General features: G+C 34.8%; 1 protein-coding gene across 2 annotated transcripts; it reads right to left on the reverse strand.

Annotated features, from left to right (window-relative positions):
* Window positions 1-12,389: 12,389 nt before the first annotated feature.
* On the reverse strand, window positions 12,390-59,054 carry LOC109435556 (pregnancy zone protein-like). 2 transcript variants are annotated; one of them, XM_019713504.3, is made up of 36 exons: window positions 58,900-59,054; window positions 56,644-56,827; window positions 55,309-55,462; window positions 55,100-55,152; window positions 54,615-54,635; window positions 53,990-54,158; window positions 52,640-52,724; window positions 50,417-50,540; window positions 48,282-48,396; window positions 46,248-46,357; window positions 44,620-44,781; window positions 43,757-43,987; window positions 42,581-42,644; window positions 37,354-37,496; window positions 34,386-34,535; window positions 29,650-29,802; window positions 26,923-27,028; window positions 24,229-24,370; window positions 23,602-23,830; window positions 22,965-23,091; window positions 22,623-22,744; window positions 22,382-22,433; window positions 21,204-21,287; window positions 20,490-20,666; window positions 20,116-20,203; window positions 18,637-18,793; window positions 18,185-18,259; window positions 17,714-17,891; window positions 17,061-17,284; window positions 15,966-16,184; window positions 15,663-15,793; window positions 15,204-15,294; window positions 14,519-14,587; window positions 14,050-14,152; window positions 13,184-13,232; window positions 12,390-12,564 (listed from the first exon to the last, which is right to left on the reverse strand). In XM_019713504.3, exons 1-36 carry the CDS (start codon window positions 58,980-58,982, stop codon window positions 12,558-12,560), a joined length of 4,431 nt encoding a protein of 1,476 aa, XP_019569063.3. In that variant the 5' UTR covers window positions 58,983-59,054; the 3' UTR covers window positions 12,390-12,557. The 2 variants fall into 2 exon arrangements, with proteins under 2 accessions (XP_019569063.3, XP_019569064.3); XM_019713505.3 differs by having other exon boundaries at window positions 13,146-13,232; window positions 58,900-59,053.
* Window positions 59,055-60,948: the final 1,894 nt, after the last annotated feature.

The following is a 60,948-nucleotide window of genomic DNA, read 5'->3' on the forward strand; positions in this document are numbered from 1 at the left end:
TCTATCTATCTATTAATCATCTGTCTATCATCTATCTACCTTTTATCTAACTCCTGAAACACAGTAAGCCCTCCATAGGTATTTTTTATTACTGGGGTTGTTTTCTATGACTGTAGTACTCTCAGATAGTCATTTAGTTGGTTCCCTTTCTTCAGATTTTTGCTTACATTTTACTCTCTTGCAAGACATTCACTGACCACCCATTTAAATTTGCAACTCTCTTATTCTCTATTTGAATTTTCCCTATAGAACTTATCATCTTCTAATAAACTATGTAATTTACTTGCTTATTTTGTTTACACTCTATGTCCATCAGAACATAACTTTCATATAAAAATTTTCTTCTCCAGTATTAGTCATAGTCTCCATATTTATTGTTCTATGCCATCAAACACTTTGAGGTTGCATGATGACTTCCCAGACAGTCATGGAAATGGATTTATGTTTTTCCAGTTATTTTCAAGAACTTTCACAAAATATTCTAGTTTTCTTAGCTCTTCCATTGCTTCATATATCTGAGTCATTTCAATCTACCCATTTCAATCTCCTTTGTGTATTCATCACATATTTCAGAAAATTTTTTTTTCTGAGTTATATCATATGGCTGAAATTCTATTCTTATCTTCCAGAAAATTTCCTTCTCTCTCAAACTTTCATAGTTGAAGCGTGAGGTTCTTTCTATGTAACTTTCATGATTATTTTTCCCTTTCCTTATTCTCCATCATTTATCCTAATTACCTGAAAAAATAATATTTACCATTATCGAGAAACTATTTGGAATTGGTGCCAAAGTTGTTTATACTTGGAGAAAAACAGTCCATGTTTTTTTTTTTTTTTTTTTAAAGTGAGCTGACAGCCTTGTTTTCTTCATGATAGGGCTGGTTTATAGATGGATATTAATCTCACATGGTTAGTGTAATAGGCTCAATGTCAAGGAACACAGAAGGCAAACTTTAAACAGTCAAAAATTTTAATTTGTTTTGGTACATGATATTTATTTTATTGGGTATTTTGAAAGGCCTTGGAGAGCCTTTAGCCAAATTGTTTTTATTGATGAAGGACTTGAGGCTTAGAGAAAAGGCATTACACACCCACTTCACAGATAAGACCTCTGATTCATCATTCCAAACTCAAAATATGTTAATATCTATTAACAGATAGACATCAATAATATTTTGGAGAAAAGATTAGTCAGAATCATGTGAGAGAGGAATGGAAAAGGGTTGGCTAATGGGCTACAAGTAGACCTGGGATTGGACTGAGGTTTTAGGGGAAAATTGGAGGGCCTAGAAAAAGGCTGCTTTATGTGATGTTTTATATTCGTGTTTTTTGGCCCTGGATTATAAGATATTTCTGCCATTTTTACATTGTTTCTTTTCACCAGTAAGACTTTTTCTCCTCCTTTCTATTCTTTAAGATACAGCATCTCTAGGTCTAACCCTGGCTGTGACTTACTGTTAGGCTAAACAATTACTAAAATTCTTTACATATATAAAGTTTTACTAACATTCAAGCTTTCATAAGCTAGTACATTAATAAGTAGTAAGGATTTTACCTTTAGGAAGCTATACGTATCTTCTTTATCATAACTTGCTAAGGGAACACAGATATCTCCTTTACCAATGTTATAAGGATACCCTGTTTTTCCTCCTGTTGGTCCAAATTTTCAGGGAAATAAGTGAGGTCCTTCACAGTTAGCAGATTATACAACTGTAATAGTGGAGAGATTAAAGACAGAACTCTTACCTGCTTTTGTTTCGAAATATCCTGTGAACTGAGCAAAACATGATAATTGTCATGTTTCTTTAGTAAATTCATGTGGTTACTAAGCGACAAGTTTAAAATGTTGTCTATTTTTAACAGTGTTTTTTGTCTAAAGATGTAAAACCTACTTGGGAAAATAGTTCCATGGAACAATAAAGCCTTAAATTACCAAGGGTTAATGAAAATTTCACTGTAGAATTTAGAGATAAAACTAGACCAAATATAGGAAGGAGATCTAACTTGCCTCTGTGTTGGATGAATAGTTAATGTCCTGAGGAATTTAGGAAGGAATCATTGCCCTCTTTTAACTTCTATTGCTAGTTAGCTTCGTTCTTGGATAGAAGAACCATATAGGTACATACAAGACTATACATCATCTATATTCAATAGAACAGTGTCTACACAATTATAAACACAGGCTACTTTTTAGAACAAGAAGGATGACAAATGAAAGGACCCAGAACCCATAGGGTGGAGCTAAGAGGCCTGGATGTTTATTCCTGGTCAGAGTAAAACTGCTCTATAAGGATAAGGACTGTGATATGTTTACTGCTAATATTTTCCCAGCTCCTATAACAGACCCAGTACATAGTTTGTTTGCAATGATGATGATGATGATGATTATGATGACAAATCACCATGACACTCCAAATATTACCACTATGAATTATGTAATTCTAGAAAAAAGCAGAGACTTAAAATTTCAGTCTGTGAATCATCATTGCTGACAAAGGTGTGGTAGGTCATTTTTTTTTAATTGAAAATAATTTGTGAATCACTTATTACCACTTACACAGATCCCAAGTCCTCTAGAGACATAAATTGTTGTATCTGTTGGAAAGTTCATGACTTATACTAGTATCAATTTTACAAAAAGGTTAATTACTCCATTGACCAAAAGTGACTTTACTTAAGTAGGATACATATTATCTAATACTTTGGCAAGTTATGAATTCATTATATTTTTAAACATGGCAACATAAGTGGTGAATTGTAATAAAATTTAGCTTTCATTAAGATTATTGTAAAGCGTGAGTAATTGAGGTTTAGATTTGATTCTTTACAGAAATAGAAATTAGGTCACAGAAGAGATCAAAGTTTGCAGGCTGTTTCAGTATCACATCTCAGCTCTGCCATTTACTTCTGCGTAATCTTGCACAAGTCTTCCAACTGTTCTACATCTTTGTTTTCACATCATAAAATGTGGCTGTTACTCTCTGGGAGGTTGGAAAGATTAAATGAAGAAATATGGGAGAGAGCTTGAGAAATTATAAAAAACTTGACGAATGGTAAATATTCTTATTATATTTTTATGTTTTACTCTCAACAGGGGCTTTTCCTTGCTCTGAGCACCTTATGTGGCCCTTCCTGACCCCTGAGGCTGAGGGAACTCACCGAGGCCGGGGAGAGCTCTGCCTCGGGCTTCATGAGCAGCACACTTTGGTCCACTGCACGGAGGGCACAGAGGGACTGAGGAGAAGCCGTGACTCGCAGGTGGGCAGGTGAGGCTGGACGACTTTATGCTGGGCTGAAGCTCAAATCTACCTGTAAGAAATGAAACAAGAGTCATCCGGTACTTCTATTTGTATGATCCTGTAGTAACTCACATTTCCTGTCATCCTAACATTCAGCTTTATATGACTATGTTTGGAAATATCAGTTGGGAGCCTCATTTCTCATCTCTCCTTTGCTGTTGAAAAGGTTGTTTTGTCCTAAGGAGACAACAGATAGATCCTAAGGGATAAATAGCTCATTTGGATTTTAGAGGCCCATCTTCACTTATGATTCATGATAAAGTATTTATAATCGTTCTCCAGATTTTTGGAACTTTTGAGTCTTAGCATCTTACATACCTCACATGATTGAATCAATGGAGGAGGGCACCAAGGACTTAATGAAAGCTAAATTTTATTAAGATTCACTACGTGTGTTGCCATGTTTAAAAATTGAATGAATTCATAAGTTGCCAAAGTATTAGATAATATGGATCCTACTTATGTAAAATCATTTTTGGTCAGTGGAGTAATTAAGCCTTTTATGAAATTGAATTATGTTTTATGTGGAGACAATTTCGTATAATTGAAAAAGTATTGTGCTAGCTACCTGGAGATTTGGCTGTGCCATTAATTTACTGGGAACCTTTGGGCAACTCATTTTTTTTTTTCTGAACTCAATTTTCTCTGAGGTGAAATAGATGATAACCATTTATTTGTGTTTTTATGCTAAGAACACTCACCTTGTTGGCTAGACAGTTTTCAGTCTCCGAACTCTCTGAATCTCCAATAACTTCTCCATCTGGTTAAATGGGAAATGCTTCCCATCCAAAATGATGATTCTATGATGGTGGGATCTGACGTTTCAGTTTCTAATGAAAACATGTTTCCTACTGATGACTTATTCTATTGATGACAATGATTGGCCCAATGGTGGAAAAATGATTTCAAGAGTATAGGATAAATAAAAGGAAAAATGTATTAACCACTTATGATTAATCTCTTATAATTGGAAGGTATCTTGAGGAAAGGAAAGGTAGTATTTAATAGGAAAGGCAAAGCAAAAATAAAAAGGAGAGACTAAACAAATAACAGACTCTCGAGGAAAAGACTTGGAGTGGCATGGTTACATTAGCCTACAGTTGGGCAAAATCATTGAACACAATTAACACACCGTAGAGTATTGATTGTTTACCCTCGTGATTGCGTGGCTAACTGGAAGCTGCACCTGGCTGCCACTGCCCAGCATCACGAGAGACTATTGTACTGCATCTCACTAGTCTTGGAGAAGATAAAAGATAAACATTTAAAGTACGGTTTCTATGTATTACTACGTATGAATGCATGTTGCTTTTGCACCCTCATAAAGTAAAAAAATTGTTAAGTCAAACCATTGTAAGTTGGGGACCTTCTGTATGGTTTCTCCAGGGTTATTTGGAAGAAGGAAGGAGCAGCCTGTGCTGGTTTTTCATCTTGTCAGAAATAAGTGTTGACTCTATTCTGTGCTGTCTGTTCTTTAACCTCTTTTTTCATATTTTGTATCTCTTTTTCACTCTTCTGAATTGTGAGTAATCTCCTCAAATTTGACTTTGAATTTGTCAATTTTTATTTTATCTCTGTCAGATCTACTGCTTAAACCATTAATTGATTTCTTTTTTATTTTAATACATTTACTTTTCATTTTGTGAATTATTTGTATTGGGTTCCTCTTTAAATCAACCATGTTTTTCTCATCTTATATTTTCTATTTCTTGTTTTCATAACTTCAATCTTGAAAAAGTTGTAAAAATGATATGTGTGGGTGCAGAAAGTTGTATAATATGTATTCCTGAGATTTATTAGCTTGCTAAAATGCTTGTATAGGAGAGTCAATTCTCAATGATTTCTCTTAGTTGTTTATCTGTAAATAGGGATAAAAGTCATAATAGTATGGATGGTTCAGACCATAGTGGGAACAATAGTAACAGAAAAACACAACTGTGTGTGCAAGGTAATTTGCTAAGTGTTTGTTTTCCATGGGGAAAAAAAGAGCAGTTTTCTTTTAAAACGCCTTGTTCTTTCACAGTGTGAAATAGAACAGTGAATGAAAAAACCTGAATGCATGTAGAATAAGGTCTGCAGGAAGTGAATTTTTTCCTTCATTTATAACATTGAATCCGAAAAAAAAAAACGATGCATTTTTTTCCCATAGGTGGCACATTTTGAGCAATCTTCATTTAAATGTAATTCACATAACATTAAAATCACATTTTCAAATGTACAGTTTTAGTTTATTCATGGTGTTACACAACCATCATCGCTATCTAATGATTGAACATTCCATTATGCCCAAAACAAATATTGTACCAGTTCCCAATTCCTTCCTCCCTGATTAATGAATAGGTTAAATCAAATTTTTGACATGTGTTCCTTTTATATTTGCCTGAGAATATAAATTCCTTTATATACATAAGAATATATATTTTCTTTTTGAAAATTATAATTTTACCAATAAAATGTCGAAGAACCCAGCATAGTTAACATCCATCTATGAATATCAGTATGAATTATAAAGTATTTTATTTAAAAAAATGTTTTTTTATTTTACTCAATTTGACAAAGGCATTCCCTTTTATTTTTAATCTTTTCTTTTTTTATGCCTGATTCCAAGAAGCAATTTACTTTTATGTTCAGCTGCTCAGTGTCTATGAAGAGAGAATTTGGAACCAAATGTTACCCAAGTGTACTGATGTACTTTTGGTGGTTTGTACATTAACAGACTTTGAATAATCATAGATCATTTACGGGACATGACAAGTTTCAGTTTGTCAGATTAAGTACACATTGTATCTTGGCACAGATTTTCTTAGGCAAAAAATTTTCAGTGATAACTTGAAGCCTTGCAGAACTTATGCCTCTAACGCCTTGAATATTCTTTATTTGAATGTTATCATATCAATTCTGTTTCCTAAATTCTGTGAGAAAAATACCTTAGAATATTAAGTGAAAAGCATAAAGATATTTCTCACACTGTTGCTATCTAAGTAACAATGACTCCTTTATATTTTTAAAATTACTAAGAAGAAAGGTCTTCAACAATACTTCTACTTTATATTAAATACTAATCAAACATTTCTTGAGGGAGAGTATCAAAACAGATTAAAATTTACAAATCAGCCTTTTCATCCAAACATACAATGAAGTACAGCAACAGTAATAATGACTCACAGATTTATTTATTTTTATTATGAATCATTTTATTTTCTTTATGACCACAGAAAAAATAAACCAGAAAATTCTTCGTGGAGAACTTTAACAAGAAGAAGAGATTCATTGTTTTTGAGATAAACTATAAGCAAGGCAGAGGGCTAGAAGTGAAAAACTGTACCCCATATCTCAGATTTTGTTTTTTGTTTGTTTTAAGTTATAGAACAAGACATTTTCATTGTTGAATTAAACTGTTTGGAAATATATAAAACAGAAAGAAAATTTCTTTTTTTAAAAATTAAGTTTCATTGGAGTGACAATGGTTAGTAAAGTTACATAGATTTTGGGTGTACAATTCTGTAATACATTATCTATGTATCACATTGTGTGTTCACCACCCAGAGTCAGTTCTCTTTCCATCACCATATATTGGATCCCTTTCACCCTCATCTACCACCCCTCTCCAACCTTGCCCTCTGGTAACCACTAAACTATTGTCTGTGTCTATGAGTTTTTGTTTCTTCATTTGCTTGTCTTGTTCTTTTGTTGTTTTCAGTTTTATATACCACATATCAGTGAAATCATATGTTCTCTACTTTTTCTGTCTGACTTATTTCGCTTAGCATTATAACCTCAAGATCCATCTATGTTGTCACAGGTAGCACTATTTCATCTTTTCTTATGGCAGAATATTATTCCATTGTGTATATATACCACAACTTCTTTATCCATTCATCTATCAACGGACACTTTGGTTGTTTCCATGTCTTGGCCACCATAAATAAAGCTGCAATGAACATTGGAGCACATATATCTTTATGGGTAAATGTTTTCAGATTGTTTTTGGTAGTTACCCAGGAGAGGGATTGCTGGGTCGTACGGTAATTCTACTCGTAATTTTTTGAGGAACCTCCACACTGCTTTCCATGGTGGCTGCACTAATCTGCATTCCCACCAACAGTGTATGAGGGTTCCTTTTTCTCCACAGCCTCTATAACACTTGTTATTATTTGCCTTGTTGATGATAGCCATTCTGACTGGGGTGAGGTGATATCTCATTGTGGTTGTTATTTGTATTTCTCTGATGATTAGTGATTATGAGCATTTTTTCATATGTCTATCGGCCATTTGTATGTCTTCTTTGGAGAAATGTCTCTTCAGGTCCTCTGCCCATTTTTTAATTGGAGTGTTTGTTTTTTTGTTATTGAGTTGTATGGGTTCCTTATATATTTTGGATATTAGCCCCTTATCAGAGACATTGTTTGCAAAAATCTTCTCCCATTTGGTTGGTTGTCTCTTTTATTTTGTTGGTGGTTTCTTTTGCTGTGCAGAAGCTTTTTAGTTTGATATAGTCCCATTCATTTATTTTAGCTTTTACTTCCCTTGCCTTTGGAGTCAAATTCATAAAATGCTCTTTGAAGCCAAGGTCCATAAGTTTAGTACCTATGTTTTCTTCTATGCAGTTTATTGTGTCAGGTCTTATGCTTAAGTCTTTGATCCATTTTGAATTAATTTTGGTACATGGTGACAGATAGCAGTCTAGTTTCATTCTTTTGCACGTGGCTTTCCAATTCTCCCAGCACCATTTATTGGAGAGGCTGTCTTTTCTCCATTGTATGTTTCTGGCTTCTTTGTTAAAAATTATCTGTCCATATTTATGTGGTTTTTTTAATGGGTTCTCAATTCTATTCCATTGGTCTGTGTGTCTGTTTTTCTGCCAATACCAGGCTGTTTTGATTATTGTTGCCCTGTAGTACAAGCTGAAGTGAGGCAGTATGACACCTCCAGCATTGTTTTTTTTTCTTAGGATTGCTTTGGCTATTCAGGGTCTTTTGTGGTTTTGTACAAATCTGATGATTTTTTTGTTCTATTTCTTTAAAACATGCCATTGGGATTTTGATGGGGATTGCATTAAATCTGTATATTGCTTTGGGTAATATGACCATTTTAACTATGTTGATTCTCCCAAACCATGAACATGGACTGTCTTTCATTTCTTTGTGTCTTCTTCAATTTCTTTAAAAAATGTCTTATAGTTTTCAGCATATAGGTCTTTCACATCCTAGGTTAAGTTTATTTCTAGGTATTTCATTCTTTTTGTTGTAGTTGCAAAAGGAATTTTTTTTTTTTATTTTTCTGAGATTTCATTGTTAGTATATAGGAATGCAATTGATTTTTGTATGTTATTTTGTAGCCAGCAACTTTACTGTGTTTGTTTATTGTTTCTAATAGCTTTTTGGTGGGGTGTTTAGGGTTTTCTATATATAGCATCATGTCATCTGCAAAAAGTGACAATTTAACTTCTTCATTCCCAATTTGGATGCCTTTTATTTCTTTCTCTTGCCTGATTGCTCTGGCTAGGACTTCCAATACTATGTTGAAAAGCAGAAGTGATAGGGGACAGCCCTGTCATGTTCCTGAATTGTAGAGCAAAGGGCTTCAGTTTTTCACCATTAATTATGATATTAGCTAAGGGTTTGTCATAGGTAGGCTTTATTATGTTATTTTCCTCCTATATCCCTTTTATTAAGTGTTTTAGTCGTAAATCAATGTTATATTTTGTCAAATGCTTTTTCTGCATCTGTTGATATAATCATATCATTTTTGTGCTTTATTTTGTTTATGTGATGTATCACATTGATGGATTTTCGTATGTTGAACCATCCTTGTGCTCCTGGGATTAACTCCACTTGGTTGTGATGTATAATCTTTTTAATGCATTGTTGCATTCAATTTGCTAGAATTTTGTTTAGGAGTTTTGCATCTGTATTCATCAGACATACTGGTCTGTAATTTTCTTTTTTTTGTGTTATCCTTACCAGGTTTTGGTATCAGGAAAAGAAAATTTCTTGCTTTCTCTTTTCTCCACCCAATTATTTTGGACCTGATCATTTGTTCTGATTTACAAGACAAATAAGAATTAACTAAGGAAGGCCAATGAATGAAAATATGTTATTTTAATTGGTTATTATAGTAGTTTCCTAGGTCTGCTGTAACAAAATACCACAAACTGGCTGGCTTAAAACTGGGGAAATTTATTCTCTCACAGTACTGTAGGCTAGAAGTCAGAAATCAAGGTGTTGGCAGGGTCATGCACCCTGCCAAGTTCTCAAGGGGAAATCTGTTCCATGCCTTTCTTCTATCTTTTGTTGCCATCAGTCCTTGGTGTTCCTGTCTCTGCTTTTGTCGTCACACAGCATTCTCCCTGTGTGTCTGGCATTGTCTTCCTTTTGTGTGTGCCTGTTTCTGTATATCTGCTCCTTTTTTATAGGACAACAGTAATATTGGGTAAAGGACCTATCCTATGTCAGTATCACCTCATCATAACTTACATCATAATTACATCTGCAAAGACCCTATTTCCAAATTGTTGCATTCACAGGTACCGGGGATTAAGAATTCTACATATCTATTTGGGGGACATAATTCAACCTACAACAGATAATTTGTATTTAACACTTTTGATCATTGCTGACAGCTAATTTCACAAGATAGGGGTAATGATTTCCCTCTTAGAGCTCAGCGAATGTATAAAATGTTATTTGAAACAAGTTTTGCTTAAAGTCCTAATAAATAACCCAAATTCCTTTTTCTCCTCATTTATTTGACTTTGGAAAAGTATGAGAAACTTTTCCATGAAGTATTTGTGAAGCATTCAGCAATAAGTCAGGTATCAGTGAAAATCTTTCTAGTTCATTTGTTGTACTGGTGTGTACCTTTGTGTCATTCCACTTCTCCTCTATCGATCTGTGGGAATGTGCTCACTTTGCACTGACCCATTTAATCACTCTTTTGTTTTGCTGAGAGCTTAGCACATTCCCAGCTCTGTGTTGCTTGAGGAGGCTGTAGACATGATTAAGATGCAGGTTTGGCTTTCAAAAAGGTCTGAATCTATAGATGAGAGGAAAATAAACAATTTTTAAAAGTGTGGAATTGTATAAGTGTGGAGAGATGTTTGTGCTAAACCAACTAACTAAGCATGAAGAAGACAGCCCAGTTCTGCACAAACGGGCTGTGTATGTGGAGATCTGCAAAAACTTGCTTTTTTCTAGTCATTGCCAAGAAACTGAACTATCATAATATGAATCTGAAATATTCTCTTGCTTAAAACCTTTCAATGATTTCTATCAGCAAATGAGAAATACTGTTTTAGTCTTTCATTATCTTGTAATTTTATTTTTGTCCGTATCTTTAAATTTGTCTCCACTCATGTGTTGTTTTATGCTTTTAACTTATCTTACTATATATGTCCATGAAGTTAATCTTTAATTTTAACTTTGTAGTTCAGTCCACGTTCAGAAATTAAGTCAGAATTAGAATTTACTTCATGTGAATTGAATAAATGAAGATAAACTATGTCTGAATAGGAAAGGCTAAATATTGTGAAATTCATAATTATAAATTGATCCATACACAATATAATACTAAACAATACCCAATATGACTAATTAACTTGATAAATCGATTTCAATGTTTTACCTAGAATAAATAACGAGCTTAGTATTGTAAAGAAAGGATGAAAACAGAGAAACATGGAGGGACCAGCCATAGTAGTTATTAAAACATTTTACTAAGCCACAGTAATTAAAATATTTTAGTATTATAAAAGAATAATCTAGTTAATCAGTGGAATAGAATAAATCACTCAGAAACAAGCCTTAGATTATATAATGACTTAGTTTGTGATAACGGATGCACTATTTATTAGCAGGGAAATATATAATTGGTTGATAAATGATAAAAGGATTATTAAAAAGCTACATGAGAAGAAAAGTCAGTTTAGATACTCACTACACAATAGACCAAAATAATTTGAGATGGAATTAAATGTAAAAACTTGAGCCAGGACTTTTGTTCTTACACATGCACGATTTCATCATCACAAATATCTCTAATGTTGTCCCTTTATACTCACACCCTTCTCCCTCACTCTACGATCCATAACCCCCGGAAATCACTAATTTTTTTTTCCATTTCTGAAATGTTGTCATTTCAAGAACGTTATATAAAGCACACAACTTAATATACAAATGATGTATGATAGAATTGTACACTTGAAACCAATATAATATTTTTTTAATAAAGATTTTATTGGGGAAGGGGAACAGGACTTTATTGGGGAACAGTGTATACTTCCAGGATTTTTTTCCAAGTCAAGTTGTCCTTTTAATCGTAGTGGAGGGCGCAACTCAGCTCCAGGTCCAGTTGCTATTGTTAGTTGCAGGGGACACAGCCCACCATCCCTTGCGGGAGTTGAACCGGCAAACTTGTGGTTGTAGAGTCCACTGGCCCATGTGGGAATTGAACCAGCAGCCTTCGGCGTTAGGAGCATGGAGCTCCAGCTGCCTGAGCCACTGAGCCGGCCCTGAAACCAATATAATTTTATTAACCAATGCCACCCTCAAAATTTAATAAAGTAAAAAAAAGAATTATATGGTATGACTATTTGAAATTGGCTTTATTTTCACTTAGCATAGTGTTTGTGAGATCTATCCAAGTTGTTGTGTATATCAATAGTTTGTTCTTTTTTATTGCTGAGTAATATTATATGGTATGAATGTACCACAGTTAGTTTAACCATTCACTTATAGATGGACATTTTGTTGTTTCAATATTTGTAAACATTATTTTCTTTTCCCTACCTTCCTGTGGTTTACTTGAACATATTTTTCAATTACATTTGTTTCTACAATGTTTTTGAGTACACCTCTTTTTATAGTTTTTTAAGTATTTTTAAAAAACACTACGGAAGAACTGACTCTGGGTGGTGAACACATAATGCGATACATGGATGATGTGTTATAGAATTGTACACCTGAAACTTTTATAATTGTATTAACTAGTGTCACCCCAATAAATTTAATAATAAAAAAACGAAAAGAATAAACAATGGGGAGTAGATACATATTTCAGAAGGGAAGTATAACACTGATGAAAAACAAAAGATAGAGTTGTAAATGTCATAAATTTATTTAAGATACAAATTTCATCTATTTCCAATTGCTGTCCCTTCTTTCTCCCACTAACTTCTCTCTTGACAAATCTTTGTTCTTCATTTCTGGAGAAGTTCATACGATGAGGTCCATAAGTTTCCATTTTTAAACATTTCCATGTTCAGTTTCTAAACAGTTAAAGAAACAGTAGAAACATTAGAAAACTTCTGTGATCTACTAAAGGAATAATTTTTCATGTTTCAAATATAAATATTTGAATACAATTTTAAGTATTTTTAATGATAGGGCTGTTCTCAGTTTTTTGGTTTTTTTTTTGAAAGTGGAGAACAGGTCTCATAGCAAGCATTATTTTGTCAATGATGAAACCTATCAACCAGCCTGCAGAAGGTCCCATAGATAACATCTCTCATTCGGTGCTTTATGGATAATTACAGTGAAAATTTTCTTGACCTTAACTAGTGTAAGTTTAGAAAAATCCTGAAAAGGTCATGAGTGATAAATGTATTACCACTGCATATAGAATATAAACTCAATATTAGATAATTTGGTTGTTATATGTGGTAAATTCCTGATTTCATCTTCAAATAAGTCACTCTAGCCATCAGTAATTATACTTGCATTTTTTATCTACTGAGAAATTCTATAATACATTTGAAATAGTTTAATTCATAAATGATACATGAGGGGGGTTTATAATATGGTATGGATATACTCAAGAAGCAGCCTTAGGCAGACAACAGATGTTTACTTAGTTTCTTTATGTTGGCATTAGATTTGACTGTTTACACTTTGCCAGCACTGCAGGGATCCCTGTACTCTTCAATGGTGAATTCCTCTGAAACACAAGAATGATAAGACAGAAAGGGTGAAAAATTCAGTAATGGGCACATGAGCAGTTAATTGAAAATAAACGGTACAATATAAGCTAAGAAAGAAAATGTAAACATGGTATGGAGCCGATATAAGTGACTTACTTCTGTACTAAGCCATTTGGGATTGAAGTGGGAGAGAATAAGAGATAGTTGGGCTTGGATACAGAATTGAGGGGCGGATTTCACAGATGGATGGAAACTGTCTCTATCTATAGGACATTGTATAGCCCCTTTTCACAGCTATGTTTTTCTCACTGGAGTTGTACCTTCCTCTGTCAACCTTTCCTTAATGTAAGGAGTAAAGTTTTAACACTACCAGCATGCTATGATGCTAAGTTTCTAGTTCGTCATGAGTAAATGGAAGAATGTCCTGATATATTACAAAGTTTACCAAATTTTGTTAGACTATCCAAGGCACAAGTCACAAATAGATCCAATTTTAGATCTTATATTACACATCAGTATTGATATGTTGGTTTTTTAGTCATTGCTACTCTTCTTATCTTTATGGAGAAATTCAGTCCAGAGCAAACAACTCTACAAGGCAATTTAGAAAGAATTGATCCCCTATTGCTTCAAGATCAATCTATAAGAGTGGCTCTAAGACTTGTTTAGGGGACACATGAGAGGTTAATATATAAGAAAATGGTTATCCAGTGACCATAAACTCACTGTTTTTTCCAGCGAAAGATTGTGGAGTTTTGTTTAAGTTAAGGTGATCTTTTACTAGGTTTGTCATTTTTTTCCTTTCAAAGTTCAACATGTCTGACTCTCACTCACCTGTCTCATAATAATCATAGGCTTTTACTATAGCTGGTTTTAAATTCTCCACTTGGATATTTTGTTCCACTGAGAAGGAAAAACTCAGCGCTTCTTTGGTTAGCTGAAGAGACAGAAAAACTGAATTAGAATTAAAGATTAACTTAGTTACTAGTTAGCATCTTGTCTTCTTAAGATAGTATCGAAACGTGTAGTTATGCTATCCATCTGTACCAAAACCTACGGAAAGAATGAGACATTTTGAAACTTGCATAATACACTCAATGTCAGATAAAAGAAAGGCAAAGAAAGATGATTCTATGGACAGTCACCGGTAGTAAACCTTATTGACCAGTCCTGGCGTCATTTCCCTCTGCAGCTTTTTTTAGTCCTCGCCTGTATAGCTGAAAAACATTATTTGAAATCTGGATTGGTTTGTTAGAACCTCTAGTAGTTCTCCCAGATCTAACAGAGTCACAGAGAGTCTTACCTTTTCAAAGTAAATCAGGACATGGTTGGTGCTCACTTCAGTCCTTTGAATCTCAGGTCTTTCTTGGAGCTGTTGACCAGGAGAATAAGCCAGAGATATGGGATGAGAGCAGGCTGAGAGCAGTTCTGGGGTATTTATGGTCTAAATGGTTGGTCAGAAACATCCAAACTACTAATTTTGATTTCTTCAAGATTAATAGTAATAATAACAATAATAATAATAGTAATACTTATTAAGCCCTCTTTCTATCTATATTTCATATATAATATAGGTAATTATCTTCTAACTATATATAAAGAAAAAGGGATGATTATACCATATTTATTTCACATATATCACATATATGTGTATATATATGTATATATATATACACACACATATATATTACATATTCTCCCATTTTCTTTTTATATATAGTTGGAAGATAATTCAATACCACTCCACATACCTAGATGTCTCAGGGCTTGCTAGAACATTGTTAGCCATATTTATAACTTATGCCTTATACTTGAGACCACATAACAATGGTACCCACTACTAAAATGATGGAAAGACACTTTAGAGAAGCAAGTTTGAGGGAGTAAATCTCTTGAAAACTGAATCAATAAAAGAAAATTGAGAAACAGAAATAACAATATTTATCACAACTTTGTTATCTGCTATCTGTAAGGGACTTAGGGTTTACCTTTTTCACTGATGCTTTCACGGGTATGAAGCCTGATAACATCTTCACGTCAACAATGACCATGTTGGAGCTGGGTCGTTCCCCAGTATAACTATGAAGTCAAGGCAGAGGGACAAGGCATTCAAAAAAATTCTTTGGAATTCATTCAAAATATAAATCTTCCCTTCTCTTTCATTTTCAGTGTTTTCTATCCCTAACAACCACTCAGCTTTTCCATCTACTTTATTTGCTTCTGGTGTGGTTGTTTGAAAAGCCCATCATTATGAAATCACACTCTGCATGTATGGCAACATCACATTCTCAAAGTTAAGGCTTTTCAGTAAGAGAACATTTTCTTGCTAATAAATATTGCAAGAATTCCATATTCATTACATGTGACTTTGGACAATGGAATTCTCCCACAGAAGAAAATCGATTTTGCCATATTCTATAAAATTCTGGTAGTGACTTAGGATTTACCTAATGGTGATGTGAATCTGGAATTTCCTGTCAACATTTACTTCGTCACAATTCTTGGAGCGAGTATCAACATTCAGAGTGAAGGGAACTTTCCCCTCTTTCTTGGGCAGGATGTTATATCTTAGGGATGTCTAAAACAAATTGAAAAAGAAGTCCTTTATGTTTGCACTCAAGTAGTCTATCTCTTCTAGACGATTCATACCTTCCCTTAGCACACATTTCTTTTTCTAGTTTGAAATTCAAATCTAATTCTTGAGACTCTTTCTCCCATTTGCAGTGTCCCCTGAACCCGGGCAGTCTCACCTGCAGGTACACACATCCTGACCCTGACACCATTGTGCTGTACTCCCCTGGAATCTCTGGCAAGGCAACCTCCTGCAGCAATAGGCGATTGGCATCATCTACTTGAAATGATTCTGAGAAGGTCTTTGAAGACTTGATGGTGACTGTAACTGCTTTCTCACTTTTAGAGAAAGTTGCTGCTCCATATTTCGAAAGTGCTTGGAGAGCTACCACCGTATCCTGAAAAAATAAAATGAGTGCAGGAACGTAACAAAATCATACTAGATGCAAACCATATCAACACTACTCTCTCAGAGTTATTTAGTTATAAACACAGGTCATTAACTGAATTTCAGTTCAGTTCAGACATGGTTATTCATCATGAACTATTCTAGGTTCTTTGGGGGGAAATGAAGAAGTTTCCTCATTCAAGTAGTTTACAATATACATATGGAAATAAGACTCAAATATTTGACACAAAGCAGAGGCTATTTCAATAATTTATAAATTCATATAATAATATTTGTTGTAAAAATTCAGAGAAGGGAGAAGAAATTGGAGCTAGAATAGTAAGAGAAGACTGTGAAGAAAGTGAAAAATATGATTATCTCTGAATAATGAGAAAACTTTATATAGACAGATGAGAGGGATCAGGGAGTACCAGGGTGGGAAATGTTATAAGTGAAGACATAGAAAAGGGAGTGAGCCGATTCCAGAAAAGGTGAAGGGATCAACCTAATTAGATAAGAATATTCATGTCTACTGAGGAGAGGAAATATTTTGGGTAAAATATTAGATAATTTTAGTCTTTGGATGAAAAAAGATTTACATTATCAGGGAAGTAATCTTATAAAAACATTGCTTTATGGCAATTGATCTACTTTACATTGAGGGTCCACTAAGGAGAGAAAATATGAGACTGTACACAGGACAAAGCAATAATCCATATATAAAGTAATGAGGCTGGAACCTTTCTGGTGATGGAGGAATATGAATTAGAGGATATGAAGAAAATATGAATTAGATACACTATTCAAGTATTCAACTCCTTGAATGTGTTTGTGTCTACATATGTATTAATGTATTTATTTTTCTACCTAGAGTTTCTGCACAGACCTGAGTGGAAGAGAAGCCCCCATTGGGGTTTTGTTGCTTGGTGATCCATTTCACAATACGTGAGGCTACAGACAGGTCTTCTGAAGATGGGGCAGGCTGGGCAGTAAGGTAGGCAAGGAGCAAGTAAGATGTCATCTCTACTTCAGCAGAAGGAGCCCGAGGCTGATAATAGAATGCCTTAGCTTCTTGAAGTTTCCCTGGACGTTCCCAGTGGATTGAGTCCTCTTTCAAATGGAAAATGACAGAATCTTAAGCTTAGAGAATGGTTTCAAAACCTAATTCATGAATGATCATTATAATTAGAGCTCACCTAGTGAATTGACGTAAAGGAAGTAATAGTATTAAGTAATCACCAACCAAACAAATCTTTGCCAAGAAAGTAAATTGAGGTTCCAGCAAATCACATTGTGTCTTTCTCTCTATTACATACTTGTGTGAAATTAGAAGTTGAGCTGCATAGCGTATATAAGGTGTGAGTGGATAAAATGATCCATGTTACCTAGAGAATTTGTGTTCAATGATAATTATTCTTATAGTATAGTATGATATGATATGATATAATATAATCATGATAGTTGTGAATCAATAAGTCCTATCCCTTCTTCTGTTAACTGGTGATTTTTAGAAGTAAATTTTGCAGCAGCAGCTCTTACGTTCTTTCACAGCTTCTTTGTCCAGTGACTCAAGCAGCTCACTTCGCTTGGCCTGGTTTCCTGCTAGGGCGAAGGCATAGGCCAATAATGCCTTGGTATAGACGAAACTTCCTTCAGCCTTGGAGGTGGATCCCCAGGCACTTTCCAGGCAGAACAGAGCATTGCGGACAACTGGGTGCTATAAAGAAGATGAAAGGAGATCATAAGATAGCAGAATGAGGCGAATGAACTATCCTCCAGGCTAACCCCTGATTAAAAGCTCCAATGTTCCTGTGCAACCTCACAATTTGGACCAGAAAAATAATTTCCTCTGCAGCTTCCAAAAGATTGTAGTTTTTTATGTTCCAGTGAAATACACCGAAATTAAATCACACAAACTCCACAACTCATTTTCCTCAGAGATTCATAGCTCCACGATTTTTCCCCCTTACATTTGTGAGAGGCAGATAGAGGCAAGGTGCTAGTACATACAGTAACAGGCAGTGGCATCTCCAGCAGAGCAATGGTGATGTAGGCAGAGAGTGTTAACTCATCATCTACTCCACCCTGTAAGGATCAGAAGCAGATAGTCAAACATGCCAATATTCATTAGGGAGAGTTGACTAACTCCATCTACATTTCCCCTTAGACATCTTCATTAGAAAGCATCTTTTCTTGAGCAATGTTATTGATTTTCCTCCTTCTTCCTCTACCCTAAAATTCTCCAATCTGCCCCAACTCCCTTTGCTTTACTTTTAGTAATACATTGGCACACTATTTTCATTCAATAAAAACTGCTAATGTATTGCTAGATTTCAGAAGCTTTAGAGTCGCCTGTCCTTCCTCAAAGCTATGCCCGCAGGACTTGAGGAATCAATAGGAGCACCTTTGCTCCTCCTGCATGTCACCATCTTTAAGAACCAGAACAATATTAAAGACATCACCTTCATAGCATTGTTTAACAGTGATCCAGAGCGCTGGAAACAACCATTTTCCCTTTGCTTCAGTGAGAGCCAGGTGAGAGCACTCGTGATGTGTGAGTCCTCCACAAAGATGTATGACCGGGCTTGAGAAAAGGACTTGAGCACAAACGCAGTGAGCCTGTCCAGCAAAGAAGAGTCTGAGATATGAGGACCATCTCACTTAAAGCTCACCTTATGCATTGCCTGCAGACATTGGTTTTCATAATTCAGGGAAGAAAATGGTTGGGGGTAATTAGTGGGAAAATGATACTTGAATCCTGAATATTCTCTCTTTTTAAAAGATTTTTATTAAAAAATAGCTAACATACAATATTACATAGTTTCAGGGGTACACCATAGTTATTCAACATCTATATACCTAAAGAAGTGATCGCCATGATAAGTCCAACAACCATCTGACACCATACTATGCTATCACAATATTATTGACTATATTCCCTATGGTGTACATTACATTCCCATAACTTATTTGTATTATACCTGGAAATTTGGACCTCTTATTCCCCTTCACGCCCCCGCCCCCTTTTTTTAGTTTTTCAATTACAGTTGATATTCAATATTATTTTATAATAATTTCAGGGGTACAGCATAGTGGTTAGATATTTATATAATTTAAGAAGAAGTAATCCTCCTGACTAGTCTAGTACCCATCAGGCAGTATGCATAGTTATTACCATATTATTGACTATATTCCCTGTACTTTACATCCCCATGACTATTTTGTAACTACTAATTTGTACTTCTCAATCCCTTCACCTTTTCACACTGCTTCCCAACCCCCTCCCATCTATCACCCCAACAAATCTAGTACCCATCTGATACCATACATAGTAATTACAATTTTATTGACTATATTCCTTATGCTGTACCTTACATCCCCATGACTACTTTGTACAACCAATTTGTACTTCTTAATCCCTCTACCTTTTTCACAGTGCCCCCCCATCTATCACCCCATTCTCAGACTGTTTTTTTTAAATCTCTCAAATTCATTGGTTTCTTCAGAGTTGATGCTTTTCACCTCTTTTCTCGTGAAATGTTTGTTGGAAGCTCCAAGCCTTCACCTTACCAAAACTTCCATTTTCTGAATGATGTTACCACATCACAGTCTCTTTTCCTCCCCTTTCTTAATGCACAGTGTAGAAACTTCTTCCTTGATCATTTCACATCATGACCCTTCCTGCCTTATATTTCCATTTTGGGGATCCTTATTTTACTGCTATCTGCTGTGCTATCAGAGCAGGTAGGCTTTCATAGACGAATGGTGAAATCACCCAGTATGATAATGCACATATGGATTTTTAAAGGATAACAGATTTCTGTGAAAGAACTTCAGGTAGACAGAAGTCTGAGTTCTATGGAAGAACTCAGTGAATAGCTATTTCCAGAATTCTGAAATATTATGGATTTACAAAAAGCTTATGGAAATAATTATCTTACCAAGTGTTTCCCTGACTTCTACCATCACGATCCCCAAAGGTGCTGTATGAACCATCGTTGTGCTTATAATTCAACTGTCTTTGGTACCCTGAAGAGGAAGTTTTCATAGATTTATGACATAGCAGAAACATTGGAAAATTATCAGACTTTATTTCAAAACTTGTTGAGGAGTCGTAGGAAAACTGCATTTTTATTACGATATCTCCAAGACTCGATGATGTCATTGAATTTTCTGATTGTAAAGTGAAACCTTTTATTGGATATCACAGCAACAATAATCATTAAGTCTTAACTAAAGGGCTACTGATTTGAGTTCACTGAAGGAGATATTTAGGGACTCAATTAAGGTTTCTCCTGTTGGGGAGATCTCTTACCACTGATGAGGTAGCTGATGGCTTTGGACTTGGTCTTCTCTGTCAGCTGTCGTGTCTCATTCAAATAATTCAGAACATAGATGTTAGGAACAAAAAGAACCATATTCTGCTCTCCACAACCATAGGGCATCTGGAGAAGATTCTGAAGATTTTGCATTGCAGACCCTAATATATCACCTGGGGCATCAAAAGTAAAGAAAAATCAGAGGAACTCAGAGCTGGTTTATGTTGGGATAGGAATATAGATTACTAGCTAAGTGAGAGGTCAAGTCACTTATAGAGGGATAGACAAGAAAGCATAGGAGGTAAAGAAAAACAAGAAACAAAAAAGAAAGAGAAAATTAGGCAAAATAAAGTATGTGATTCAAGGATGGAAAAAACTGAATGGCAGGATACATAATTTCTGATGAGCCATATATCTGGTAAAAACTAACTATAGTTAAATCTATTAGGAAGCATCAACACATACTCAGTCTCTTGAAGATAAAGACACAGAGAGGTGACCCTTCTTACATTTTAGAGTATATCAAGATATATATCACAACATCTATTCATCCCCCTTTCTGACTAATACACAGTACAATCCTTACTTTAGTGCTTTTTCTCTCAATCCAGCGCCTAGAGTCAGGGACCTCTTTAACCATGGACAGTGAGGCCCCCGTGCACTAGAATTATGGAGATGGACAGCTGCTTCCTTTGGGCTGGGAGACTCACCCAAAACTGAGTATGTCGCCCTGGAAGATCCTTCAACCACATTTGATGGAACTTTTAGCGACAACTTTTCAGGTACTCCTGTTTCTAATGAAAGAAAATAAATATATATAAAGGAAAGAAAAAACAAGAGAAATGTTCTACTTTTGTTTGAATATTTTCCCTCTATATGATCAAGATCTAACCTCTTATTTCTCTTGGTCATTATGTAATTTGTTTGATGCAATCCAAATTTTTTCTAAAGCATCTCATAGTACAGTTCATATTACTCATATACTCAAATTTGTGCTAAATTTCCATAGATTTCTTTATGTCTATACGGTGTACTTATTTCCTTCTCTTCATTGTTTATGTTAATTTGTACTATTGTTAGTGGTTTTCAAAAACACATTTATTCCATAAATATGTATTAAGTCTGTGCTATATCGTTGTTTAAGTACAACGATGTAATAATTTTCAAAACAAATTTCCTGACTTCCTGGAATTTTTCTTTCAATGGGAGTAATAAGATAAAAAATAATATTTAGTATAATAGATGTTAAGTTCTATGGAGAAAATTAAAGCAGAGTAAGTGTTTATATGGGTCAAAGCAAATCAGGAAGGGCAGGGTATGGGGAGACGGCTACCTACTAAAAAATTCATTGATAAAATAAATCATAGGTGACTTTAAGTAAGTCAGGGAGTAAGAATTATAAGATATCTGGGGGGAAGAGATTTTCAGGAAAAAGGAATAAAAAGTGAAAAGACTCCAGAGATTAGAGCTGGATGTGTTCCAAGAGCAGATTAGACCTGAAGTTCTTAAAATAGCTTACTTAAAAAAATGAGTACATTTAAACTAGTAATTGAATAATAAATAATACTAGCTCCAAGCAGAAACGTCAATATTGTGAAAATTGTTTAGAGAGAGGTTTGGGAAACACAGTTTTGTATTGGAAAGAATCCTGCCCTACTGTCATCAGCGTTCATCCTGCTTTTTAGCCCAGAACTTTTAGTTAAGTCTTTTGACTTCTCTATGCCTTCACCAGGAAAAGGTTGTTCTTCATCAAGTGTCCTTAGATTTGTACATGGAAAGTATACAATTTCTTCCCCCCCAGAGAAAAACATGCCCCAAAGGACATTCTATAACCATATGCTTTGGCAAGTGGCTTAACATGAGAATTTTGTCTATTTTTGACACTTACCTGATGCACAGAGGAGTGTGTTGAAAGTTTCCTCCTTTTCTATTCCTTCAGGCTTGATATTGAAAGAAAAAAAGTCAAAAAGTAAAGTGACACTGAATGTGTAAGAGAAAAATCAATCACTTTCAAGGAGAAAATGTTAGTAAAAAGTTGAGTTGTGGATACATCCATATTTCGGGGAATTAAATGTCACTGTCACATACATATTATATAATAAGACCTCTGAGGAAGTATACCTGCATACCTCGACTAATAAGGCCTTGACTACAGTATCCTTCTGTCCAAGTGCTGGAACGTTAGGCACCTCATTGCCGCACAATTCCTGAGACTGCAGGGCTTCTGCAGTAGCTGTGAAATTCACCATTCCTGGGGAATAAGATTCTTAAGGAGTTAAACGGTAATTCTATGTTGAATGTTTTTTTTTTTTTTTTTTTATTTCCCCAATTTATATAATGGTTTTCTTTCAGTCGATCATTATTAGAGGGTCATAGAGGAAAGCAAATAATTACAACACATATCTAGGTTAAAGAGGAAAGCAAATCATTACAACATAGGAGGTAGGATTTGCAACAGCTTTACTACTCACCGAGTGACTTTAGGGTCACAGCCCAGGACAAAGTTATCCGCCCATTTCCACAGACACAGTGAGATTCTTCATTCTTCTCTAGTGGGACAGCCAAGAAGGCAGGAGAGTCCTTCAGCTGCACGCTGATCTGTCCCCCATACCCACCCACAAGTTGAGAAAGAACACAGGCACAGGTTCAGTAATGGAGGAATGATGCTTAAAGAAACAATGCATGCTAATTGAAAGGCTTTGAGAAATTTTTCCAATGGGGTAAATTCTGTAAAATACTTTGCTGTTTAGATGTTCGCCATAAAGGAATTCAAAAACTGACAGGAATTAAGATAAATGTCCAGGATTTAGGCTCGTGCCAATGCAAGGAAGAGATAGTTTCCTTAGTCAGAGTGAAAAAATGAAGTAATCAGGTGGAAATAATATCTGAATTTAGGAATACACAGATAATACAAAGTACCAAATGAGTATAACAGTACCACTTTAGATCTGTCAAGTAGTTTTGCTCTTAGTACTTATTTCCTTACAAAAGTAGGTTACATCGTATTCAATTATGATTTAGTAGGAGACTACCTAGGGTACCCAGGGAATGAATGGTGATTGTGTTGCTTCCTTCTACTTTTGCTCACTTCTAGAGAAGTGCCCTTACCCGAATGCAGTGGGACAAATAGTTGAACACAGTGGCTTTGAGTGTAAAGGCTTCTCCTCGCACCACAGAGTAGGGGAGAGTGAGTTCTAGGAAGAAGGGCTGGAAGATTTGAAGAGAGATGATGGGGGAGAGGCCAAGCCCCATTGTTCCAGACAAGCAGAATGCACTGGCCTTCCACTCTGTAATGGTGTCAGGGATCTTCATTGCCAACTCACCACTCCCTGAGAAACTAGTGGGAAAAAAAAGAGGAGGAGAGTGAATGAATCCCTTTTTTAGCATGGACCGTAGCTGATCCTAAAACATGATAACTTAGTAACCTAGGATGGTAAATGTTAAAGTAGAATGTTCAAGTTGATAAGGTTTGTCACTATTAATGAGATCGCTGAAAGTTTTTCTTTTCTGTTTAGGGGCAAGGGTAACTTTCTGCTTTTTATTATTTCAGGTATCTCAGGACAAAATTAGAAAAAAATTGCATTGTTTAACTATGATATAAATGATCTATGAATCTAAATATTTACCAGAAAGTAGTGGAGAAGAACTGAAAGGGTCAGGAACTAAGGATAACACCAGAATCACAGAGGAGAATTCAAATTTCCTGAACTAAATTCCAGGTAATACACAACTTACTCGAGTGGCACCAAGTCCCAGATCCAGGTCTCGGGGAAATACTTCCGGACTGTCTCTTTTACTTCTTCGGCTGCAAAGTCTTCTCTTAACATCATTGGATAACCTGGAGCAGAAGCACGTGCTCCAAAGCCTCGTTGACTTCCTATGGAAAGACAACATGCAGGACCCAATGTAAACCTCACTTTTACTATTAATTTCTTATAGTTGCCTTATTTATCAAGTAGAATAAGGTCATTTGCTCAGGGAATGTTTATTATTTGAACAATTCAACCTACCAACTTGTTACTTATGTATTTGTCCTACAGGCGGGCTAGTCCTTCCTATAGTCTGGAGGTAAATGCATTTTTCTCTAGACATAAAAACAAATGTAGCTCTCCCTAAGCTGATTATTTAGCTGGTGGAGGAATGAATATAGAGTAATTTAATACACCAAATATTGCTTTTACACTGACATGGTGATCACGTGTTCTCTATTTGCGGTGAGAATCAAACAAGAGGAACGGATAGTAGCTACAGCAAGAGGATTTCAGGAATGATTTTTTATTTAACAGTGAATAAGATATAGAGACATGAATAATAGGATAGAGTAAAGTATGTTATAGACAGCAGAGGCTCAATACAGGACAGAAAATGAACTTTAGATTGGCCGGAAAAGACTTTATCGAAGTAGAACTTAGATGATCACTGGAGGGTGAGAAATAGGAGAACAGAGAAGGCATTTCAAGGAAACAGCTATGCAAGTATGCACACAGAGATCAGAAGGGATGCTCCAAAAGGGTAATGAAAAACTTACCCCTCTGGAATAGAATGTCTATTTTGGGGGTGTGTTTAACATAGTTAAGTAAATAGGTGTAATTATATAATAAAACACTATGAAGATTGGGACAAATAAATTAGATCTGTGAAGGCAGGCGTTAGCTTGATTAAAAAGTGATACTCCAGAGATCAGAAGATAAAGATAATATGTATAATGTATACATATATATGATATATATATATGAAATAATAGAGTTGGACATGCTTTTGTAAAAACTGAAGTACAATAATTCTATGAATTCTGGAAGTAGTGACTATGTATGAGAAATAAGTGATATGATGAAAGCAATGTTTAAGGGTGATATACTTTTCACACTAGATGGGACAAATTGAAGTGGAGATAGACTGGAGGCAAGGAAGGTAAATTAGTGTGGTAAGTAATTTCGTTAGGAAAAAATGAGGGGTAGGACTAAGGTGGTATAACTGAAAAAGAAAAGAATGAATAGGTGACAAATACCAAATAAAAATTTGTTAAGAATATTACATAATATTTGAGAAAAGAACATCATGATGGTACATTGTTTTTAGTTTTTCTGGATCATTCCACCATGTTTTCTCTTAGGATTGGAAAGAAAATACACACTTAGTATTAAGAAAGATATGGCAATAAAGTAATGGTGCTTTTCAGTTTATTTTTTTCTAACAAAGAACATGCTATTACATGGGATCATAATTGTATTTTTTCATTTTATGCTCATGATGCCTCAGTGACTTTGGTGTTGTCATTCTGACTTTAGATATGAAGAACTTGGGCCTTCAAAAGTTTAAATGAGTCTGCACATTTTAAAGTCACACATGTCATACCAGATAGGGGTATGATGCAAACATATCCCTTTGCTCTTAGCATAGTACTCTTTTTCACTGTACAGAATTTTCTTTCTGTTGAGGGAATACTCTTAGTCACTCCTCTGTTTTCAACTAGAACTTTATTCATTTTATTCCCAGGTAAATAATTTCTACTTTATTAAAATATGTGTTTATTTTATTCAAAAATCATTTTATCCCACCACATTTCTTATTTGAAAGTAGGATTAGTAGATATCCAAGCATGCAGTGAGAAATTTCTCCAGTCCTGATAGCAGTAGAAAAGAATTCTCAGAGTGAGAATCTTTTCAACTTTTCCAGGTATACTTGAAACACACAAAGAGACTAGTAATATATCTGCCAAAAGGTGAATTATTACATTTTGTTCAATATGTCAAAATCACTTTGATTTTCATAAAATAATATGACAGGGACAATTAATATCCACATTCTCCTTCACACTTCTCAGCCTCTCTTGCTGGCTGTAAAAGTTACGTGCACACCTATTCTTCTTCCCATGGTAGTGACCTTGAAAGGCACCTTGGAGATGATGGAGTCACAAGATGAAAGCAGAGGGCATATCCCTGACTCACATTGGTAGGGAGCTTTTCTGGAGAGCTACTGGACTCATAAGCAGTTTTTGTGTGAGCAAAAAATAAACTGCTATGTGCTTAGCCACTGAGATGTGGGGGTTTGTTTTTTAGTGAAATGTAATCTTTCTTACCCTGACTCATTTAGGTATTGAATCTGCAGTGCATAAGGATAATTTGAAGTAGCAAGACTATTAAAGGCTAGGACAAAAATCAGTCAATTTTGATTTCAGAGAGGGAGAGATAAAGAAACAATTGCTAAAAAAAAAATCCTATTTGTTAGGGGAAAAGTATTATTTGAAGAAAACTTACCAAGTAGTTGCTGCAGAGTCACAATATTCAATACATAGAAAAATAGCTTTTATCCCAACCCAGCCCAGCAAAGCATCATTTTTCTTTTTTATTATTCTATTTTCTATTATTTTATAATAGAAATATAACATAATAATAATTCCTATTATTCTAACAGTCAAATAAATCTCACCGACACTAACTGCATAGGCCACCGGCGGTTGTGAATATGGCAGAGGCAGCTGACAAAAATATGGTTTGCGGATTTTTGAGTTGGTAAAAATATTTAATCCTGCAGACTGGAAGAAAATTAATTATTAGAGCACATTGGCAATCTAATCTTGAAACTGGAATATTTTCTTACATTTGTATTACACTTGCACTATTGTTATACATATAGCTCATAGGATCATCGTGAAAATTCCCCATAATAGAGAAGAGAGCTATTTCATAAGTATGAAAATGGAGTCACAAAAAGTCCAGTTTATCCAGTTAGTGAATGGGAGTTGGGATTAGAACCCACTTCTTTTGATTCCTACTTCTGAATTTTGTCTGCTATACGCTGATGCCTCTTTAATTATCTTTTGTATCCAGGAAACTGAGTGTTTTAGCTTTGGCTGTTTTCTTCCCTTCCTTTCCCCTGCTCCAAACAAATATAACATATATACATATATAGCATATATATGTGTATGCATGCACACACACACACACACACACACACACACACACACACACACACCCCTTATAGCTTTATTGCAGAGGGTAATTTTTTGCTTCTTTTCTTTTGAAATTGTATGGTTGCATATTGGAGGTTTTTTCTTAGTCTTAGTAAACTTTGCTTTGTTTATGTTTTACTGGAAAATACAAGGTGTGATAAAAAAATATGGTGAATGTTTAAATTTAAAAATGTAATACAGAAAAAGACACATTGCCATTAATCCCCCTCAAAATACTCCCCCTTGCTTTGAACATGTTTATCCCATCGTTCTTGCCACTTTCTGAAGCAGTTCTGGAAATCCTCTTTCGTGAGTGTCTTTAGTTGCACTGTTGTGACTGCCTTGATGTCCTGAATTGATTCAAAACATTTACCTTTCATGGTCATTTTGATGTTGGGGAAGAGCCAGAAGTTGCATGGTGCTGATCGGTGAATAAGGTGGATGAGGACTCACTGTAATGTTTTATTTGACAGAAATTGCTGTATATCAGAAGTGATATGTGACACGAAGCCTTTCCATTTTGTTCCCAGAGTATGGTGAATGCTGCTGCCGAGTGCCATTCAGTGGAAAAGTGGAGATCTTCAATAGTGGGAAGTGGTGAGTCAAACCTTAGTAACAGTGTGTGACAAGTTTCAACTTGTTCAGTAGTCAGTTGGGTGTGAGCTACGGTTGAGAGAAGGGGTATATAAACTGTGCTGTAAATCGTCCTCTATTCTGACAACACTCAGTGTCACACATAACTTCTGTTATATGGCGATTTCTGTCAAATAAAAACATATGGTGTGTCCTCATCCATCTCATTCACTGGATTTGGCACCGTGTGACTTCTGGCTCTTCCCCAAAGCCAAAATGACCATGAATGTTTTGAATCGATTCAGGACATCCAGGCAGCCACAACAGTACAACTAAAGACACTCACAAAAGAGGACTTCCAGAACTGCTTCAGAAAGTGGCAAGAACAATGATATAAGTGTGTTTGAAGTGAGGGGGAGTATTTTGAGGGGGACTAATGGCAATGTGTCTTTTTCTGTAACTTATTTTTTTTATTTAAACATTTACCATATTTTTTGATCACACCTGGATTCTATGCCTTTCCCTGAATAGCTATGCCCAACTCATCCCCTTCCTCTTTTCTTTCTCAGATTTTTAAAAAATTATATCGAACCTTTGCATCCAAAACACACATGCAGATGCCCACAGTAGGCTGATTCCTAGATCCCACCTGTTCCCAACTTCCTCATTCTTTGATAGTTGTCATAGTTAAATACTACTTGCTGTCCTATCTCAGAGGACATAGGAAACTGTGGGACTCTGAGCATAGTGGCCAGTGGTGGTAGTGATATAGAATAGGAAGAAAGAAGTAAGAAATAAATGTTTAAAGGTGAAACAGTGAGCTAATCAACCTAGAGTCCTCTTTCCATCCTTCTACCAACAACTGATTTATGATTCTGGAGTCTCCAGAAGAGGAAGACTTAATTTGCCCTCAGCTAAGCTGCAGACCTCTATGGAGAGAATGACATATGTTTTTGTCAAGGTATAATGAGACTTTTTATTCCTTTTTGGTGTGATCAGATTTAGTCTCACAACCTAGATAAACTTTCCTTTCATAACTCTGCCTAGCTATAGTTAATCCTAAAGAAACATTTTAGGTAACATACTTAAAGCTCACTAACATCTCTGCTCCAAGTATTGTAAATCTTTTCTTCATGAAAAGGTTACTTTCAGTTTTCCTGAAATTTTACTGCACTAAAGGTGATGGCCTAAGTATTGTACTTTGTGTATTCAGTGTTTCAACATATATTTATTATGCAAGTAATTCATGTAATGGCTGCCAATGAAGTATTCCCCTTTCCAGGGGTGTCCGAGACCCTATGGAAAATGTTTTCCCTCACATATTACAATCTCTGCGAATCACTGAGAGGGAAACATGACAGTGGTAACTAGCTTTGGGGTCAACTTAATTAAGGTTGTGGGGCCTAAAAGTACACCACTTACTGTCTAAAGTGTCAGAGAAACTCATGATTGAATACCCGTATGTCCACAAAGTTCACTGTGCTCCGAGGTTTTAATATTTTCCTGTTAATCATAACTTTGTCTGGAAGTTAGGGTTGGGATCAGATTTTAAAACTTAGAAGTCCATTTATTCTCCATCTGAACAAAGACTTAGAAATCAATTTTGGGTATGTTTTTCGAAGAAGAATTACCTCAAAGATACTGTAAACATCATCATCATCCAGGATCTGCTTTGCTGTGTAAAGGATTCCATTGTGAGTTATGTCTTCTGCATTTATGCATTTTTCACCATCTTCATTCATGAAACCTCCAGGGACATTCTTTACTGGTAACAAATTATAGATCTGCAAAATTCAGAGAACAAAGGAAAAACTCTTTTGGTTTGATTTTTTTCTTTCATATTTTAAGTGTGATAATGTTCAATTTGGCCAGGATTTAAAAGATCCTGGTGTCATTTAATACTCCTATGTCAACGTTATAAAAAGCAACACAGAGAATCGTGGAGAGATATTAAAGATTATGGATCCTAATCCTTTTGTTGCACAAAATAAATGAATATATAGAGAAATCAAATTAATTGATCAGAGTCTCAGAATTCATTTTAATCGAGTAAGAATAAAACCCAAGTCAACCTTCTCCTTGTCCAAATGCCTACTTTTAAAAGGAAGTAGAAAATGTGAACAGTACAGAGAAATGTAACAAGAAAACAAAAGCCATTTATATTCTCATCACCCAGCAATAAACTCTGTAAATACTTGATTCATTTCCTTTCCCCATTTTATTTGATTAAGTTCTAGCAAAGTTTTTTATTCTTATTATTTTTTGCCTACTATTTTAGGACCAAACGTAACTTGAGAAAAAACTAGGTGCACTTTTTTTCTCTGGAATAAATAAATTCCAGTTCAGTTTTTGCCCACAACCTAGTGTAAAGCCATGTGCACAGCCATATAGTGTTCAGGCCATTAAACACACACGGGACTCCATGCTGACCTCCTAATTTGGCTACTGTCATTTCTTATCTGAGCTACTACAATAATCTGTTTCCATTTTTTCATGCTTATTCTCATACTCTCAGCAGCAAACAGGATCTTTTTTTAAAAATTAATTTCATGTGTACAAAACACTGTAATAGTTTATCATTTATACCCCTCACAAAGAGATAACCCCCTTCCCCCAATCTACTACCCTCTGACATCGCATACAGCCATTACATTTCCACTGTCTGTGTTCCTTATGCTGTATTCCACTTCTTGTGAATATATACATATATTCCTCTTAATATATATATATATATATATATATATATATATATATATATATATATACATATAAAATTATAGTGGACATTCATTATTGTTCAGCTTCAGCTTCAGGTGTACAGCACAGTGACCAGGCATCTACACCATCCCTGAAGTGGTCTCCCTAATAAGACAAGTGTCCATCGGATACCCTACAAAATCTTTACAACATTATTGATTATAGTCCCCTAATTGACTTTCCTATCCCTGTGGCAATCTTGTGGTTACCAATTGTGCTTTCTAATCCCCTCACCTTCTCCCTTATTCCCACCCCCCGCCCATCTAGCAACCCTCAGTTTTTCCTCTATGTCTCTGAGACTGTTTCTGATTAGTTCATTCATTTATTTTATTCTTTAGATTCCACATATAAGTGAGATCATATGGTATTTGTCTTTCTCTGTCTGACTTATTTCACTTATAATGTTCTCTAGGTCCATCCATATCATTGCAAATGGTAAAATTTCATTCTTTTTTATGGCTGTGTAATACTCCATTGTATAAATGCACCACAGTTTCTTAATCCAGTCATCTACCAATGGGCATTTCGGTTGTTTCCACATCTTGGCTATTGTGTATAGTGCTGCAATAAACATAGGGGTGCATAAGTTTTTTTGAATTAGCATTTTGGAATTCTCTGGATAGATACCCAAAAGTGGAATTGCTGGGTCATAAAGTAGTTCCATTTTCAATTTTTTGAGACACGTCCATACTGTTTTCCATAGTGGCTGCACCAATCTGTAATCTCACCAACAGTGCACGAGGGTTCCCTTTCTCTACATCCTCGCTAGCACTTGCTGTTTGTTGATTTATTGATGATAGCCATTCTGACCAGAGTGAGGTGGCATCTCATTGTGGTTTTTATTTGCATTTCTTTAAGGATTAGTGAGGTTGAGCATTTTTTCATATGTCTGTTTGCCATCTGTATGTCCTCTTGAGAAAAATGTCTCTTCATATCTTCTGCCCATTTTTAAATTGGATTGTTTGTTATTTTGGTATTGAGTTGACTGAGTTTTTAAATATATTTTAGATATTAACCCCTTATCAGATGTATCATTGAAAAATATCTTCTCCCATTCAATAGGCTCCCTTTTTGTTTTATTAATGGTTTCCTTAGCTGTGAAAAAACTTTTTAGTTTGACGTAATCCTATACGTTTAGTTTTTCTCTTACTTCCCTTGCCCAAGGGGATATATAAGTAAAAATATTACTCCAGGTAATGTCTGTAAACTTTCTTCCTATATTTTCTTCTAGGAGTTTTATGGTTTCAGATCTTACATTTAAGTCTTTAATCCATTTTGAATTTATTCTTGTATATGGTATAAGGAGGTGGTCCAGCTTCATTTTTTTGCATGTGTCTGTCCAGGTTTCCCAGCACCATTTATTGAACAAACTGTCTTTACCTCAGTGTAAATTCTTGCTTCCATTGTCGTAGATTAATGACCATATAGGCATAGATTTATTTCTGGACTCTCTATTCTGTTCCATTGATCTATGTGTCTGTTTTTATGCCAATACCATGCTGTTTTGATTACTAAAGACTTGTAGTATAATTTGATGTCAGGTATCATTATACCTCCCACTCTGTTGTTATTTCTCAAGATTGCCAAGGCTATCCAGGGTCTTTATGGTTCCACATAAATTTTAGGGTTAAATGTTCTATTTCTGTGGAAAATGTCCTTGGTAGTTTGATAAGAATTGCATTGAATCTGTATATTGCTTTAGGCAGAATGGACATTTTAATGATATTAATTCTTCCGATCCATGAGCATGGTATATATTTCCATCTATTTGTATCTTCTTTAATTTCTTTCTTCAGTGTCTTATAATTGTCTGAGTACAGGTCTTCTACTTCTTCAGTTAAATTTATTCTTAGGTATTTTATAGTCTTAGAAGCAATTGTAAATGGGACTGCAAACAGGATCTTCTTAATAGATAAATCCAAATTGAAACTTTTCAGGGATTTGCTGTTGCATTTACTGCCAACTCCAAACTCTACTTCAAGTGGCATGATCTTCTTTACTTTCCATAGCCTCTACCATCCGCTTTTGGCACCACTATATATTAGGTCGTTACCTTTTCTTTTTTAGAACACTTCAGACTTATTCTGATCTCAGGACCTTTGAGCATGCTGCTTTCATTCATTGTAATGCCTACTCCTGCCCCTCTGTTATCTGACAATCTAAGAAGACACCCCTAATCATTGCATCAAAACTTATTGTGGTAATCATTTTGCAATACATACATATATCAAGTCATTATGCTGTACACTTTGGACTAATACAATGTTACATGTCAATTAGATCTCAATAAAACTGGAAAAAGAAAAGTAAAATAAATGTTCTTGAACCCTTTTTTTATCTCAACATTCTGCTTATTCCTTTCATTACACTGACCAAAATTTGAAATTCCTATATGTGTATGTGTTTTGTTGTTTATTTGTGTGTTTGTTTTAATACCTCACAAGACTATAGTCTACAATGGTCAAAGACCACATTTTTAATTGTTCACCATTAAAACTATCCCCAGAGTAGTCTCCATACTATAGTCAAGATGTACTGAATATTTATTAAATAAGTAAATGGACCATGAAGTCTGTAAACTATAGCACCTTTTTGAAAGTGCTTCATTATCAGAGATATATGTGAAAGACAAGTTTCAAAAGAAACTCTGTTTTGTCCATAGTTAAAATGAATGAGTAAATACCTGGGTTTTAGGGAAAGTTTAAAAATCTGACATTTCACATAATGGACAAACAGTTAACCAAGATCACTATTTGGAAGTGCTGAAAAGGTTGTGTGAAAAAGTTAGACAACCTGAACTTTTCACCAACAATTCATGGCTCTTGCATCACGACAATGCACCAGCTCACATGACACTGTCTGTGAAGGAGTTTTTAGCCAGTAAACAAATAAGTGTATTGGAACACCGTCCCTACTCACCTGACTGGCCCCCCATGACTTCTTTCTTTACCCGAAGATAAAGGAAATATTGAAAAGAAGACATTTTGATGACATCCAGGACATCAAGGGTAATACGATGACAGCTCTGATGGCCATTCCAGAAAAAGAGTTCCAAAATTGCTTTGAAAGGTGGACTAGGCAGTGGCCTCAGTGCATAGCTTCCCAAGGGGAGTACTTCAAAGGAGACGGTAGTGATATCCAGCAATGAGGTGTCTAGCACTTTTTCTAGGATGAATTTGTGAACTTAATTGTCCGAATTTGTAGTTGCTTAATCTATCTTACCTGTGTTTTTGTATCCATAAAATTAAGACAGTAATACCTAACTTAAAGAATTATTATTCATTTATTTATTCATTGAAAATACGTTGAGCAACTGTTATACGTAAGGTACTGTGCTAGGCATAGGGAATATAGTGGTGAGCCATAATGCTCCCTCACTGAGAATATGTCATAACAGAGAATGCAATGAGGTAACATATGTAAAGCACCTTGTGCAATGTCTTTTGTAAGACTGAATTGAATTCCAACTCATATATAACTTGCTATACTCATACATTATGCCTGACACTCTGAAGAACTTGTCCTTTGCAGTTATAACTTCCAACTTCCAAAAATGGTCTTAGCACATGTATGTGCATTTTCTAATACCCAAGACTGAAATGGGACTCACTGATTGAGATGAAAGCTCAGCGTCGGGCTTCATCAGCAGTACACTTTGGTCTACTGCACGCAGAGCACAGAGGGAGTGAGGAGTGGCTCTGACCTTCAGGCTGGTGTCTGAAGCTGGTAGGCTCTGGGCTGAGGAGAAGCTCAAATTTACCTATAAAGAGATATGATTATAACAGCAATTTTTCTAACTATTACAATCTCAAAACTCTCTTCTACCCCAGGCTAGGACTAGTCCTTTTTACACTTCCTTTCTCTTCATTCATTTTAGAGCAGGATTAAACGGTGAAACCGCCTGGGAGACTACCAGTTAACAATCTCTGGAATAAACTGGAAATGTAGTTCCAGTTAACTCAGGTTTCCCACTCCTTATATAATTGGTGTAATTAAATTGGTTTTGATCACTTTGAAATAGAATCCTGAATAGGAATGAGAACATACATGCTAACAAAGGTACATACATTTTGTAGCTGACCTGTCTTCATGTAGTGTTTTGTGATGTATTTTGCATGGTGCTGTGAAAAATCACACTTCACCTGAGACTAGTCAACCAAAGTCGCCCGTAGTTGGCAGTCTTACTAATCTGACATTCTAAAGCAATGTAGTGTTGTTTATTAGGATCAGAGGTTTACTGGGCCTTAAAAAAATTAAACATCTAATATGCATCCTAAGAGTTAATTGGTTGAGAAAATTCACTCTGATTAAAGAATAAGAACTACAAAATAATGGAAAATTGTGCATTTTCCCCCCCAGAGATTTGATTCTGCTTCGGCTGGTAGCAATCCATTGGTAAATGAATCTTATGTTTGTGTAAATATATCTTGAGTAGAATCTGAGTTTTATCTTATATTCAAAATATAAAATAAAATAATTTAGAATTTAGTTACTGTAGTAGCATTAGCTAAACTCCTACATTCTTGAAATAAAAGCTGATTTGGATCAAAATAAAATGCCAGTGTGTTTAGAAATAATATTTGACTTGGATTGCTATATTTAACTATGATAATCCTGTTATGCAGTCTACAAAATTGATATAACAGGTTAGAATCATGTATCATGAGACATATATGAGAAAATAATTGATTTTTCCTCAAGAGGCAGTAGTATTCATCTCTACAGTTAACTATATTATGAAAACACTGCTTATAAATAATTCTATTTTAAATATACCTGTTTTTATTTTTATAAAATTTAAGTTATTAAAATATGTTTGTTAATGACCACGTCAAGTGAGTTATTTGGAATTATAGTCAACTGAAAATACTGTTAACCGAGAAGTGGATATGTCTGAAAACATAGTGTTTTACTGATATGAGGACAAAAAAGAACTTTAAAGCATGTTTTGAGAGTCTGTTCCTATCTATATTAATCAATGTTATCTGTAATGAATAACTATATCCAGTTAAGAATGACAGGCAATATAACTGTTACATAGTAATTAATGTATATACTAACTCTGTTATTTTTAAAATAATAAAAGGTTACATGGATTTCAAATAGAAAGCAGTTTTTCTTTATCCCAACAAAGATTGAAAAAATATTTAAAGTATATTGGTTTGAAGGAACACATGTGTCAAACTCACCTCAATCTTTCCTCACGTTCTCAGCCCACTCTTTCCTGTGTTTGCTCGTGATTCTGTCAGATGTCTCACTTCTAGGAGCTTTAACTTTTAATTTTTAACTAGCTCTCTTCTAAATTTTTGCAGTAAGTAAAAAATAGTCAACTCTCTTCTAAATACTCTATCTATAGATATTCTTCTAAATGCCTCATCTATAATTACTTATTTTTTCATAGTTTATTTCCATGTCTGATTAACGCTATGTCAAAAATATTTGACATAAAGTGATTGCGTATAATGTCCATGGACTTTTGCTTCTAAGTTTTATGGTGTTACACAGGAGCTTTCACATGTTTTGCACAGAGAGACACCACTGCTAGAATGAGTAACATGTGTTGAAAACTGTAGCCTAATATGGCCATTCTAAGGTTTAACAAACAACTAACTGTCCATGATTAGCAATAAGAGCATTCAAGCTCAAAGCAGGAATTTCTTCTAAGTTCATGTGAAACACATAGAATATCCAAATAGAACAGAAACTATGTTCTTGGATACCTATTCAGGTTTAACAGCATTCTTTAGTAAGATGGAATTGAAAACATATATCAGAAACCATTGTGTGTTTTCTTTGGTCATTGTACATTAAAAAAATGTATAATCTGAATATAGTTCTCATTGCAGAAATGTTCACTTGCTATAAAAGCATACTGTTTTAATCTCCATAAAAACAATGTGAAAGAGTCTTAAGTATATTTTAAAAAATATACCTGAAGTTGGTGGATCCTATCTGATTGTTAATACTATGATTACAGCACCAAATTCTGTTGGGAAAAGCTTATTCATAGTGCAGTAGGCTTCTCATTGCAGCTATGTATTCTTTGGAAATATAAGAAGATCCCATTTTCAACTATGTTTTATTTTTATGTTAGAGTCATTAGCAGAGTGCTCAGGCTATGTTTCTCAAAATGGGGTATATACATATACCCCTTTTCTGTATTATCAAACTGCTTAAACTCACAATAAGTTATGGTTTCTGTAGTAGTGTATAAAGGTATGTTGGGGAGGTATGATGGCATAAAATTAATACATCCTTATGAAGCATCATTTTTAATTGAAAAATTTGGGAACAGAACATTTTAAAATTAAAACTATTAAAAGTTTATAATGGAATAACTTCTAAATTTCACATGGTAAAACAAGATAAAACAAGAAACATTCAAAAAATTATGCTTACGGCAATCTGCTTGGACTACTCCAATAGACCTCTCAGGGTATAACATCACTGTCTCTAGAGGCCCTTAGGAGGAAAATTTTAGGAGCACTGTATGGCAGTCTTTTAATGTACATAATTTTATTTTCCACACTTCAAAAAGGGAAATGGATAAAAGGACTGGTCTTAAACAAAACACCCACCTTATTGGCAAAACAGTTTTCAATCTCTAGTTTCTGAGTATCTGCAACAATTTCTCCATTAGGTAAAATAGTATAAATAAGCAACTGGGCAATTGGAGCAATGTCTGATTCCACTCGAAAGGAGAAGGAAAATATCCCTTTCACTGGAGAATAAAGAAAGTTCAAGACAATAGGTTAGGAAGAAGGAAGAGTTCTCAATTTTATAAAGAAGAGGTTCTCAAATAATTTAACCTACTCACATTTGGAGCATACTGAAGTAAGAAAAAACATGCATTTATACCATTGTACATGTAGTAGTGTTGAATAAATATGTGCTAAACTAATGACATTTCGCTTAAAGATGAAGGTTAAGTTGCTCATTTCCTCTGCCTAAGTAGCAAAAACAAAAAACAAACAAACAAACAAAACAACAACAACAAACCAAACTAAAACAAAAAAAACATTTAGTGCATGTATCAATTTTTAAATTTAAAAAAGATTTATTAAGAAAGAAGTCAAGAGAGAAAAGTTTCTAGACATCTTTAATCATCTCTACCTATGATCCAAAGCAGCACAATTCTTGTCATATGCATGAGGACAATTCAAAGAATGCAACACAGTTTCTATCTTCAGACCATTTACAATAGAGCAGAGATACAGGTACAAATAATCACACACAGAACAAGCTGTGCCTCTGAGTTTTATAAAATAATTCTGTGTATTTATTTTAGTGGTTGCTTTCTGTGTGAATTGCATGCTGCTTACATAATGTGCTCACTTAATTTTCTCATAAATGTCTTAAGTTTGATCTTTGTAGCACATAAAATTCTTTAAAAACTATAGCCTTCCTATATCTATAAAAGATTTGAGGGAAGCTTGTGGTGAAAATACATGAAAACAGCAGGATGAAAATAAGATGGAAACAACAATGCTGAAACCATATGAGGGTGGATTTCTGGAGCAGGGTTAAACATAGGCAGGTATTAATTTTATTAACAAAATGATTAGATACTAGAGTACTTAAATTTAGCAATGAATTTTCTAGACGTCAAAGACACGGAAAAACAACCATTTATATAGTTATCATCAAATAAAATGAAGTATATTTTTTCTTAAGTAGAGAGATACTTCCTTCTCCCAACTCCACCTCTTTAGGTACTCAATTCATATATGATTTAAACTCTATTACAATAATTAATTTTTAAGAATTTGCTTTATGAAGCAGTTTTCGTTTTGATATGCTATTAGCACAACCTTAATATCACATGTAAATATTTGTAGGATATAGCTAAAGCAGTATTATGAGGAAAATGTATAGCACCAACACCTATATTAGAAAAGAAAAAAGGTCTCAATCAATGACCTCAGTTTCCACATGAAGAAACTGAGAAGACTATATTATATGCAAAGTAAGCAAAAGGAATAAATGATAGAAGTCAGTGAATATCATGACATAAATATAGAAAAACAGAGAAAAATCAATTCAACCAAAAACCAGATGTTTGTGAAAATCAATACAACTGATAAACCTCTAACAAGATTGACCAAGACATAATGATAGAAGACACAAGTTATCAATATCTTGACCCAAAGAGGTATTATCACTATAGATATTACAGCTGTTAAAAAAAGTGTAAGGGAGGGGCTGGCCCAGTGGCTCAGGCGGTTAGAGCTCCATGCTCCTAACTCCGAAGGCTGCCAGTTTGATTCCTACATGGGCCAGTGGGCTCTCAACCACAAGGTTGCCAGTTCGATTCCATGAGTCCTGCAAGGGATGGTGGGCAGCGCCCCCTGCAACTAATACTGAACACGGCGGCACCTTGAGCTGAGCTGCCTCGGCTCAGTTGGCTGGAGCACGGGCTCTCAATCACAAGGTTGCCAGTTCAATTCCTTGAGTCCCGCAAGGGATGGTGGGCAGCGCTCCCTGCAACTAAGATTGAACACGGCACCTTGAGCTGAGCTGCCGCTGAGCTGCCCCCCAGCTGCCCCCCTAATGGCTCAGTTGGTTGGAGCACATCCTTTCAACCACAAGGTTGCCAGTTCGATTCCTCGAGTCCTGCAAGGGATGGTGGGCTGTGCCTCCTGCAACTAGAAATGGCAACTGGACCTGGAGCTGAGCTGCGCCCTCCACAACTAAGATTGAAAGGACAACAACTTGACTTGGAAAAAAGGCCTGGAAGTACACACTGTTCCCCAATAAAGTCCTGTTCCCCTTCCCCAATAAAATCTAAAAAAAAAAAAAAAAAATGTGTAAGGGAATATTATAGACTGTTTTAGGTCAATAAAGTAGACAATTTAGAGAAGTAGACAAAGTCATTGAATGCTACACACTATTAAATCTCACCCAAGAAGGAATAGCTAACTTAAATTGCACTTTATCTATTAAAGAACATGAATTTGTCGATAAAATCTTCTGACAGAGAAAATTTTGTGCCCAGAGGGATGCATTGATAAATTATACCAAATATTTAAGGGGAAAAAACCCCAAGTCTAAATAAATTCTTCTAGAAAATTGAAGAGGGAGGAATACTTTCCAATTCATTCCATTAGATCAGCTTTAACCTGATACCAAAACCATGGCAAAAATTACAAAATTTCAATAAGTTGAATCCAACAATATATAAAAAGGTACTACATCATGACCAAAATTTTTATTCCGGGAATGCAAGATTAGTTTAATATTAAAAATCAGTCAATGTAATTCACTATGTTAACAGACTACAAAAGAAAACAAGATCATCTTAATAGAAACAAAATAAGGCTGTTAAAAAGAATAAGCTAAAACAACGCAGGAAGAAAAATAACCCCAAAGAAGAAATGGGTAGAAATGTACTTTAGGAATGAACAAAGATTTTATTGTATTATTAGTCATAATTTAATCTAGATGTCTGAAGACAGGAACCTGGGACAAGATTTATGATTTAGAATTGATGGAACATTTTTCAGTAAATAAGATTCTGTTTTAGAGGGATATTTAAAAGCATAAAGAAAGTTTTTTGAGGTATTGGTAATTTAATAAAAAGCTGCCTATTGAACATTATTAAATAAATTGACTATTTTGAAAAGAATTCATGGAAAAATGACTTGAAATCTACCAATTTTGTTACCTGGAAATGGATCTTATTGTAACAAATACCTAAAAAACATGGTGTTTGGAAAGTGATGTTAGAATTGGGTAATGGAAAAAGACTGGAACAGTTTTGAGGTACATTGGGTGAAAAGACTTTTGTTGCTTTAAACAGACAATTAGAAATCTGTGCTAGGGAAGACTCAAAGTGAGAAGCAAGGTAGAGAAAACATACATCATCTTGGAGAATACCTAACTTGTCATAAACAGACTGATGGTAGAAATATGGACATTAAAAGCACTGACAGTGAGGGCTCAGAAGGAAATTAGGAACATGCTATTGGAAACTGGAGCAAAGGGAATTCTTGCTATTAATGGTGGAAATCTTAATTTAGTCTTACAGTTATACAAAAAGTAAATTTTGTAAACAGTAAACTTGGATATATACCTGAGGAACTTTCCAAACAAGGTGTTAAACATTCAACCTGAGGGTTTTTTCTTTTCTTTTTCTGCTTATTGTAAAATGCAAGCGGTAAGGAAAAAATTGTTAATCTTAAAGGAACCGAGACGTGATAATTTGGGAAATTCTCAGCTTATTTAGATTGCAAAAGACACTAAAGTTAAGACATTCACTGTCAGGAAATTGAGCTCTAGAGAAAAAGCCATTGTGATGGATAGTTTTTTGCTAATATCTTAGAAAAATAAAAAGATCAGAGTGTTCAGTCACATAAAAGCTCTTTGAAGAAATTAAGCGTATAACTCATAGATCCTCTCCGCTATCTCAGCAATAACTGAAAGGGGAGATAAAATTCTTCAAGGAAAATCTGTGAAGAAGCTTCTTGTTTAATGGAGTGAGTCAATGTGACACATGGGAGACTCACAAGATTTTTGGCAAATTTATATCAGCAGAAATGTTGCCAGCTTGGACAAAAAGGGACAGAGAGAGTATAAAATGAAAAAAATGACATTAGACTTATATTCTACAGGTAGGAAACAAGTTGATAAAACCACTTAGTTGCAAACACATGCTATCCCTTCATGAAAAAGAAAAAATGATTCTGAAAGTGGAGCCTTGAGCCCAGATGGCAGAAACATGAACTAAAGAGGATTTTTCGCAGGTCTTGAAACCTAGTGCTGTTTGTACAGCTGGATTTCAAAAATGTGTCTTCAGGGCTGCTGACTCTGTTTCTCCTAGAATGGATTATACCCAGGGCCTCACCAACACCTAATTTAGATGATTGAGATGATGATATTTGGGACTTTCGAGTTGATGAGATTTTAAAGTTGAGTTAATGCTATAATGTATTGAGGTTTTTAGGGAATGTTGGCATGAGGTGAATATATTTTGCATGTCGGATGGATGTGAATCTTTGGGGTCAAAGGGCAGTTTGTGGTAGGCAGAATAATATTGCCCCTCAAAAAAAAAAATCCATGTCATCATCTCAAAAACTTGTGTAAATGTTACTTTATATAGCAAAAGGACTTTGCAGATGTGATTAAGTCAAGGACACTGAGATGGGAAGATTATATTGGGTTATCCAAGTGGGCCCAATGCAATCACAATGATTTTTAAAAGAAAAAGGCAGGAATGCAAGAGAGAAATTTGAAGATGGTGTGCTGATGACATTGAAGAGAGAAGAAGGGGCAACAAATTAAGGAATGCAGGAGGTCTTTAGAAGCTGGAAAAGGCAAGGCAAAAGATAATCACCTAGAGTTCCAGAAAGAATGTAGTCCTGCTGACACCTTGATATTAGCCCAGTGAGACTTCTGACCTATAGCACTGTAAAATAAATTTGCATGGTTTTAAGGCAGAAAGTGTGTGGTAGTCTATTACACAAGCAATAGGAAACTAATACAAAAACATATGGAGTACAATTTTTCTTTGGTGAGTTTTCTGCATTTTCCAACTATTTTCTGTCGTTTTAAAACAATTATAAAATGAATATGTTTTACTTCAGGAATAAAATTTCAAATATAGAAATGCTATAAAAAGAAGAAAAAAAATACTAACTGGACTAAAATAAACCGAGTATGGCATACTTTTGTATCAGCTTTCTGATCTTTGGTTGATGGAAGAAGGTTGTTGACCACTTACTCTTCTGTAAAAATAACTCATTCTTGCTAAAATGTTCAGGATTTGACACTATAAGAGAAAAAATAGGAAATCCTGAAAGTACTTACTATCTCCTTGTTCAATGGACAACACATGGATTCCTGATTGGGAGATGCTTCCTCTTGCTTTAATCTGAAAATAGAGGGAAATGTACTTTTATTGTTTTAAACGGTATATATTAAACTTACTGAAACATATTTATTATATATAAATAAATAATTATTTCACTATTCCAGTCCAGAAGTTAATTTTGATCACTAAATTTTTCTTCTAATATTTCCTATATGTATAGTTACACATTTAAAATAACAAGCATATACTTTTATAAGGTTTTTGTATTTTAATATTTACTTGCTATCATGAGGATTAATATTCAAATTTACATATTTAAAAAATCTTTTAACATCTATCATATGCAAAGCAACCTATAATGAAGGAAGGTATAAAATATATGTACTTGTATTCTCTATTGTCTCTATTTTAAAAAATGAAATGTATTGACACTCTCTATGTGCCAAACACTGAACTAAATAACTTAGTTTTAGGGTTTTATTTAATTTGCACAGTAACCTCATGGAGTAGTTATAAATACCATCTCCAGTATTCAGGTGGGATGACTGACATTTCTCTTTACCGATAGGATTAGGTAAATTACCCAAGGTCACAAAAGTAGGAAGCAATGAAGCTAAAATTCTAACTTATTGTCGATTTTTAAAATTTTTCATAGAATTTTAAAGAATGTTATTTATAGTTAATTTTCCTATACAGAATTTCCTACACATAACATTTTTTCTTTTATAAGTGACTTACTAAGTAGTTACCAGCTTTGAATATTTTTAATTTGGGGGCATAAATAGGTATATTGGTCTCAAAAATATCATACCAATTTATAATATGCCTGAGAATGTACATTTTTCCTTCAATTATACCAGTTATAAACTTTGTAAATTATTTAGAACCTTTATAAGTATAAAATGCTGCTGCTTTATTGTTTTAATTTTCACTTCTCCAATTAATGTCAAAATTGAATATTGTTCCAGAGGATTGTTTAACATTTTTATTTCCTGTCATATAAGTTCTTGATTCTTATTTTTTGCTTACTTATCTACTGAAAGCAACTTCTTTTCAAGTGTAAAAACAAATATATCTATATTGATGTCTTATAAAGAACATCACTTAGATAGGAATCCAATCTTTTGGGAGTCTACACAATTAGAAAGAGCTGCAGTTGCTTTTATTCTCACCACATAATAGAAGGTTAACTCTTTTTCATCCTTCAGTATCTCTCCATTCAGGATGTAGTGTGCCCGGATTTCTTGGGTTTTCCCACAGGCTATGGTACCGGCAATAAGTTCAAGGTGAACATAACTCTTGCTGAGAGAGAAAACATGCTTTGCAGTGTGATATGCTTCTGTATTATGAAATTCTTGAAGCCACCAGTTATCATAACACAGGACATTCTCTTTGTAAATGACCTAATGGAAGGAATAAAGGTCTTAAATAGTCTATTTGTTATTAATATATATCATGTATATCTTAGTCACTATGTAATTTACTGAAGATTTTATATGAACCATACTTACTTGGTTCCATTATAGGCTGCTTTCCCAAATAAAGCATATCCTATGACTTTCCCTTAAGTTTATTTTAGGTTATGCTATACTGATTTAGTAGATATTATTCACGCACAATCAAGATCAATTACTTTTTCTTAATACCTTTATGACTATCTATTGCATAAGATCATTTGAATATTCAACACAAAACGAAAATAGTGGTATACCAAAGACACCATAACATGTAATAACATGTAAAAAAACCTAACATGTAATAAGATTATACAAATATTGAATTTTTCAAGGGAATATCAAGATGATATAATAAATATCTCCTGAAATTAGATTTTGTTGTAAACATAGTCAATCTAAAGTAAGTTTTCTGACAGAGAATTGTTTGTTTCTTATAGTTTGTCTCCACATTGCTTAATTTCTATTTTATTGTATCACCTTTTCTTTTATCCCTAGAGCTCGTATGCTTCCCATATATCCTTAAATTATATGGCTCCAATGATCTCCCTTTCTAGTTCCAGACGCCCCTTTCTGCTTACCGAAATTGTAAGCATAGAAGATGTGAAGTTGGTTGTATCGATAAAAATGTTTGCCAAACCACGTTCATTAGTAATAAAGCTGGACTGGTATGCCGTTGGACCCACATTGACAAGTAGAGTTTTATTGGGGATTGGCTGATCCTTCTCATCAACTAGAAGAACCTAGAAATATGAAAGAGAAAGCTAGTTTCAAGTATAGTGTTCACCCTTGACCTCTTGGCCACTGTCATTTACTGAAGATCTTAGAATCTGAAAATAAGATTTGCTTTCTTAGGCTCTATAAACTATTTTTCTTTTTGATATTTCAATTTAGATAACTCATGAACATGCAATTGAGAATATCCAAAAGCGGACACTTGATGTTACCTTCCCAAATTTTCTTTACGTCCAGTGTTCTTTATCTTGGTATATGGTGCTTCTGTCCATCCAATAATTTATGCAGGAATACTGAGGGCTTTTATTTTTATTGTTGTTGTCACTTTCTCTTTCACTTCCTATATCTAACCCATTTCCAAGTGCTATCTTTTCCCTTATAAAACACTTTATTGCTATTTACTTCTCTCCAAATCCATTGCTGCTGTTCCAGTTAAAACCACAGTATTCTTTCCCTTCTGGTTTCCAATAGCTTTCTGTTTAATCTTATGCAGTCCACCCTCTTGCTGCCTCACCCTTGTTTCAAACCATTTTCTACACAGGCTGAGCTAAACTGATCGTGTTACTCTCCTTAAAACCCTTCAGTAATTTCTCAATCCAGCATTCTGAACATATACTAAAGGGTCCTTTAAGATCTATTTTAGCTTAATTACAACTAGTCAATGCACTTATGTTTTCTGTCTTAGCCAGTCACATTGGCTACCTCTTGGTTCTTTGCTCTTGAACAGAGCCTGAGATATTCTCCCATCTTTTTAAAATTTCTGGCCAAGTCATATTCATCTTTCAGTTTTCTTATGTTCAGTTTTCTTATGTTCTTCCCCTGACCTGAAATGACCTTGCCCAATCATATCTATATATTGATTAATGTCTTGCCAATTTGATATGAAATACTGGAATAACTGAAGATAATATAAAATTCATAATATGCCACTAAAATAAGGAAACTGGCTAAATACTGTCATTTCGAAGATTAGTTACTACAAAAGAAAATTTAAAATGTCCAGAAATCTTGCATCTCTTTTATGAAAGAAAATTGATAGTTTACTAAGTTGAATATTAATCCTAAAATTTAACATTATTATTGCCAATGTTGAGCCTTGAAACTGAAAAAATTTAAAAAAAACTATCAATAATGAAAAAACTCAATCATTTAGATGAAAGAGTATCTCTATAGAAAGAGTATTTCTATAGAAAATACTACAAAATCATTGTTTATAAAGAGGCAATCAAAGAGTATGCAGCAAAACTACTCAGAAAAAATTTACTGTAGAGGTGTCTTAGGAAGTTAATTTAAAAATATATACTTTATTTTTCTGGATTTTGTGATTACCTTTGCTTTCCAAATTTGCAAATTGCTATAATTTATTTCCTTACTGTAAATAAATAGTCATTTTTTATAATAAATTTTGATTTTAAAATTCATTTTCTTAAAAGCCACATCCTTCAAATTATGATGTATTGAAAATATATTTTACCTGCCCAAAGAAAGGGAGCCCACGTCTATAATGTGAATCCACTTTTGTAAATTTAAGTTTGCTTAAGGTATTTGTGATTTCACATGATCCATGCCCAGTTAATTCCAACCCTGAAAAAGAAATGAGGGCAGTTTTATGATTCAACTCACCTCCTACCTCCATCCCAGCTTTACTCCATCATAATAAATTACCATCCATATTTTCTTTTCTTGTTCTTTCCAGGATTTCTCACACTTAGAAAATTCAAGCAATTTGACTTTAGCTTCACCTTCATATAAAAATTTATTGGCATCCATAATTCTCCAGTTCCTCTGGTTTCACAGGTATCCTACTTGTTCCACCTATGTTCTTAAGTTTTCCTCATCTGCTCTGTGATCTTGCTCTGTCTTTGTTTCTGTCTCTCTCACATCACTGCTCTGCCCCCACAACTTTCTGTATACAACATAATTCTTCACAGTGGCCTAAAAATATCCTTAAATTTCTGTCACAAACAACTTCTCCAGCAAGACCCTTCTTTTCACTGAGTGGCCTATCCAAAGTATAACCAAACTGATGCTTTTCCATTCAATGAAATGTAATCTGTATGTTATCTTCCACATCTAAAGCACCACTCTATCAAAGTGTAAAAGATCCCTTATTTGCTTCCAACATAGTAATCTCATCTCAGACTTCAACACAATGAACTCTCAAAAGTACTTCATACATAACTAGTGTGATGGAAACTCTTCCAGTGGCTTCTAAGAAATTGTACTTTTTAATTTTCCCTCTATCCCTCTGACTCCTAATTTGATTATCCTGACTTATTTGATACTATCAACTATACAGTAGTCCCCTCTAATCTATTGGGAATATGTTCCAAGACCCTCAGTGGGTGCCTGCAACCACAGATTGTACCCAAAGCTATATACCCTATGTTTTTCCCTATGCATACGTACTTACGATAAAGTTTAATTTATAACTATGCATGAAATTTAAAACTTATGAATTGTTTATTTCTGGAATTTTCCATTTAATATTTTTGGACTGTGGTTGACCGTGGGTAACTGAAACCACAGAAAGGGAAACCACAGATAAGGGGAGACTGTAGTTATTTCTGTCCTTGGGCTGCTCCTTTTATGCCTCTAGCCTCAATTTAGCAGTGCTAAATGAATTCACTTTCAGAACAATTGCATTTACTCTTAGAAGGATATGGACACATGGGAATGGTTTCAGATTTACATTTCTGGTCCTGATTTTGCTCTGGCTTTCTTTTTAAATTATCTGTGGAATTAGTCAGCTTCCATTTTGATATTCCAAATTATAATTAATCATCTTGGACACATTCTCATCACTATGATTCATTCTCATCTACTCCTTATTTTGGTTTATGGCATTTCTGTTTTCCATTTCCCAAATTTGTAATCTTTGTAATCATCTTTGAATAATATTCTGGTATATGAGATTTTTCATCTAACCTGTCCTCTTCTTTTCTGTTAGAATTATATTTTTAAAAAGATCAATTTATTTAGGTCATTCTTCTCAAGTATATATATCTAAAGATAATCAATGCTTTTCATAATAAAGTCTGACATCGTCAGTATGTGATTTACTCTGCTTTTCTACACACCTTAGCACCAACCCTACATTTTCAGATTCTTCTGAGACCAAATACATTCGTTTTATGCTTATCATGCTATCTGACTCCATCACTATCTTTCAAAATAATATTCATTATATGCAAACCAGTTCAAATGCTACTTTATAAAACTTTCTTTGGCTTTGTCTTAGAATTAATTATTTTTCTTCAGACTCATTTAGCCCTTAGATTCTATATTTCTTGTGGTAATTTTATTATGGTTATACATACATACATACATACATATAAACATATACGTGTATATAATTTCTTTTTAGATTTTTAATTCCTTGAGGGCAGGGATCATGTCATTTTCATAGTCCCCAGAAACAATAAAGTGTTTACATGAATGGAATTTTGATCAATGTTTAATAAATTAATAAATTGATGAATTGTTGATATTTAAAAATAATACCAACCTGTTCCCTCCTCTTTGACCTTGGCTTCCACTTTTATTGTCATGTCGTACCCTTGTTGTCTCAGCTGAAATAATTTAGTCTTTACAAGTTGTGTGAAACAGCCTTTATCATCTGCCTGAAGAGAAAGGAAGAGAATGCCTGGGTTTCTGATTTGCTATCCAAAAAGTCAGTCATCAACCTATGAAAATTTTCCATTAGCTATAGAAATAAATTTTACAAATGTTCTGGCCAGTTTTTAGGTGCTTACCTTTTCCCAAGTCCCCAAAATGGCATGAAATGTCTTCATTAATCATTGAATTACTCTTGCCACGCTCTGCCTTCTCCCCTCTCTTCTGAAAGCTTATCACATTTCTGCCATAATACACTTCATGGAGTGTCCAAAGGTGCCACAGTATTTTGTAATTCTATTTTTTTGCATACGTTGATCCTCAAATAATAGCATTCTTTCTCCTATTCTTATCTTGGCCAATAGTTACTGCTCTTCTCAACTCAACTCAGACATAACATTTTCTAAGAAGTCTCCATAACGACCTCCACCTAAATATTGACTAAGGATTGTATTTTCTTCTCAGACATTAATAAAAACACATATATCCTCTGAATAGATGAATTATTATACTATAGTCAATGATGGGGATACATCCTGAGAAATATGTCATTAGGTATATGCGAATGAAATAGAGTGAGTGCCCTCACATAACCCTAGCTAGTACAGCTTACTACACATCTAGGCCACGTGGTGTAGCCTGTTGCTCCTGGGCTATAGGCCTGTATAGCATGTTACTGTACAAAACAACATGAGAGTAAATCAAGTGCAAGAGAAACTGATACAATCAAGAGACACAGTAAACATGAGATACATGAGGCTGCTGCTGGTGTGACAAAGCACATTGTTTTACAATGGCTTTTTTTTTTTTTGTAAATAGAAAGAGTATACTCTAAAATAACAATTAAAAAGTATAGTATAGAAAATGCATAAACCAGCATAAACCAGTCATTTATTATCAAGTATTATGTACTGTACATATTGTATGTGCTATACTTTTATATGAGTGGCAGAGCAGTGGGTTTTTTAAAACCTGTAGCACCACAAACATGAGTAATGCATTGCACTATGGTATTACAGAGAGAAGTGGACCAGGTTTGTCATTGAATGAAACATCGTTATGCAATGCATGACTGTAATCAGATTTCCAAACTAAATATTGGTAACCATGTTTTAATAAAGATTTATTTTTATTTTTGTACTTACATAAAAATATTTATTGCATAATAAAATTTAATCATATTTAATTTACTTATATATAGAGGTCATGATTCATTTGAAAATAAAAATTAATCTTAGTCTTTCTAATACATTAAAGATTTTGGCAGCTAGATTTCTCTCATGTTTACTCTGCTTGTCAGTGTTTATCTTGACATTCATCATCATAGTCATCACCCTACCCTTTCATTTAATAGTTATCTGCAGTTTAGATAACTTTCTTTTCCATACCTTTACGGTGCCTGCTCACACTGCCACATCCTGGACTTTTATGTACCCTTTCTTTGAAATCAGTAATTTATACATTTTATGTTTTAATACAACATATTCTACTTTCTGCTGTTTCCCTTAGTTATTCTTATTACACTTCTTTGATGTAATTGAGGTCTCTGGTCCATTGTTTCTCTAAATCTCCCTCTCCTCAAGCTGATGCTGGTTTCATATTCTTCCATATGCAATTTAGATTCCATAGTATGCCACTTGATTCTACCACTAGCCAAATTCTTAACATTTATCACATTCTTATTCTATTATCTGTTTGATAAAAGCCAACTTTGGATATTTCCACATCCTTTATGCCCTTATACCTGGCATGTTGATTGCTGTTGGAAGGGAATTACAAAACTAGCCAAATAAATATCACTGTAACTCCATGAGTCCAACCCTCAAGTGGGATCTTAATGTTGCCAGGCAAACATACAATGTTTCCCTTATTCCACAATTTTCCAAGGTGACTATTGACTATTTCAAACACCACTCTCTATTGTATTGTATTCATAATACAGTATTCTATTGCATTCTCTATTGTATTGTAATTCAGGAGAGAACAAGATCTGGTGTTAGTGTCCTGGGGAGAGTGGTTTCCATATACCTGTTGACTAAATTCTTCACAGATACTTTGTGAATGTGTTCCATGACAGGTGGAATGGTATCGTGAATATTTTCTGCATACATTAATTGTCACCAGACCAGGGACAGGTTTTCCATATGTGTATCTATAACAATAAAACAGTCATACAAAAAAATATTTAATATAAATAACTCAGATGTTTTTCTCATGATTTGATCCATATATACCCATCTTATTCATCTACAATAATTGTATCTCCTCCTCCCATAGCATTTGACTTTAGAAACATTTATTCTGAAACTGTTTTAATTATCTAAGTAAGTACAGGTCTATAACTCTAAAAGAAAATACTTACTGAATCTTTTTGAAACACCTCCAAATGGAAAATTAACAATACAGTTTTTCTCAGATCTTTTCTTCCTCTTGGTTGAGGTTTTATCATAAGCTTGTCTTATTTCCTTCTTTCTCTGCTTGTCAGACTATCTAGGTTATGATTCCAGCTTTAACAACACCTCTTAAATCATTTAGGAAAAAAAATAAGGCTACGTAGAGAGTGTATTTCTAAGTCCTCCCTAATTCATATGCATTTTAAGAGGATAAATGAGAAGTTAGATGGGAAAGCATTAGCTATAAAACAAAAATGTTATAAAAGAATAGTGTCATAATGACTTAGTCTGCTTCTACCAAATCTGATGGAAGGATATGATGAGTATCAGCTGAATGTTTGTGTTGAAATCCCACCCCACACAAAGAGGACAGTATTAGGGTATGAGGCCTTTGGGAGGCACTTAAATCATAATGATGGAGTCTTCATGAATGAGATTAGTGTCTTTACAAAGAAGGCTCCAGAGAGATTCCTTGCCATTTCCACCATGTGAAGACATGGTGAGACGGCACCAGCGATGAACCACTAGAAGTTGATCATGCTGGCACCTTGATCTTGGATTTCCCAGACTCTAGGAGTAAATTTCTGTTGTTTATAAGTTACTGAGCCTGTGGTATTTTGGTATAGCTGCCAGAATGGACTAAGGCACAATGTGAAGCAGAATTTAGTTTATTGCTTCTCAAAGCATGCTTTATGGGCTATCTACAACATGACCTGAGCTATGCACTGAGATTCAGAATCTTGAATCTCTCTTCAGATTTATGATTAGAATCTCTAGAGGTGGGGCCAAGGAATCTACATTTTAACTAAGCACCTCCACATATTCTGATATACACTTAAGTTTGAAACCTATTGCTTTAGCTCAAACTGCAAGGAAGGTGAGATTAGCCCTCAGTGTCCCCAAACTTCGCTTTTTATATAATTTCCCCTCAAAATTTCTACAAATGCTGGTAAAGTAATAAATCATTTACTAAATTTCAATCACTTTGTTGAATCTTATCTTTAAATCTGAATCCAAAGGTGTTCCCTCTGATGGAAAAATTTGAAGCATTAAAGGTAGCGAGAAAGATGAAAACATGTATCTCATGCTGTTTTCAAAAGTAAGAGGTAATGTCCTCTCCTTGGTGCATGCAGGGGATGCTCTATTGCACTACTAAAAGGCAATCAGGGAGAAAAGAAGTATGACATGAATTTTGAATTCTAAATTATATACCCAGCATTTAAGACAGAGGGTCTACTTAGCTTCTTCTAACTTTCCATAGTTTAAGAAACTCAGAGCAATAGACAAATGGGGATAATAGGACACAGAATAACACAGAAGTTATGAGCATTAGCGCCAGAGTTGAATGGCCTGAGTTCAATTTAACACAGCATCTGGGATACAATAAACGCTTCATGAAGTTAGATTTTTTTTTAAATTTCAGAGGCAATATAGAATATTGATGGTCAGAGTCTGGAGCCAGACTGCTGGATTTAAATTTCAGTCTGCCATTTACTGTCTGTAGAAGCTTGAGCAAGTTTTTTGTTTTGTTTTGTTTTGTTTTTTAATCCTGTGTTTTAGTTTCCGCCTTTGTCAATTGAGGATAACTATCCGTATCTCACAGGGTTGGTGTAAGAAAAAAATCTTAATAAGTACAAGGCACTTAAGTCATTATCTGGTACATTTTCAGTGTTCAGCCAATGATTTTATTAGTAGTAAAAGTGTCGTATGCTACCGTCCCTGCTCCCTAGTCAAGGTTCAGGCAAGTAGGACAGAGAGTCATTCCTTCTTTAATTAAAATATTTCAAAGTCCAGTAACAGTTATTTGCAATACAAATAGAGTGGAAGAATGGAAATGAGATGAAAAAATATAACTCACATGCCACACACAGATACCACAAACGCTTCATCTAGAAAACCAATAGTCTTGGGCATTTTCAATTGGACCTCAAATTTGGGCAAAACTGTTGTCAATAGAAGAGAAAAAGAGGTGAGAGTGGGCAGGAGATCTTACAAGTATTAGTAATGAGTCTATTACAGAACCTTTTAAAAGATAATCATATGAAATGTTTTCAATTACAATATGGAGCAGTAGGCACACTACTGAAAAGAAGATGCCATTCACAACCATGAGCAGTTCATACCATGTTAACTTGGTGAAGCTGGTACTGTATTTCCTAGACTCTCCTTGTCTGAAGTTGTTTAAAATTTCAAAAGTGGAAAGAAAGCAGTCCCATAAGTCTCTGAAGAGCATCATGGTTAGATGTGGTAACAGGTATAGAGGCCAATAGGTCCCAATTTATTCTTATTTTTTCCCTGTATCCAGTTTATCTTCACAACTGCTAGCCCTGCTTACTAATAGAAGCCCTAAGCCCACCACCAGACACTTGGTTATAGAAATACTGAATTGGTAGATATGAAGAGGTAATAGCCTTCCATAGATTCTTCTATCAGTTTCTCGTCATGGTCCCCTCTGGCAGCTGAAGGTGTCCTTGTAAATTCTGATTTATCCATCCCCACCATTGCTTCAGGAGAACTGGATAGTAATTTCCTCTGATCCAGCCACTCCTCCTGTTAGACCCTTACTTTTCTGGTCCCTTCCGCAGTTGTATAAGGTTAGTTACTCAAATAATAAATCCCTCTCTATAATTCTTTGGAAATTCTGGTGAGTTTTGGAAACCGTGTTTTTGTTATAGGTTTCCTTGTCCATTGAATGATATATTTAATTTACATTAGAAAATCTACAAAATGATAACTAATAAGATGGCTTCAATGTTTGATTACTATGATTAGAGTAGGGTAGGTGTAGATTATAATCCTGGTAGATAATCTCAGGAATACCTTTAGTTATAAGACATAGATCAACAGATGCAAATAGTTAACATAATGTACTGATTAACAATTTAAGTTTGAACAGGGTCAAACGAAGCTATTAACGTCTCTCTTGCCTCTTATTGGCTCTGCAATTTTGGTAAATTATTAACTTTTCTAGTATTGATATGCTCATTTATAAAATGGATATAATATAGTATCTGCCCCATAAGACTCTTGTGAGGATGAGTTGAGATAGTGCATGAAAAGTGCTTAGCAAATATTTAGGTAAATAAAAAAGCTTGTTAATTTTCAACTAATACATGCTAGATTTTTGCTCATCACCTGTATATAAAAACTATCCAATCTTAAATACTCTAATGTCATAAATGTCTTGGGACACATGCAGAATTCTTACCGTATTCTTTCACCTCAAAGGAGTGCTCTATCTTTTCCCCTGACTCCTTCTCCAGCATGACCTTGTAGGGACCCAGACTGGGCTCCACGGAGAGTGGGAAAGAGAGCTGGCTGAGTCCCCCTTGTAATTTGAGCCTTTGCCATTGGAAAATTCGGTTCCTCTTGGGGTTCTATAGGTAAAAACATTATGCATTCATAGAAACAATTGAAATGTATACTTTTGACTAGACAGGTTTTCAGGGAAGGTGACATTGAGAGTTGGATAGTAGATGGTTGGTAAGTTAGTACCAAAGGTATTAGCAAAATTTTCTAGGAATTCTCCATTGAAAAAAGGGTAATAAATTTATCAATCATGAGATATTACAGATTACATTACCTTTTTTGGATTATGCATATTTATTGCAGTCAGAAATATTTCAAGAGTCACTAAATTGCATCATCTCAAGAAATTTTGTTCCTTCTTTTAAATCTTATCCACTCTCCAAAGGATTTAAGATAGACAGGGAAAACAGTGTTTATGTACTTTTTGTGAAGTGCTAGTTGGGAGGGAGGAGGTAGAGAGAGGCAATTTAATATAACTTATAGTAAGTCCTCATTCCAACTGAGAAGTGTAATATATTACCTACCTCAATATAAACCACCGGGAACTGAAAAAAAGAAATATGAGTGTAAGATAGAGTTTAGAAAGAAACAACCATGACATCAGCATTGATAGGTTATCTGGATCAGAGAAAGTGATTCTGTTTATTTCTTCGCCAAACGAAATTGTGTACCAGTTTGGTTCACAGCACTTTATATGTTCAGTTTGGGATGTACCTCTCTTAAGAAATCATGGTATTTATCTTTGAGATATTTTTTTTCTAAGAGAGAAATCAAATGCATTTATTTTTCTTTTGTTCAATAAAAATTGCTGGTATATTTAAGAGGATAAATTAAGCTGGATATTTAATTTATTTTAAGAATGTAATTGATGAACTGATGTCCCTTATTCTCCTTATGAAGTCTTTCTCTGGTAGATTTAGGTGCCTCATATTGGTCTCAGGTTCTCCAAAAAAATGGGCTTTAATTTTTGCCTGTTTCTCCCAACCTCACCCATTGTTATGAGACTCACCGTTTCATTCAAAGGGTGAAAATTGACATCCACAGAGACAATGCGGAATCTCACTGAAATATAGAGATTTTCCCCATGAAATCCAATGGGAATCCAGATTACAACATGCCAAGACTTCCATGACTGCAGAATAAAGTAATAGAGAACCCCACTCTCCGCCCCCAAACTCCACCCCTTATAGTTGCCCTTGCTCATATGATTCCTTATACCTGTTTGTCCTGGTTTATAGATGGGTTTGTCTGTTTGGACAAAGACGAGGCTCTTTGCTTTTGTTACTTGTATTGGCTTCCTCTTTATGAACTCCTGGGTTGGCCCTTTCACCTGAACAGTAATGAACGCTGAAGAAGATGGCAACTCTGGAATCTGTAAAACAGAAATGAGCTAAAGAATCTGCCTAGACCCACTTTTGGATGTTTCAGCCTCAGCCTTTATGATATTCTCATTTCTCTGCCTAGTCCCATGAGAATTAGTAGGGGATAGGCCAAGGATTATTTCCCCTGTTTTATAGATTATTATGATTGTGTAACATGACAGTAACAATTTGTTGATTTAATTAAAGAGAAAATGTCATTGCAATAAAATGAACTAATTCTTCAACCAGCAATGACAGTGAAGGAAATAACACGCTTGCATTTTCACAGTAATTATATGTTATCATTGGTAGTAAGCCAGTATGATTAACTAAATATTTAATACCTTAAGTAATAAAAGTTACTAGGACTGTCATGCAGGGTGTCAGGTGGGGTTTCTAGATGCCCTCCCCTCGCAGGATATGGTGAGGCCAAAAAGGAACGCCAACGGAGCCATAGATAGGGGAGTCATACCACTATAGTCTCACTGGCGGCTGGGTTGGAGACACAGGAAGCAGGAGCCACACTATCCACAACCTGCCGTCCACTTCTCTCTGCCAACCAACCCCACTTGCTAGCTGCAATCCGCTGTGCTAACTGCAATCCACTCTTGGTAGCTCAGCCACCATCTTCTTGCTAGCCCCTATTTTCTACTAGCGAGGCCTTGGCAGTTATATTAGTGGCCAATGGCTCACTGGTTACAGCTGGCGGCCAACTAGCCACAGCTGATGGCCATCCAATCACAGTTGATGTCTATTTACTACCTGAGCCAGTACCTTTCCATGTGAGGCTGAGAGCCTGGAAACTGCACTTCTGGCTCTGTCCCCACAAGGACACTATATTAACCATCAGTCATCTGTGAGATCTTAGATAAGTCACTTAACTTTATGAATCTCAGTGTTTATATCTGTGATGGCGTAAACATTATTTATCTTAGAAGTTCAAGAGCAAATGAAATCTTTCCTATACCCACTGCTACCTTTCATATATTGCACTAGATCTGTTTGTAAATATCATGTAAGCACATTCAGTAGAACTTTCATTTTTAGAATCTAATTTGAAATTCACTCTGTATTCCTTATTTTTTCTTCATTATGCTTTTTTTGGTTGTTGTGGTTGGAGGTCAGAACACAAGGCATCAACTAATATGCACATTCTTTAACAATATCCCTTATTCCAAGGAGTGATACTGACAGTGAAGGGACTGCAGTAGAAGGAGTCCTTCTCTGCCACCAGGTCTGTGAGGAGAGCCTTGCTGTACGTTCCATACTCCAGAATTACGTTAAGTGTCACTGTCTCATTCAGGTGATTAAGCATGATGCAGGCCTTCTCAGGCAACTCAGCGTACAGCTGTGATGGGACCACCACCAGGTACTGCCTGTGGAGAAGAAGGGACCGGATCAACCATGGAGATGTTAAAAACACATCATTATTGTGGCTGTTTCCGAGAAAATCTTTGCTACTGCCACCAATCAGAGCAAAGCCGGATTTCAGCAAGAGTGTATTCTTCAAAGGCCAATCCAAAATACCTTAGAACCCCCCAATAAGCTAAACATTAATATGCTTCTTTTGCAGAAATATTCCCCCTCATAATATTTATAAATCTGTTAATAAGTTATAGATAAGCAATCCATGAGTTATTACGTATTTTGATAGAATTAATTTCCAACTTTAGGAATGGATCAAGAAAATGTGATTATATATAATAGAATATTTTTCAGCCTTAAAAAAGAAGGAAATCCTGCTGTTTGTGACAACGTGGGTGGACCTTGAGGGCATTATGCTAAGTGAAATAAGCCAGACAGAGGAAGATAATATTGTATGGTATCGCTTATATGTGGACTCTAAAAACAAAAAGAAAACCAAATTCATAGAAACAGAAATTAGAAAAGTGGTTGCCAGGGGCTGGGGGGTGGTGGAGGAAATAAGGAGAGGTTGGTAAAAGGGTACAAATTTTCAGTTATAAGATGCATAAGATCTGAGGATACAATGTACAACATGGTGCCTACAATTGATAACTCAATTGTATAACTGAAATTTGCTAAGAGAGTAGAACTTAAGCATTTTACCATAAAGAAAAAAAAAGAAAATAAATATGTGAGACATACATGAATAATTAACTCAACGAGGGGAACCCTTTCACAATATATACATATGTCAAATCATGTTGGACACTTTAAATACAATTTTATTTGTCAATTGTATGGCAATAAAGCTGAAAACACATTTCATTATTTTTAGCAACAACTAAATGTTATCAATCAATTAATCATTACTGAAAGTATTAAGAACCTGTCTTCATGTGGTCTTGGGTATCATATGGATGATAGCATGAATTTCTTTGTTCCAGGAAACACTAAAGAGATACCACTAATAAATAGGGAGGAGCCGAATTGCTTTTTACTACTGTTACAGATACAACTTTAGCTCTTTTCTATCTTTCACTCTCTGGTAACGGGAGAAAAGCCATGCCAAGCTAGGCTAATCACCAAATGTATTACCATATACACCCAGAAGAAAGTATCACTCAGCTATGGCTCTTTGGTCATCATTTATAATCACCCAACAAATTGCACTTCAAAAACTCAGCTTGCCCATGCCTCTCTCCTTCTGAAGTGTCCTTCTCTATCTGGAAAACTTCTATTTGCTTCATGAGACTTATCTCGAGGAGCGTTTGAGATCTTGCTCTCTGGCATATGTTATCAGTTTGGCTCTAATAACCTCTTATAAAAATTCTTAAAAAAAAACTTATCTTGAAAACAACTTTCTCTATACAGACTTAGATGATGCCCCTTCCCTTATATCAGGTCCCATGAGGAGTTAGGTTTCCTTTGTGAATATCCTCACAGAAACCTGCAATGCCTGCCTCTGTTTTTGCACTGTGTTTTTCATTTTTCTGTGCACCAACTCTTTCTCTTTTCTGTACTGTTTAAGGGCAGGGTCTACATTTTATTAATCTTTATATTCCCAAGATCTAATGCCAGCCCCTAAAGGTTTGCTGAAGGATTAAGTAAACTGACACACAAAATCCTGGCTTGTCTGTAGGTCATGCATCCATTTTGGCAAGCCCTGACTTGGGAAAAACACAAACACTGAGTCACTTCACGGTAACCAAGACACTGAATCCCCTTTCACGAGCCAATAAAAATTTTATCATATTTTGGGTGAAGGTAGGAATTCTATATTTATATTTTATGAATGTTGTAGAATTTTATATCCTTATCTGGTGAATGTTTCATAAGTGTTACTGCCCTATATCTCTTGAGTTTTCTAGAATTGGAGTATACCTCTTTCCACATGAGAAATAACAACTTACTGACCCTTCCAAGCCCCTTTGACAACAGACCATTTTGCAGGGAATCAGAAAATAAATAAAAAGACAGACATCAAGAAGCAGACAACACGATGAGAAAGGGGAGGACAATAGACTATTCTGGAAATGTTGCTTACGGTTTTGAAGTAGCTGAAGCATCTCTGGGAAAAAGCAAGAAAAGTAGAATCAAGACTGGATTGGGCAGTTGATTTCCCCTCATGATGTGGAGAGGAAAAGGAAATAATGGAAGTCTGAGCCCTTGATTCCTTGAACTCTGCTCTTGTTTCAGAATCACTGGTTTTTATTTTATCTGATGGGCAGTGAAAGTAAATTGCTAAGCATTTATTTTTGTAATACATTAACTACTTCCAGTATAAAAAAAATCAATTCCACATCATTTCCACAGCTATCAGTATTCTTTCATCTACTTTCTCAAATTTTCTAAGAATTTGAAAAACAGTGCTTTGAGGCTACACTGGCTCTGGTTATTAATCAGCATTTTAAATATTTTTAAGAAAAAACAAACTAAATTAATAATTTGACAAAATTATAAATATATCTTGATTTCTCTTTCCTTTTTAAAAAGAACTATTAAGGTAAATACATACTCCAAATCTCTTCTTGGTAGTCCAGGGAACATCACATATTTTCCAAAGCTTCATCCTATATGGCTTTTTAAGGAAACAAAGAAATAAAATTTATCACAGGATTTTAAACAAAATCAGTTTGAAGATAATCTCACCATTTTGCTTTTTATAGCTATCCTTATATTTAACAAAGAAAATGATAGTTCATTTAGATATATCAACCCATGTTTTATATATTTATTGTTTTTAGTTAATTTAACATCTTGAATATAAGGCCAATTATTTTTTTTTGTTCTCTAAGGAAATAACCTTTATTTGATGAACACTCTAATTTAATTTAGCTTGAACAATATAAAAATATCTTATCAATAGTGATTATTTTATTTGCTTTCCAAGGGAGGTTGGGATATTAAAATCTATTTTAGTGACATTCTGAAAATAAGAAAGATCCACACTGTTACATTAATATAACTAGATCCCCACAAAATTGAAATGTGTATATTTTGATTAAAGAACTGGTTTGAATTATAAAATATGATATGATGAGAAACAGGCACATCTGTGAATGAAGCAAATTTTGTTCTTGACATACATTTTGTATATAATTTGAAAGAGTGAGAAGTGAAGATAATGTACATGGCAGCCCTCGGTGAACTGTAAAACTACATATGTGGAAGATATTAAAATTCCAATGATGATAATAAACTATGGGTGACATACAGTCATGAGACGCTTCATGACATTTTAGTCAGTGACAAACAGAATATATGAAGGTGGTTTCAAAAGATTATAATGGATTATAAGCAAAAAGTTTATTTGTGATTTTGGAAGAAAAGGCTGGACTGAATTACAATGCTGGGGAGGGGGCGGAGGTCCAAGGAATTGAGAGAGAAGTCTGTGTTTCTTTAGTCACAGATAATACTTTTTTCATGTCAGATTCCTGGGCGTCAGCAGCTGGTCGCAGCTACCTTGGAGACCTATTTTTCTTCTGCAAAACAAATGTTCTCTGTTTTGTTCTTTTTAAAAAAAACATAATTGCTCAGTTTAATTCAACTGTTACATCCAATTCTGCCATATATATATATATATATATATATATATATATATATATATATATATATATATATATATATAAAACGTTCCTTTCACAATCACATTGTTATGTGAGTACAGGTTTGTTGTTTTTGTACAGCTCCAGAAAGAGTTGGCACCAAACTCACATTAAAAAATAAAAAAAAAGGTTTTAAGGCTTAGGAAAAATACAGACTAGTAATTTTTCAATGCAGCTTAAAGGTTGAGAACAAGATGCTACGAGTTAATGAATCTTTAGGCAGTCCCCCATGTCTAGAGCACACTCTAAACCCACTCTTAGGGCCTCCGTGAGGGAAAGAAAGTGGGGAGAGAGATGAGGAGAAAGGTCAGGCAGGGAGTTCTGCTTCCCAGACTCTTTTGCTATAGTTCATGTTTTCCTCATCTCTCCGGGTCTGTCTTTCCATCTCCGGTTTCCCTTATCTCCATCCCAGAAATCCCTGCCAGTGGACAGAACTAGAGAGTTCTTCCTCTTCTTTGGCTAACAGTGAAGGTGGGGGTGAAGCCACA

The sequence above is a fragment of the Rhinolophus sinicus genome, chromosome 1, assembly GCF_057876585.1.
Source record: "Rhinolophus sinicus isolate RSI-liver-muscle chromosome 1, RSI-T2T, whole genome shotgun sequence".
NCBI classification, from domain to species: domain Eukaryota; kingdom Metazoa; phylum Chordata; class Mammalia; order Chiroptera; family Rhinolophidae; genus Rhinolophus; species Rhinolophus sinicus.

Coding starts and splice junctions, on each gene's coding strand:
- LOC109435556 (XM_019713504.3), bottom strand. CDS start 58,982: ATGAGGGGAAATCAACTGCCCAATCCAGTCTTGATTCTACTTTTCTTG. Junction 42,645..43,756: donor AGTTAACCTTCTATTATGTG/GTGAGAATAAAA, acceptor CTCTATTTTCAG/ATTAAAGCAAGAGGAAGCAT. Junction 15,295..15,662: donor CAGATTCACATCACCATTAG/GTAAATCCTAAG, acceptor TTGACTTCATAG/TTATACTGGGGAACGACCCA.